Source organism: Magallana gigas, chromosome 8 (genome assembly GCF_963853765.1).
Source record: "Magallana gigas chromosome 8, xbMagGiga1.1, whole genome shotgun sequence".
NCBI classification, from domain to species: domain Eukaryota; kingdom Metazoa; phylum Mollusca; class Bivalvia; order Ostreida; family Ostreidae; genus Magallana; species Magallana gigas.
Window position 1 is genome coordinate 50,919,074 of NC_088860.1, and position 63,374 is coordinate 50,982,447.

Below are 63,374 nucleotides of genomic sequence, written 5' to 3' on the forward strand. Positions count from 1 at the left end.
GGGAGGGAGGAGGGGGGCGGGGTTGGGGCATGCCCCCTCCCCACTTTTTCTCGCAGCAACTACTAGAGTATTTTTTTTTAAAATCTACATTAAAAAAAATGAATTATCATGGAGTTGCCCACCCACCCCCCCCCCCCCATTATTTTGGGAGTATTGAAACAAAATGGTATGAAAATCATGAAATTAGGATTGACATTAAAGTTTTAGATATACTGAGAACTACTGAGTCAAATTCAACGTTATTTAGCATAAATCGTCCTTAGGGGAAGGAAAATATAAATTGGAAAATTTAAGGGCTTATTCTGTTTCAAACTTGAGTAATTTACGAAAATAATAATAAGACCAAGAGAATCGGGGTCAATCAGTTTAACTTCGGGCTCGATATTTCATATATCAAAAACCAGTCTATGTTAGAAGCAGCTATCTTGAACTGAAATGAATTTGCTTGTTGTGCCACAGTTTACATGGTTTACGTGCGAAGGGAATATTTGAAACATCCAAAATATATTTGTGCCGTTTATTTGAAGTAAATTGAGGTTAAATTTTTCAATGCGTTGACATTTTCATTTGTGACAGTGGTTTTAGCTTGTTTTGATTTTCGTTTAGCATGTTTAGTTTCTTTTTGTTTTGACTTGAGAGGAACCATCGTCTTTATTTTAGAATTTAAAATTATAACGTGTAGACCGTTAAATTAGACAGCTGATTTTTTTACATGTACCTGCGCGAAATTCGATGCACTAACAACACATAAAATAATATTCCTAATGTTGGTACATGTTATTGGGTGCTTCTATTTACCCAAATGAATCAATAAATATGAATACTAATACGACAATGTTCTTGTGTTGTTAATGAATTTTTATTGATATAAGAATTGACATATGACTGTTAATATAACTGTTTATATATAATCATTTCGAGATACCTTTTTAATTATAATAATATAATTTAAATATTTATTTTCGATATTGGAAAATGAAGTACCATAGTTGTCTTCTAAATATAGATGTATATAAGTTAGTTAGATGGCAAATTCTTGTAATGCATGTTAAATAATTTAAGTGCTGTAAATACAGTGCTGTTCGGTTGTTTCTTCTAATAGTGCATTTGATAAAATAGTAGCTCAAACCAATCCTGTAGTACATGTTTTGATATGATGTTTTTTGTTTGCTTATACATGTACAGTATGTGGTTCATTTTCCCATCTTCCCAAGTCAAGGGCTTCTGATCCGGTCTGCTCTATATAAACCCTGTTTATGTAGAGAAAAGCAGATCAGAAACCCTTGACTTGGGAAAATGTCATTTTCCATGCTTCAAATTTTGAAATACTTTTATTTATAAATCGATTTTTGGGCTGAAATTTTTTTTCGGTCATATGAAATTCTCAGTAACCATTATTTATTTGAAAATACAAATTTTATTTTAAACATAAACATCTTTTTTTGCTTGTTCTGCTCGAAAATTATAATTTTTACGTTTAATTTTTCAATTTGTTCTTTGTTATTATTAATTATTTAAAAAAACTTCAATTATGCCATTAAATTTTCATTTGTTTCCATTTGGGTCCATTTGTGTTTTCATTTGGCTCAATTTGGGTTCATTTTGGTCCATTTGGGTCATTTTACATTCCATTTGGGTCCATTTGGGTAAATCGACGCACCGCGTGTTATTCGGTACGATATCTACGTATTGGTTGATTAATTCAACATGTTTTATTAAGATGCTCAGCAATTGCGATCTAAACGGAGATTATTCTCGCCGCTAGAAATACATAAATATATATATTATGAGAAATAAATCCGATTTTATTTCTTTGTTTTAGGGCACTTTTCTCTTGTTTTAATTGTTTACAAATTTCTATTTACTAATCTGAGAGTCAAGATTGGAGTTATAAGCAAGATACAGAGCTTTGTGCACAATGATACGGTATGTTTGTACACAAAGCTGAGTTTATGCTTTAGTTCAACCAGGCCTCTCGATTCTCTTTAATTGGGGCCGATATTTGGCCCAATTCCCAACGTGAAAAAGGGATGTTTTTTCCAAAATAGAGTGTTTTTTCCCAATTTTAGATTGACTAAAATAAAAAATGTAACTAAAAGAAAGCCATGCTTATTCTAAATATATATGTACATTCAGCAGTCATAAAACACTGTGACGATGTGCAACACTTCCGCATAGGAAACTGTTTCTTGTGATCGGTAACTTAACCAGAATTTCCTCAGACAGAGACAGTGTAATTGAAAAACGATCTTAAATACTTTTAATTCTGATATTACAGTTAGTTGATAAGCTGTTAATAGTCTATAATTCTGCAATAAATGTTAAAATTATCATATAAATGTTTGTCTCAATAGATCCTCTACAAACCGGTAGTAAGTAGGTCAGAGGGTTGGACTAATACCCTAAATAAACAGAAGTACAGAGACTGATTTTATAAATACTGTCATTCAGCTTACACAATCAAATAATTATTATTTGTAAAAGGTATAAATGCAAAAATGAATCAAATTTAACACTTATACAAATAATATAACTTTTTTGAAATTCTGATAAACTGTTTCACTTTTTGCTTTGCCATTTGACATATATAGTAATTACACAAAGACCTTTTGGGCAATTTTACATCTTCATTAAGAAACTTGTATCACACACTCTGAATAAACCTTTTTCCTTTTCATTGATATACTCACATGTTCCTAGTTTTAAAAAGAATTATAAAAAAAATATGAATTTTCAAAAAATCCTATCAGCAATTGCTGTAAACCGGTACCCTAATTTTTTGTTATGGGGACTGTATGTATAAAGTAAGAGAAAAAAATTCCCAATTTTTATCAAAACGTCGTATTTTTCCCAATCCATTGGCCCCGGCCCCAGTAACAAAAATGGGTCAGAGAGGCCTGCTGAGTTCGTTTATATTTTAAATTCGATTAGGAAATACCAAGTTTAAAAATCTTAAGTTGAATGTAATAAACTCATGTGAACAAAAACATGACTCAAATCAAGCAATGTATCTTGCTTATAATTTAATGATTGACGCTGAAATTTTGTTTGATCAATAGAAATGTCTTGCTAAAAGGATGATATGCTGTAACTACTTTCTGGTGTCCCTTCTTAAACAATGAATTGCATAAAATCTACACAAATTTTTGATAGTTTTTAGAGCACAAATAAAAACGACGTCTTTTAAACAGTTTCCATAGTCCTGACACATTATAATAATTAGGATAAAAGCATAAGCGTTGTTCTTAAAAGATTATTGCAACGGAAACTCATCTTTGTAGACATTTGTTGTTTTTCAATAAAGATGAAAATAATGGGTGGGCCTTGGTACAATAGAGCGACATGCCTGCAAATACATTGATTTGAGTTATAGAATTATAGCTCTTTAACATATGAATCAACATTTTTCAGTTAAGTTTATTCATCAGTCAAGTGAGTAAAGATATGAAATGTCATACGAAATGAATTAATGCCTGGTAAACGACTATCGTTTATAATGGAGAATGTCAATGAAATTTTTCAATGTTTTTAATTTGAGGAATTGAGCAAATGTATTCTGGTGCATTGAGGCACACTTTTCTTCTTTCACATATAAGATTTTGAAAAAAATACTATAACTAGAAAATGTAACTTTATGCTCTCATGTATTTTAATCGTTTTTTAAAGTGAGGGGGGGGGGGGGGGCTAAAATAAAGAGAACTGGAAGTTAACTGTGAATACCAACTGAAAATTTAGTTATTTATATTGCATATAATCTTATTTTTGGTAAAAATGGTATTCCATAAAGGTCAAAGATTAAGTATATGCAAAAATGAGTGTAAAATTCGGATATTCATTTTTGGTTATTCTACCGAGGGGCTATATGGCACAATATCCTTTGAACGCCCATATAAGGCCTGTGTAGCTCAGGTGAGCGATGTGGTCCATTGGGCCTCTTGTTTATTCAGTATTGAGGATTCTGACGAGCAGTCATAAGAAACCGAACCTGTGTACATTATTTTTGTCAGTTATTGATTTGAATACAAGCATCATAAGATAGCCTTGTTTATACCTTCACCAACGTGTAACATTTGCTACAGGATTCTTAAAAGATACACCATTCTGCTTTAGAGATAGTAAGGTGCATCTTATAAAAAAAAAACCGACTTTGAAAAAACTACTCATTAATGTATAAACTTTCAGATTATTACAAATTTCTCCATGAAATAAATCTATTTTTTTTTAAGAATTAATGATTACGTATAACTCATACGTATTTACAACGCAACGTGTTTTAGGTTTCAGGCTTGTATACTACTACGCATGCGTATTTACTTTAAACAAAACACATGCGGGGCTTGCGAAGATTCTCCTGGACCAATGAAATGTTTGTTGATATAAATATGTCTTTTCTACTTCTCCCAGGTAACAATTGTTTGTAGGCTTTAAAATAACCATAATTATTTTTTGTAAGCATGTATTTTGAGTGTTTATGATAGGAGTTGTTATAACCCAAATCAATTTTTTTCAGTGCCGCCCCCCCCCCCCCCCGAAGTTATTCGATATATTTATGTCTGTTCATTTTGAAATGAACCGAAATTTATAAACCATTGATAAATTATCGAAAAAATGTTGATGTGTTCCATTTAGATATTCCCTTTAACCTCATTTACTCTTTAGGAATGTTACCTGTACAATTCACCTGTAACGAGCCTCAACTCACTAGACCTTTAAAATTATAATCAGTCCCGATCCGTGCCCAGATTGGACACGGCAGTCCGAGGGGAAGGACACAACCAAGACTTCTTTTTCATGTACTAGTCCTGGCACATTTTTACTTTGCTTTAAGCATTCTTTATTTATAATGCCTATGGTCCAGCTTCTCTGAGGTAAGCCTTATTTTTGTCATAATTATTGTGCATTTAATGTTATTATTTCATAAATGCAGTAAATGTCTTAAAACATCCAGTTACGAAGTTTCTCGGTAATTTCAACTAAAAGCTATTCACGTTTATCATTAAATATCCTTGCCAGATGTTTACTTCTATTTAGCATTCTTATTATGGTGGTCCGTTTATATCTTTATGTATATGAATGAGATATGTTCCAAGGTCTCATTTTAGTAAGTGTAAAGTGTGAGTAAGTGTAAGTGTATCCATGTGTAAAGTAATGCATGCATGTCATGTATGTAATGCATAACAAAAGTTACGAGAAAGTAAAATGTCTAGCATTGAGGCATGAAGTATTTATATTAATGTCACGTGTTGGTATGATGTCCACCTTGTGACACAAGTATATATGTATTTATATCTGAACAATGAACAGGTCTAAGTCTTTCTGGTAGTTTCCTGGTGTTTTTCCACGTATCTACATTGTAAACATCTTCGTCATTCAATGGAGCGTCAGCCTCCTACAAGACCAGCACTTGTAGAACCATTTCTGAAATACAGTCTCGCCACAACTGCTATAAACGGAAGAAGTGTTCTCCTCCAATTCCGGATTCATGGACCAATCAGTGTTTCAATCATGTATTTTATAACTCAATGTAGAAAGAAAATATAAATCACTTACGTAAAAACAGTATTTTTCATCATTTGAGGGTCGGGATCTTTTATTATCCCTAGGTCACGTGGTTATTATGTGACATACTAGTATGTAGTTTAAAAAATTTAAGTAGTGCACATACAACTAACAAATAAATTAAAATTGTATTTTTGTATCAAAAATATCTGGACCCAGATTCAAAAAAAATCATAGTATGTTATAAAATCATAAATACATCAGCTTATTTGGGTTGTATAAATGCAATTAACACAGAAGGATTGTTCTTTAATATTTTTTTATTCAATTATTTGGATCAAAAAATAATTCATTGATACTATTTTTTGAAAGAAACAATCATGTACACATATTTTTACAATCTTTATTTCTTTTTTTGTTCATACTCTGTGATTAAAATGTTGCACTTTTCCAAATACAATTTTAAATACGTAGTTTTATTTTACGTCAGTGGATCCTTTAAAGTTTTTTTTTTGGTGTTTAAATAATAGAAGCTGTAATATATGAATAAGTGACAGGCATTCTAACACACGGTAGATATGTATCTACCAAAAATTGTAAACTTAGATGCTGATCATTGTAGAATATAAACTGTTATAATTCCTTGAACTTCCCTGTACACAGTTAGAGCGAGCGCAGCTCGCCGACGCGCAGCGCCGGAGCAAAGCGAGCTCTACCGGCAAGGCATGTGTGAATAGTAAATTCGGACTAGTTGCACATTCATTCAACGGATTGTTTTGGCGTCAGTAAATCGGACCAGTAATGCATTGTTTTAATCGTCCCATTAGTTCCCTGTAATCATGGCAATTTTATAACTTCATACTCTCACGAGAATCAGCAAGACAATATAAAAACAATAACGATGTAAACGACATACAGTCAGTGCTAGCTCTTAAGTTGTCGTCAGTACACTCTCAATCAGAAATAATCGAGTGACGTCACAAAGGTTAACACATTGATCCGATATACTTTTTAGGCGTCAGTAAATTTTGACCCACAATTCATAGTACCAATGGTTTCCAACCTCACGTTCTCACGAGAATCAAAGTACAACTTTTGAGAAGCATATAAGATGTGTATTTTTAAGAACATTATGTTTTTTTAAAGTAAATAAAACAGTATACTTCGCTTACTTTTATTTCTCAGGGGAGTTTTAAAGAGTCAGGCGACACTTACCCAACGTCAGCTTTGACGTCACAATAAGCACTGATAATGGGAAATTACTCTAATTGAAGTTATTGTAAATCTCCTGAAATGACCATCTTGCAAAGACTAAGCTAAAGAACAGCTGAAGAATAAGGACATTTCTTCAGATACAGGAAACAGTTGTAAATTGCACTCATTTTGGATGAATGCTCACATTTTTTTTATTCACTTTAATTACGGTAAATTCCTGGAACGTACACGTAGCATCACTTTTTTTAAAAGGGGGTGGGTGGGTGGATGGATGGATGGCAGCCTCATCAAAAAAATCTTTGCAAGCAAAAAGAACAAACAAATCATGAAAATTCTAACCTTTCAGCTCTTAAGCAGTTCAATGGTTTCTTTATGTTCACTTCCATTTATTACATGCGGGGGGGGGGGGGGGGGGTGGGGGAGGCACCCTGTTCTTATAATATGATAAGCAAATATTTTTAAGAGTAAATTAAAGAACAAATTAAACATTAATTTGTTTATAAGTGGAGGGGGCAACTCCATGATAAGTCCATTTTCAATGTGTAAATTGAAAAAAAACAACATTTTTTTTAACATGGAGGGGGGGGGGTGTTCTATGATAAGTCAATTTTTGAATGTAAGTGTAAGGAAAAATGTGTACTGCAAAAAAGGGGATGAACTGACGTACGTTACAATCACTTTAAAAGAGGAGATGGAGTGCAATGAACATTTATATTAAAATCTTAATTATTACACAACATTGTATTTGAGATTGAACTATTGTTCTACTTATAAATAAATAAATAAATAACAAATCTTATAAAACATGAATAATGTAAATTTACTGAAAAAATAGGTATATTTTATTTTATTTTGCTATCAAATTTATTTACGTTGTTAATTTTATTTTCATTGAATTATCATAATTCATTGTTTGATCACATGCTGCGCTCGCCCCAACGGTTGTACCGTAAAACATATTACAGTTACTATGGTATTCATGTACATGTGGTTGATACATTCCGCACACGGGCCACGATTTTTGTTTGGTCTAGCATACAGGGAAATGTTACACAATGATCTCACACTCATTAAACACCTAATAGGCTGTCGGTACAAAATTTCCCATTGCTTTTTTTTAAATCTTTGAACATGTACTTTATCAAATAAAAAAAATATTTTTCTTTTTCTTTTGTTTTATTCAATGGTTGGTTGTTGGTTTTTCCTAGTACATTTGGTGATGATTTGGGGAAGTTTGATACTTTTCTTTTTAAGTATTTTCTTCCTTCCTGAAATACAAGATATAACCCGTTTGCCAAAAGACGTGTGATAGAAAGGTGAATGAAAACTTTCAATGAAGATATGTTACTGAAAGTCAGAGGGAGTGTCTTGAAGAATTTTAAACCGTATTTTCTTCAGATCCATAAATGCGTCATGTTTAATGAAATACAATTGGTGTCGTTCCTACAATTTTTCAATTGAAATTAGAAATTATTAATTGCAATTATAATAAGGGGATATTTGACTTGTGTAAAATCATAATTTTAGTTTGAAAGCTATGATTCATAAAAACAAATGTTTATCAAACAATTATTGCACAATTTATAATTGCAAAACCATTTACATAAATATCTTAATATGTTCAAGTTTTGCAAGTTCTATTTACGATTCTAATGACAAAGATCAATGGAAAATGTTCATAGTGTACATAAATATTAATTTCACTGAACAGATGATAACTCATACAGTTCGAACTGGATCCAACCTTACAGAAAGCACACCACAACCAAAACCCCAGGTCTGCGTTATGTGCCTTCTCAAGGTCTGCTTCAGGTCTGCTATGACGGACCAAAAACTGACCCAAAACCAACCTCTTGCTTCCCAGAGCAGCCCCAGAGCAGACCCAGAAATCACTACTTTAGAAAGCCAAAATGTCTCTACCTGACTGTGTATTTATAATATACAAGTGCTGCTGGGCTTTTTAGCGGGAATAAAAAAAAAGATGGGTCAGTGCCTAAAGATGACCACAAAGGCTGCCTTTGAGAAAACTCAAACCCAAACATACCCAAATGTTAAAATGCAGACCTCGACCAGACCTTAAGCAGACACATAGCGGACCCAGGGTTAGCTTTTTTTTTGCCGGCTTTAGTTTTATGTTGTGTGAGGTTGGTACTATACTCTAAGTAAATTTTGAACAGAGAGCACCTAAACTGTATGAATAAAGTTATGGACATGTCTATACCTGTTTATTATTAATACAGACGACTAGTAAGTCATGTTGAATATTTATTATTATAGCATTTCAACTTTAGTTCTTACAGAGATGTAATATGTATTTATGGTAATTTATCTTTGAATGATCTTTGAATAAATTTATTGACTCGTTCTAGCGATTGGAATATTAAGAACCAAATGAAATACATGTATAGTAATGTACTGACAAAGAAATAAAAATAATCACCCCCAAAATAACAAACCCAGTTTAATCTTAATCAAAATCACAATATCAATTAGCTTTTATTAATAAACTATTTATTTTAAAACATTGCATGACAATAAAGATAGATAACATTTATAGTTACACTTGGACAATTGGTTCTGTCACCCGTTTAGTATCTGACAGATCAGTGGTTTGAGACCCTTCTGCAGCAGCATATCATGATATGCATATATATGCATTTCTTATTTACATAATTGGATTAATGAATATCATTACACAAGCATCATATATTTCATACAACACATACAAAACAACTATCATTAAAACTCGTACAAAATTACGTAATCCCAATGGATTGTAATCAGAATATATTTTTAGCCAGGATCTATTTTTTTTTATACTTCCGCGTATTACCAACTAGTATATTATCATTTGCAAGCTTTGAAAACAGCAAACTTGCTAATAAAAGCACACATCATAGGATTAAGGGAGAATGAAATTAGTGAATATTGACATAATCAAGAAATTGACTTTCTCAGAAAAACCTAAAGCTGTTTTTAAAAAAAATAATGTGATGTATGCTCTAAATGAAATCGTCAGGCAATTGTATAATATATTTTCCTTTTACAAATTTATAGCATTCACAATTCAAAGAATGTATACCTTTGATTTTACATTTCTTTGTATAACTTTAACACACAGCAAATAATCTTGAAATCAACTTGTAAAATATTGTGAATTTTCAGTATTTTACCATTCTTTTAAAGAACAATTTGATTGTTTTAAGTACATGCATCATTTTCAAGTAAAATTTTAAACAATGACTATAAACATTTTGCTTTGTTGCTATGCTGCACTTTCTTTTAGACATTTGTATGACACAGAAACAATTGACAATGAATAGATACGGGTAAGCTTTGACATGAGCTTAATCAACACAAATTTAACAAGCGGGAAGGAACGTATATCATGTATATAAGGATATATATCAATATAAAGCTAAATTACCAGTATTTATATAATAAACGTACAATATTTATGCGCAAAACTAATATGTTGTTCATGTAAATTTCAATAATGTACTTAAATAGAATAATTTAAATCACAACAGAGTTTGAGGTAGATATGATAAATAAACAAGAAGGCGTTTAATTGCGTGGTAGTTTGCTTATAAAAATATTATGAACTAAACTACAAAATAATGCCTTAAATATAACATTGAGGTACATATCTTTTGCTATCCCACTTCTGTTCATAACAACTAAGAGCACGGCAGACACATTAGACTGGAGTGGGTGTGTTTGACTGACTTCGGATATGATCTGCGTATTTTATGGATTCGTTGAGAATAACGAAATCTCGATAAAATCGGTACTGGTTGTTAGGTGTACGAAATCTGTCTATGTTTTCTATTTCGATGCATTTTGCCTCGCTTAGGCAATGGCCGTTGCGTAGTATAGTGTGCAGATCAAAGCACAAGTGATATAACGCCTGACTTGCCTCTCCTATAAAGCTGGAGAGCTCACCGTGGCTGTATTTGTCTTCGTCTTTTTCCATCAAGTCCAAGAAAGACGCGATCAATGTCAGATTCCTGTAGATATCCAGAAGGCTACAATTTGTTAACTGAAATTATATAAAAGGTCATGTAGAATACATGCTGTCAATGTTAGACAGAACATTTTTGTCTAGAGATTTAAAGAGAAAGAGAACAAAAATGAAAGAATAAATATCTACCTTTAATTGTTCCAAAGAAAAAGGAGATGTTACATCCAGCTGTATAATATTTGTTGAATTTAAAGAAACAATTTTTCGGTTACTGGTTATTCTTCTTCCTTGAGGAGGTATCTGTAAAACAATGGAAAGTTGAAATTCAAGTTACATCATTTTCATAGTCATCATATTAAAATTACAAAATCAGCAATCAATACATCTGTACAAGTACTGATGTGAGCTTCTCCCAATTATTGTTCATAACAAAACTAAAATAAAAAAACGTATAACTTTGCAAGCTAAAATAAAGAAATTAACAAAAATTACTTACATATTTTTCCCTCAGTTTTTCTGTAGCGTTGCGAAACATATTAAGTCTGGACCGCAAATGTTGGATGAAATATTCATTTTTAATTGATGCTGCTTTGATAGTCGAATCAAACCTTGAACTCTTTGTGGGACATGGTTTTAAAATATGTCGTGAGGTCACATAATGACTGAGGAAGAAAATGAATCCTAAAAAGAAACATTAAACGGTCTGAATGATAAAATACTTTTGAATGTTAAAAAGTAATTGTGATCTAGAATCAAACAACTCTTCAATGTCCACAGTAAAAGAAGTTTATTTTTAAAACATACAGCCCCCTCCAACAGTAAAACTTCCCAGTATTCTTGTTTCATAATAAAGCAGCAGGTAAATATACTTTTCCCATCAAACGCTTGTTGTTCGTTTTTCACGATGCAACACAGAATATATTTATGCACCATGAAAATTTTTTTCTATTTTTTCTCAATATTTTTCGGAAGGAAATAGTGATCATTGAGATGAACGCAACTAAATCTTAAGGTTCAGAGGGACAAAATTCACTCAATCATAATCTTTATAATTTCATGTCTCAATGTTTTAAACACATTCTAATGGAATAGTAAGTATGAAGTTAAATGCATCAACGCCCTCAAAGTTTAGAGTAAAAACTAATATCGATATCAGTGTTATTAGATGCTTAGGGATTGCTTAAAAACAATACACCATGTTTTTTTTTAAATCAGTATTTTTTTAGATACTAAAAATGGTCACGAAAAAGTATTAAATGTGTATGAATTTTATGTACACATGATCTAAGCATATTTCTGTTCATGTACGAAACTGTTATTTATAAAAGTATCTAACGATATTTGCTTTCCTTTGAGCTTACCCAATGACAGTATATACATGGTCACTTGCTTTGAACTAATGATGGTCACTCGCTTTAAACTAATGAATGTGTATGTCTGGGTATCAATTTTATAATATGTAAAGGTAATTTTTCTGATAAAATTAGATCTATAACCGAAACAAATTTTCCTAAAGACTGCCTCCATAGTGTAATTTTTTCATTTTCTCGTCATGCACTCTGCAAGTTTGATTTCTATTTGTAGACTGGAAGCTGTTTTCATTCATATGTACACACTTTTAAAAATTTATCTCATGTTAATAATCTACTGCGTTTTCTTCAAATGAATTTCTTTAAATCAATTCTTTTACATATTTTGTTTTTAACTTGTCATTATACATATTATTAGAAAGCGAACATTATAACTTTTGATTTTTCAAACCTGAGAGTAGATGTTCAAATATAGATTCTATACTTGATAAATCCCGAAAACCTTTTTTGTTTAACGTTATCTCATTCTTTGATAATTCTCAAAAATTGATTAATGTTATCGCACTCCGAAGTATTTCAAGATAGGCATATTGTTCTGATAAATACTGTAAGTTTGGTTTATATGGTATATAATGAAATATTTTATGTACATCTATATGCTAACGTTGGATGTTATTGGCCTGTTGAAATAGAAGTTGGTTTTATCCCTTCTCTTTCGTTTTACATGTCCTTCCTTAGGTTTAGGAGTTTAGTATGATTAAGTGGTTACTGCCGGTCACAATAATAGCCAACAGAATCATCTACTTGAAACAGTTGTAAGTTGATATCAATTGACATTGAACAAAAGCATTTTAAATATCAATCCACTATAAGTTGTATGTATAACGAAAATGTATTTAATAAGCCTTCTCAATTATTTTAATGGTAACAATCGGAATTCTTGTATCGCTCTGAAACTGTGTTTTCCGGTACAAAAAGACGGATAATATGCGTTCATTGTCGAGTCTATTATAATTGGGGGTACGCGAACATACATGTTAAATTAACCCACTTTATACTAATCATTAAATGGTCGATAAAACTTTATCAATGATTTCCGATGTATTAAAAACACAAGATCAAAACAAAACCAAAACAAAATAGTTGCAACTGACAAAACGTAATTCATTTACAAATAACACATTCAATTGATTTTAACATCCAATTTGGTTGTATATCATCATAGCTCAATGTTAAAGTATCGGGCTTGGGAAATGCGGATCATGAGTTGAGTCCTCTTGGGGCTTTTGTTCATATTTATTGACTAAAGTTTTTGAAAATTATAATTCTCTCCTTTAAAATTGCATATATTTGTTTTTTTGTTGTTATTTACTTTTAATGCATAAATAAGTGATTTGCTGCTGATTTGAGGAACTAGGTTTAGTAAATCATTTTTGTTGTGACTTATTTCCCTGCATTTCAATTTATTTTAAAACTTGTGAAACCAATTGGGGTGTAAATGTTTCCTTACTACTATGGAATCATTTAAATTTGTTGGGGCCAATTTTCGTGGATTGTGAGTTTTTGTTCATTCAAGGGAACGTAATTTCGTAGATGCGTCGGTTAGTGTTTCAGTTACAAATTACAAAGATAACTCTTTCTAAAATTGTTTTCGTTGAGGATTTAAATTCGTGGGGGACGGCTACCGACGGATACCACGAAATTGAGCCACCACGAATTATAATGATTCCACAGTATATTAAATGTATTTGCTAATACAAATGAAAAGTCAACCTATCATATACCACAAAAGAAGTTATTCAGCTTTGAAATATTATTCTGTTTTCTTGTTCCGACTCCTAATAAACATTTCAAATCCTGTCCTCTATTTAACAAAAAAGTATGTTCCCTTCCCTACAATGTGTCAAATTTGTTTGAAATTTTCCGAACGGTTCTTGAGACAATAAGGACAACTACCACAAAATAAAGGAGAATTTTTTTCATAACAAACAAACAAACTACTCTTTCTCCTATGTACTAAGAAAGCTGATATACAATTAACTCGTATAATGTTCCAGTATACATATTATGTTTCATCAAACTGATACTGTAGCTGTGTTTTAACACATTTGCAAATAATAAACACACCCACACCATCCAATCATCACAATGCGTTTATATATTATGAAAATGTCGACCTGCTTAATCAAAAGTGCGATTATTTTTTTAACAGACTGATTCATTTGTTTTAAGAATTGTCATTTGATAGTCTGGATAATAGCATTTAATAAAATATGAATTGATAAATGAAAAAAAAATTCATAATATATGTTTTTCTCAAATGCAAAGTTCTTGTGTAAAATAAGGAAATGTTTGTCTTACCTGCAATGGAACAGGTATCGTCTTTTGTAGAACGAATATATCTTGGTTCAGACAAAACGAAGAATGTCGGTTAATTCAAAGAACGGGTATGTCTTATGTCGGATAATACGTGGAATTGATATATCTTATGTCGGTTAATTCAAAGAATGGGTATGTCTTTTGTTGGGTAATACGTGTAATTGATATATCTTATGTCGGGTAATTCAAAGAATGGGTATGTCTTATGTCGGGTAATACGTGGAATTGATATATCTTATGTCGGGTAATTCAAAGAACGGGTATGTCTTATATCGGATAATATTTGGAATTGATATATCTTTTGTCGGGTAATTCAAAGAACGGGTATGTCTTATGTCGAATATTACGTGGAATTGATATATCTTATGTCGGGCAATACGGAAAACGAGTATGTCTTATGTCGGATAATATTTAGACTCTATACATGTAAAGCTTATGTCGGGTAATAGGGAAAACGTGTAAGTCTTGTCTGATATAACTTAGAACGGGTTTGTCTCACAAAATGGATAATTATGTATTATGTCCGATAGAAAACGCTTTTAGAAAAGCGTGGGAAAATATTTTATTACGCCCGTCCCTAGCCAAATGAGAGTTTTTTAAAGAGTTAACTTCCTTACCTAGTACTTTAACAACGAGATTTCTATATTTGAACATAACTTTAAATCACTTCGTAAAGAAACGTAAGTTTATACTTATATAACATCTATAATCATGGATGTGAATACAATTATTTGATCCAACAATTTAATCCTTAATCCCCCTTACTTCATTCGTACTTGTAGGCAGACCAGAAAAGAAAACAGAAAAAATCAGGTTTATATTGATACCAAATTTTGCATTCACAATTAATTGGTGATTAGATTTCTATTATAATTGCCTTAGCGATTTATTCTATTTTGAATCCACTTAAACACTAGAACTTCTTCCTTATTTACTGTGAAACTATTCTTCCGGGAATAACAGACAATATAATGTATAGCTAAATCTTAATGAAAGTATTGTTTACATCCAAACAAATTGAATTGTACAAAATTAATCAACGTAATTAAAAATCAGTTTAGTTTACCATTGGTTGTGAGATGCCTGTTAATTGCTAAATGAAACCAAAATCATTAAAAATTAGTTTAATTTACAATCGGTTGTAAGATGCCTGTTAGTTGATAAACGAAATCGAAACAACACAAAAGCAAACATATGACATTTGCCAACTTTATCAAAATAGCATTTCGTAACCTTTATGATTTTGACAACATAATTTTACAGGGGATTTGGAATCATTTTTGCATATTTTTTATTTTAATATTATTTATTATTCAGTTTGACATTGTGATAGTGGCCACTTCACTATAGTGACTTTGATTTATATTCATAAAATGGTATCATTGTAAAACTATTAAATAGGACATTTATCTATCAGATTATTAAATAATGACTTAAACTTTATTTGATTTTTGGCTACTTGTGAAAGACATTGCACGAAAGTCATTGATAGGACAATATACGCAGTGAAAACTTGCAGGAAGTCAAATTGACGGTTTAAAAAAAAAACATACAATGACAACTTTGTTAAGTTGAAAAGATTGAAGATTTAGGTTTTATTAATTTATGTTTTTGGAATTAACCAGAAAGAAACATTTCAAACATAATTTTTTAGAACTCTGAAAATATATTTAGCAGAATTTTTATTATGTCTAAAAAAAATTTCTGAGATGTAAAGTGTTTTAAAAGTCATTAGAATTTAACATGTAATTGTTGGTTTTAGATTTTAATATAAAAATAATGCAAACTAAATAGTACGTCTATATATTTCTTGTGAAAACTTTATGGGTGCATACATGTTTCGTGGTATGAATATGGGAGGAAATGTATCAAGAACATATAAGTATATTACGATGTTGATGTTCCGTCTTCACTTCATCGAAATCATTACCGGATATTATTTCGTTATGGTTAGGTGACCTAGTTTTACATTTGCTGTGTAGCTTTATGATGAGAACTACAGATGGGATTTGAGTTTTAGTAAGATTAGAATTATATTTTAACGACTCGTTTATCATTACTAAACGGGTTTATCATTCAAACCTAAAATAAGACTTGTCCACAAAATTTCGAAATCAATTAGCACAAAAAGGCAACTGGAGTTGATGGTTGTATTTATTGGTATTTAAAACCGTGCTGTTTCAGTAAATAAATGTTTCTACCGGTTTTGAAAATGATTTAAAAACAAAAGAAGACTTTGTACGTTTAAGCTCATCCCCTACTTTAGATTTCAGTGAACAAACTCTACGAAGTATGAAACACTCCGGTGAGTTTAAGGTGAATCATTTTTCACGTGATAATTATATTCAAGAATATTCACAATTCAGTCATATCCATTATGATTTGTTCATGCAAGGTAATCATTTGAATATTTTTTTTATTCTAACAAAATCATTTCCGAATTGTTCTTTTGTAATGACGATTACCATGAAAGAGATAAATCTTTTCCTAAGTGGCTCTCTTGAAAATTTTCATTCAACTTTCGGCGACATCATTTCAAAGTTTTTTTTATTGTGAAGTGAAAATTATTATACCCGGAACAAAGATAAATGGTAATTTTAAAAACAGCAAGTCATTGTCTTATGTATATGTTCTTTTTTTCCATAATCTAACACATCTCATAAAGCACGTTCATCAGTGGTAAAGACATCACTGTAAAGTCGGATTATGAGACTATCAAAATGTAACTAATGATCAAAATAAATGCCTCGTTATCTTTTAAATCCCTTGAGAATGACAAAATATAAAAGTCAATAATTCAAATCTTTATTTTAAAGCTGATTAAGTAATTGTTTTTGGTGGTAATTATATTCTGGACAATTAATTTGGTCTTAATTTCCTATTTTATAAAGTAGAACTTCCTTTCGAGTGCTATTATGGATATGGTCGGCCATTATATTCCAAAAAGCTTAAATTGTTGTACTGACTCCGAATCATAAGGAAGTATATGAATATGCATTTACGTTAGTAGAGCCTGTTTTGTAATTCATTTATTACATTTTACTTACTGTGATAGTTTGACTTAGTTTTATTTTTAGCATTATTTAGTTATTCATTCACTTCTTCCAACTTTCAAATTTTGCGCTTTAATAATACTAACAAGTGTGCGTGTAACCTTAATACCCCTATAGTAAATAATGGTACAGTCCGTTTAGTGTATTTATTTCGTTGTTCAAATTGAAGATTGGATTTTTTATATTTACGGTATTTATATCTTGATTGGAAAAAAAAGGATTTGTCACTACTGACAGAGTCTGGCCGGTGATAATCTGTTGTATCCTTGTCAGTATTTTTCGAACTGCAACCTAGACTTCTAACCAGGCAGGCGTGTCATTGCAATTTAGACTGACAAAGCATGCTGACTCAGACTTCTACAAATTTCTTGTAAACATACTTCTTGGAATAAATTCTTAAAGATAAAGTAATTAGATATGTAAGAAAATGTGCAGTAAATGTTTTGAAATACAATACAACCTAAATGTTGTTGATAATAATGTGTCTTAATTAACTTTTAAACAAGATCTAAAATATTGTTAGTCGGGCTCTGCTGAAAGCAGAGTCCTGGCTGTAGGCAGGCAGATCGCCAATGTTACTATAAATAGCACAACTTCAAAGGAAAACAAAAAACCAAACAACGTCAAAGTAATAGTTCCGCTATAACAAATAGTACGTTACACAAAGAGCCACGTTTTGTCAAAAGTGTTGGCATTTTGTTTCTTTTTATTTAAAATCTTTTTTAGTTTTCTTGGTAATAACGTATTTTAAAAACAAGACTAGTATGCATTTTGGACACATACAATGCGCATGAATTTCCATGAACTACTTTACTGCGCGTTGACGAAATGGGGATTGAATATATAACGCTTGTTGCAAAATTCAAGGCAGCAACTGTTGAACTTTTTTCTACCAGATAGACACATTTTTGTTTATAGCCGCTTACAAAATTTGGTCGCTCTCTGGCGCTTTGCCGACTTTAAAAGCATGAGAGAGAGAGAGAGAGAGAGAGAGAGAGAGAGAGAGAGCGAGATTTTCAGTCTTTACTACACAATATACATGAAAATACACCAAAAAGAGCCCGGCTTTCAGTACTTCAGTACTTTGATTTAAATTGTAATTAGGTCAAGTTATCATAATGAGGCTGATCCGCTGATTTCTACCTACATACACTGTCGTGCACTCAGTTCCAAAAATTGATAATTATCTGTTGAAATTCATTACTGTCAATAGTTTTATTATGATCTTTGTATTAGAGTAATGTTTCTAACCGTTGGAAACGTTATAAATCATACAAATTCATATGTATCGTATGATGCTATTAAATGTAAAGACATATTATTTGAAGTCATTTTGTTTACATGCTTTTTATGTTAACAATGTTTGTTTTGTTATAGTGGTGTGCTTATATTCTTTATGTATTGTTTAAAGGTTAACCGATGTATACGATGAGAATATATTTATTTCAAAACCTACAATCATCTTGGTGTTTTTATTTATTCTTTCAAGATCGGTACATTTACGTTTTCTAGGGGAATGTGATTGTAGTTTCATAACCATAAACCTGCACATTTTAATTCTTAATTTGTAAACATGTATTTGTTTAAGAAAAGAGGACATTGTGTCAAATATGGTGTGTGTGTTTGCTGATGATAAAAACCGGTTGTTGATATGACTTTAATGCCCCGTCAGTATTGATATGTGTAGTTTAAAAAAAAGTAGTGCACATACGACTCACAAGATGATTAACATCGCACTTTTGTATGAAATATAACTGGATCCAGCTACAATCTGAATCATAACACATTATAAAATTATAAATACAACATCTTAATTTGGTAATATAAATATATCGCAGGGGTGTTAAGGAAGCATATGGGCAATTTAGCATCTTATTTTGACTGTTATATTCAAAATCGTGAAATTAAATAACTATTTTAAATACGATCAAAAACTTAGTATTATCCTTTGAAATAGATGTCAGTGCAATAAAATCGGGTAGTACATTACTGCCACATTGGTGCATTATCACGTGACAACTATAAATAGCGTACGTATATTCCTTAACATTAAATGAGATAGAACAACACTACCCCGCAGTTTCCAAAATAAAATAAACATACCAAGTGAAGGCAAAACATCTCAGTTTAATCAAAACTGCTGCTAGAATCCTATGTTTTTCTTAATTCAATAGTTATTCATCCGGTTCTCGTAAAACCTTCCCAACTTTAATAAAGTTTGTACGGAAAACGGCAAGTTGCATCAAAACAACACACAACATGGGATTCTAGCAGCACTTTTCAATTTAAGCATTGATCAAACTAACGATACATATAAAATTCCAAGTTCAATATATGTCGGGTAGTGTTGTTCTAGTCGGATTTTTATATCGTAAACAACGACAGAGGAAAGCCTGGCCGAGAAATAAAAGCAAATTTACATACCTTCTAGCGAATGATTGATAAAACTATTATCTCTCCCAGTATTCTTATGTTCCATTCTCAATAAATCACACCACAATATTTTATTAGAGTTCTTAGATTAGTTATATTTTGAATATGTTTACAATGCTTTCCGATCAAATTCACACGACATTCAACTTTTAGTCATGACGTCACCAATGTGTAAATCTACGTAATACAAAGTGGGTTGAAACTAATTTCTGAAAAAAAAATTGACTTCAGTTTTTTTTATCTGCTTTTGGTCTACGTTTCGTTGCTTAGATAATTGAATATGTACATAATAACTAAGATTTGTGATTTCACGAAATTACATGTAACTCAGAATCCATATGCTTCCTTAACACCCCCGCGATTCAACATTGTTCTTCAAACTTTTTAAATCTGTTCTTTTTTGAAATAGAAAATTGCTCCATTGATACTGGTTTAATTTTTACTCCAAAGGAATAACCGTGTCCATATATTTTCACAACCGGAACTCTATCTCATTTTTGCTCTTGCTCTGCAATGAAATTGTTGAAATTTTTTTCAAATGAATTTTTTATACGTAGTTTTATTCTACGTATGTAGATCTTTTACAGAGAAATAAAATGATTTGGAATTTGTTTTGGTTGTAAAAAAAAATAAAAGACATGATTTGTGAATAAATGGCAAGCACCCCTAACACGGTAGATACGTATCAACCAAACTTTGTCAACTTAGATGTTAACCCTTATATAATATGTTTTGTTTTAAATCATTGAACTCCACTGTCTACATCTATACAGCTACTACAAGATCCATGTATACATGTAAGTGGTTGATAACTCCCGCACATGGGCCACAATTGTTGACTGGTCAGGATATACAGGGAACTGTTACACGATGGTCACACAGTCATCACACTATTCAGACAAGTCGAGTACAAATCTGACCGATATTCTCAACTTCAGATTCCACTACGTCACCTCGCTAAAATTAGAAACAATTCCAAGCTAATAGTCTGTCGATACATACATGTTTAAACCTTTTAACGTGTATCTTTTCAAATTTATATATTTTGTGTCTTCTTTGTTTTGTTGAATAGTTAGTTTTTCTTAGTACATTGGGGTGAAATTTTGATGTTTTTCTTTTAATATATTTTCATCACTTTGTGGAATACAAGATATATCAGTGCCAGTCAGCCATTAGACGTGTGATAGAAAGGTGAATGAAAGTTCAATGAGGATGTACATGTATTACTGAAAGTCAAAGAGAGACAATTGTTCCAATTTTATACAGTAAAATTTCAATTGTAACTAGCTAATGCGACTTTTGATATCTTTTGTTTTTATAACATCAAAGACAAAGATTCTTTTTTACTCTTTAAATAATAAGTTTACAAAAGATATATTATTCCGAACGTTTTAATTTTATTTGATTTTATTGCTCCAATGCATTTCATTGAAATAAATATATTTATTTTAAAGTAGATACTACCTTAAGGAATTCTGGGGGGTTTCGGGTGAAACCGACACCTGGCGGGGAACCGGTCAAAACTACGTCACCTGGCTTTAATGTGATAAATCTGAAGGGAGTGTATAAACATAATGAACATATACTCATACGTATATACAATTGTATTTCAAATTATTCGAATCATGCAATGAGAATAAATATAAATATTTCACTACGAATATCAGCGCTTGACTATATAATTCTAAATTATATGTTTTATACCTTGAAATATGAGCAATAATTGCTTCAGATCTGTGTACAAGTTGATTCGTGTTGCTACTCTGTTTAATAATGCCATTAACTCTGCAGCGGATTCCAAGATTGTGAACATCTGTAGTACACATATTCAGACATTTAAGGGTGTTGTTTACTCAGGGTTTGAGTTCTGGAATCCGGATTGTTATAAAGTTCAGTGTCATGAGTAAAATTTGTTCTAAACACAAAAGGTATCTGTGAAATGAATTCTTATTGACATAACATTCGATATTTCTACTATATTATGGAATTATGCCAAAACAAAAATAGACTTTTAGCCAAACAGAGGAAATTCGGACTAAATTTTGCAGATTTTGTTTTCTGCTAAAACAATTTTGGAAGTACTCTAATATTAAAAGTTAAGTTTTTATATTTTAGTCTATATAATTTTGCATATTTTCAGGTAGTTTTACCTCATTTGTTTATTATTATAACCTTATGGCATGAATTTAAAAAATATTGAAATATGCTTAAAAACAAGAAAAGACACCATATCTCAAAATTTTGATCATTGACCTCATATAAATTATATGCGAACAGAATAAGATCAATATAAGTAGTTTAATACTATAAATGTTTTTGTATTATCATCATTCAATTTTTTGTAAAATTGGATCAAAAATGGGTAGGAATTTGAAAAGTGATAGAGGAAATTCGGACTGGAATATTTATAAAAATTGTGAATGAAAACTTAATGCTTTGTATGTATTTAGTGTCACTGCCATTCATAAATTGTATTTCATTTTCAAAAGTGTTGAGCAATTTGTATTATTTTCACAATTAAGAAAATCTCAATCATAGTGTAAAATTTTAAGTGATTTTCCTTTAATTTTCCAAAAATATACAATGGCCATTAACTCAAAAAGTAGGTCATTGACCTACTTTTTCGAAAATGAAAAATAACACTACAATAAAAGGTCCATAACACACAATAGTTGGCTTTTCATTATCATCAGTGGAATTTTTTTTCATTTTGAGTAAACGTCATCCTTAATAACTCACAACATTATATTTATAGCGAGCGCAGATCACCGTCGCGAAGCAAGCTCTACCGGCAAGGAGTGTGTGAATAGAAAATTCGGACTAGTTGCACATTCATTCAACAGATTTTTTGGCATCAGTAAATCGTACCAGTTATGCATTGTTTTAATGGCAATTTTTATCACTTCACACTCTTACTAGAATCAGCAAGACAATATAAAAGCAATACCGATGTATACGACATACAGTCAATGTTACCTCTAAAGTTAACCTCAGTACACTCTCAATCAAAAATAATCGAGTGACGTCACAAAGGTTTACACATTGATCCGATAGATTTTTTTGGCTTCAGTAAATTTTGACCCACAATTCAAAGTACCAATGGTTTCCAACTTCACCTTCTCGCAAGAATTAAAGTAAATCTTTTGAGAAGCATTTAAGATGTGTAATTTTAAGAACATCATGCATTTTAAGTAAATAAAACAGTATACTTCGCGTACTTTTATTTCTCAGGGGAATTTTAAAAAGTCAGACGTCACTTAACCAACCAATCGCAACTTCTGGGGCCTTTCCGGCAAGCTCGAAAAACCACGTGTTTTTCCGAGCTTGCCGGAAAGGCCCGAGAAGTTGCGATTGATAACCAACGTGAACTTTGACGTCACAATAGGGGGAAATTACTTTTACTGAAGTTATTGAAAATCTGCTGAAATTACCAAAATCCTCTCAAAATCTTGCAAAGCTAAAGAATGAGGACATTTCTATAGATATAGGAAACAGTTGAAACATGCACTCATCTGGATGAATGCTCACATGTATTCTATTCACTTTAATTAGGTACTTTCCAGGAACGTACACGTAGCATCATTTTTTTAAAATGGGGTGGGTGGGTGGGTGGATTGCAGCCTCATCCAAAAACTCTTTCTCAAAATCATTAAAAAATTCTAATCCCTGAGCTCTTTAGTAGTTCAGTGGTTTCTTTATTTTCACTTCCATGCTGCTCCCAGAGTGGGGGGGGGGGGGGGGCAACTCCATGTTCCTTTTGTATGATGAGCAAATATTTTTAAGCGTAAATTAAAATAAAAATTAGAAATGATTTTTTTTTTTAAAGTCGATGGGACAACTCCATGATAAGTCGATTTTTTATGTGCAAATTGAAAAAAATTAAGAATTTTTTTTAACATGGGGGGGGGGGGGCTCAATAAATAACAAATCTTATAAACTATGAATAATGAAAAATTACTGAAAAAATAGGTATGTTTTAATTTATTTTGCAGTCAAATTAATTTACGTTGTTAATTTGATTTTATTGCTTCGTCATAATTCATTGTTTGATCATATGTTGCGCTCGCCCCAATGTCGCACCGTAAAACATATTATTTCCTGTGACGTATCAGAGATTCAGGGATGATGTAACTGTACCATTTACTTCATCTTTAGTGACAACCACAGGGCCAAGAGGACAGAACTCATCCATCGCTTTCCCGAGCAGCACTTGACCGCCATTCTTCAGCTTATTCTGCCAGTCCCTAGCACTGACATCTAGCGCTACACTGAAGCCAAAGATATAGTCCATAGCTTGGTCCTTCTGTGTCAACAAATACAATGTAAAACATGCATAGATAGGCATATTCATAAAGAAATAAACAGCATATTTAACAGTTCACCAGGATATGACCTTTGTTTGTCACGTGATCAAATCCAATGAAGACTGAAGGGCTTCTCAGAACATTTGATTACATGCCAACCAAGATCATATTCCGGTAAACTTTTTTAACATTGCTGTTAACAACTTATATATTTAAATTTTCCAGTGTATTTGCCTGTGATAACACTATGTATCGATTTTGAACTATATAACCCATAATACAAATGACGCCAAACTGAGGCGCCAGCGGGGTTTGCTTATTTATATTTAAATGCTTAATCGTACGATGGCTAAAAATTTGTAAATAAAAGTAATGAGGAATCATTCTTTGAATATTATGAGGTGATAATTTCGGTTGAAGCGTGATCAAATCTATCATAAAGCCCTTCGGGCTTTATTGGATTTGATCACGCCCCCGACCAAAAGTATCACCTCATAATACTAGTACTCAAAGAATGATTCTTTATTCCTTATATACGTGAGAAGGGCATATCGTTCAGAATTATCAACATAACGATGTTATTATGTTAATTAACAATACTTCAACCGTCAAACGATAAGCGCGTGAGGCTACTATGTGACGCGATAAAACATTTACACAGAAATGTTCTCTGTGTCTATATAAGGAGACATATTTTCAAAGGTAAATACAAAGTAGTAATATGTAATATTATTGTTTGATAACAAAGCAAAACAATTTATATACCTGAACATGCTTGGCCTCCTTTCCAATGACCAATGCTAGTTCCACTTCCCAATCAAGCTTCTGCAAAGATTAATTTGTTCATTAGAAAAAGAGAGAATATGAATATTTGGGTTGCGGATTTCGTTTATCATTATAACGTCGACTTTATTATAAAAATTTTGTAAACTCAACAATCTCTTTACTAAAAATTCAATTAAAGTTAAACGCCAACTGGGCGTCTGCAAAAAATAAAATCATGACGGTGCTAAAGCCTTACACATTGTGTTGTTTTTTATGACTTTAAAAAAATTGACTTTTTTTAAATAAGACTCGTATTTTCTCTTTTTGACAACATTAATTAACTTCGATCAGTATTTTCGGTACTTTAATTTCACAACTCGCTGCACATTTTAAAAAAGTACACACTATAATTGTAAGTAAGATGAATAATAGTTATCCTCCCATACTTGTGGTGTATACTACCCGTGTAATAAACCGTTGCTATATCAAACGGGCGATGTCTTATCAAATACTTTCAGTCCGAACTTTTTTTGACACAGACCCTTGTTTAACGCTTCACTGACTTAGATTTTGAAGATTTTCATGGATATCCTACATTACCAGTTTCACTATAAAAATTGATTTAAAACAGATTTTAATTACAAAAAAATGAAGGAAAACACATAAGCTTTTGTTGAAAAAAATGCAAACTACTTTCAGAGTTTATCCTGATGACGCCATGAAAATAGGTTGCTTGATCAGTTATGTTAATATACAAAAGAACTTATAAAATTATACCTCCCAAGACTATTATTTTACCACCAGTAAACATACTTAATCAAAATTTAAATTTAAATGATGCTACGTGCCTGGTACATATGTGTACTTACCGCGCTCTGAAGGTCTGTTCATCAGCACCATGCTGTGTGGGATGAACTTTGAACTATCAACTACATGTATATTAGCGGTTCCTACCTGTGTTTCCGCCGGGTAGTGTAGGTCGTCCTGGGGTCCAATGATACAGGACGGGAACTTTCCAAACACCACGGGTTCCTCCGGGACGGTGGCGCCCTGCTCTCTACAATGGTCCCTGTAGTTCATCCCCACACACAGAACCTTCTCGGGTCGCAATATAGGCGCCTCTAGTCTCACGGAATCTGTATTGAGGGCATAATCATCTATGTCCAGCATTCTAGTATTATAAATTAAAAGGAAATAGATTGCACGATTGAAATGTAAACAATGCTTGTGTTACATTGTTTATATCTAGAGACTTTAAAGATTCTAAAACATAAATATTTGAATAAAAGTGTGCATGCCAAATGAAAATGAAATTAATGTTGGTGAATTAAATGCGATTGATGTTATACCTCTCTCTCTCTCTCTCTCTCTCTCTCTCTCTCTGTAATTTAGTATGCGATTGATGTTATACCTCTCTCTCTCTCTCTCTCTCTCTCTCTCTCTCTCTCTCTCTCTCTCTCTCTCTGTAATTTAGTACGCCCGGCCATATATAAGGGATCATGACTAACCGACTTGAACACATTCATGTCACATTGGCATTACGGATAATTAAATCAACCAGAAAATGAAGTTGATCAAGATAGTTGAAAACATAATGAACTAGGTATGTGTAGGTATTTGACATGTTTCATACAAAAAAACCGAAAGAACGTGTGCGATTACAACAAGCACGGATGGGGGAGGGGGGGGGGGTTGAGTTGGCCATGGGGTTTGGTTGAGGTCCGTACATATTTACGGTTAATTATGTAAATTTTAGGACTTCACCGTCCCATCCCTCACTAGATACGCACAGACATTACAATGGTCACTTAAATGAAGACAATTTGTACTAACGGGTCACATACTACGATGTTTACATGAATATGAAATGTACACGAAACGTCCGTTTGAACAGTCGACTGGAAGTTGTGTTACAATTAATGAACTTAAACAACTGTACACATGTATGCTGCCATACTTTCTCGTTTGTAATAGTTTTATACTTAACCTATCATACTATAATATATTTCAGAAATTATTGAAAATGAAAAATTTAAACAAAACATTTAAGTGCAAGTGTTTTTTTTTTATTTACTGTCCCCACGTTACGGACTCAGTAAGCTCCTAGCTTTCCCGGGCCTACCTTTGGACTTTCTTTAGGTTTACATCTCCTCCTTTAATGAAATCTCGTAAATTTGACGGAAGTTCTGGATTTGCAGCATTCAGGTCTACTATGGCTTTGCCATCTTTTATCTCTAACCCTAGTTTTCTGTCCCCGTCCTTGGTGAATTGAACGAAGCGCATGGTGATGCCATACATCTACTTCCAGCGGTCTACATGTTGACCTCACCACGAGTATGGGGCGTCGGAGGGACAATATATTAATGATATATGTATGTGGAATACGCTTATATTTCATTGTTTCTTTTTCTGAATAAAACATATTCACAATCTAAAACCTGTACCTCATCATTAACGGATCAATTCATTCAAACATACGGCTGTCTTTAATCCTAGAAGTTAACATGTTTAGCTCTTTTTTAAGTCATTTATTTTAAGTTTGCAAAGAAAAAATATGTCGCACTTCTTCATTAAATTTATGAATTTATTAATTGTTTTGTAAGGATGTAAATTTGGATAACTTCTATGAAATTTAAGGTAACAAAATGAAATGAAAATTTATCAGTGATGAAAATTTGTGGAAGGTAGCCATATATTGATATTAATTGAGACATGCAATCCTTGTGATGTTTCATATTACCTTATTATCCCGTGAGAATCTTTTACAATACGTATCTTCAACAGCTATTTATCATGATACACTTATATTAGTTTTTACCCGAGTACCCTCTTGCGTCATTATTTCAGAAGATGCGTCCCAACTCACAAGTTGTATGCAATAATGTACGACCCTTTTTATTGCTATCTCATTATCTGATAATGATAGGAAAAAGGAGGGGGTTTCGATGTCTTGTCATGTAACATTCCCTCTTGCTGACTTTACCTACTCATTTCCTTTATTTAGGACTAAATTGTTTGTGTTTTTTTATAAAGCCTGGTTTAAATACTCTAAGTAAGCATTTGTATATCACTACATGGATTTTTGAGATGGTTAATAGTTTGTTACTGTCGTTTTTCACATACATAAAGGATTAACAATTGAACATATGGCCGTTCGTGAAAATCTTCGAGAACCCTAATGCCAAGCGCAAAATATTATCAGTAAGATATGACTGGGGGTGTTCCAAGGAATACCAAAATAAACCAAACCCCATTCTGGTCACGCACAGTTTTAAATGAGGAGAGCATGAGGCCACATATTCATATGGGTGTTCTAAATCAATGTTGATTCAGGTAACCCATTAAGATAGGGATTTTAGCAAGTTTAGAAGTCAGTGGGGTAATTTTATACCGGATTTTTTATGATCCCACATAGGAGTAAGACAGACGTTACTAAGGATGAACTGTCTTAATCTGCGCCCTCACCAACGTATCAACTTTTTAAAATCAAAACGATTTTCTATCGATGTAACCAGATATAGTTTAAAAAATATAAAATATTTGATTTATAACTAAAATGTTACTTTAGCCTGTCCAATGTTTTTTGTCAATTTTATTATGACTTACAAATTTCACCTTTCACGTGTTCCCTTTCTATGCCCGCAATTATATTCGCAGGAAAGAGGGTACATTTCATACATTGATTTATTTGGTACACTCTGACATCTTTTGTCGAATCGAAACTCTTTGCACATTTTTTTTACATAATCATCCAGTTACTTTCGAATTTATTTGCGTAGCAAAACCACGAGATACGTTTTCTTGTTGACTTTATAATGAAATCTAGGATGGTAAAAAGGGCGTTTGAAAGCATAAAAACTGGCATTTATTGAAATGTTGCAAAAAAAGTTGTGAAATAGAAACTTGGGACAGTGCATTCGCTCAAAATCTGTATTTAATGCTACCTCATAATGAACACCGGGCATCTATAAAAAGAAACGAGACTGTAAAATGTGTAAATACATAAGTGTATACGCTGCCTTTCCATTGTATGAATGTATGAAACAGAACGACAGGTATAGCTTCAGACAGAATTACCCAGAAGTCAATCTACTACTATAGTTAATGCCGATATCAAAGAAATGCCGCGGCCATTATACTCCAGTATACTACGAATGTCATAAGTAAATTATCAAATCAGAAAAGCGACTCGCACTGATCATAAAAGCATAATTTCACACAAGTTGTTTTAAGTTGTAAAACCATGTCAATTTTATGTCTTACATTTGTATAGTTACAGGCAAAGCAACGCCAACTGTCTCAGACGTGTATTTCAGTGAGCTATATGCGGCTAATCCAAGGACCTTTCCAGCACGATTCCACCGCGTGTCATCACATAAAATATGTAAAGGGTAGTAGCAATATACAGTTTAAGTTACCCTCAAAATATAATGCATAATAACCAAAGATATTGAGGTATTAGAACAGAAAAAACTGGGCTTTTATATTCAAAGAAAATATGTTGATTCTTTAATTCTTAATTTATTAACATTTTCAGTAAGATGTCAGCTCAGAACGATCTTTTAAATTTAAATACACTGTAGCCATAGAAATGTAAGCAAATTAGACCTACGCATATATAACCAATTCTCAAAACTGTTAAAACTCTAATGACTCTAAGGCTCGACCGTCTGTTTCCTTCATAGTTCTATAATGATCTTATTATTTAATTATTTATTTAATTGCCTTCCAAAATTGATTATATTATTTATCCTACTACAATGTAAATATTCTTTCATGAAATATGAAAAAAAACCAAAAACATTTACTTACTGAGACATGCATTTCGCCAAAACTTTGTTTGCTTCACGAAACACAAGAATCACCAGATCACTGCCAGCAGCAATCATGATATTGAAAGGTGGTTCTAATGGAACCTGGTATTCCATATTGTTTCAAAATGTAAAAATAATCGTAATGAAGCAGTTTTACAAACCAAATCAAGAAATGATATCCTGTAACATGATATCCTATAACATGATATCCTGTGGCGCGATATCCTACAACGTGATATTCTGTAACGTAATATCCTATAATATGATATCCAGTAACGTGGTGTCCTATTAAAACATCTTATAACATGATGTAACGTGATATCCTGTAACGTGATATCCTATAACATGATATCATGTAACATGAAATCCTGTAACAGAATATCATGTGCAGTCATTTCAAGCATATCTTCTTCAATTTTATGCTATGCTATGGTATACAATTTTAATGATATGCTTTGAAATTTCAATGCAATGCTATAAACGTTCTATGCTTTGGTATGAGAAATTGAAATGAAGGGCTTAATGGTATGGTACGCTATGCTATGGTATGCTGTGAGATTTCAATATTCCTCCATACACAGAATAGTTCCAAGCCTTTCGAAATGATAAGAAGCCAAATCTGCAATGTGAATATTAATTCTTTAAAATACAAGCATTTTAAACCGAGTTAAAATCATGCTGTATGTTATGCTATTCTCTGCTATAGTATGATACGACAAAGTAGAATCTATGAGATTGCCTGCTATGGAAAGAGATTTTTTTTATTGGTTTATTAGAGAAAATATAAGAGAGAGAGAGAGAGAGAGAGAGAGAGAGAGAGAGAGAGAGAGAGAGAGAGAGAGAGAGAGAGAGAGAGAGAGAGAGAGAGAGAGAGAGAGAGAGAGAGAGAGAGAGAGAGAGAGAGAGAGAGAGAGATATGCAGGTGGATTACAATACATGTATAGACTATGCTATATTGAGAACAATTGAAATGATATGAGGGTTCACAGAGATCAAAAAACAAAAACCGGAAAAATTTAACTTATCTATATAACTACAATTTATCACAGATATTCTGCCAGTGTCTTTCGTATTCCTTATATTTACATCTTTTCAACAACAAATATTTCTCAGTTAAGATTCTTTCTGTAATGACCTTTTTCAAGGCATGTATATTTGTATCGGATTACTTTTATATTTACATGAAAATAATATATTGCTTCACAATAAGAGCTATCAGGTTAAAAAAATTATAACTTTCTTTATTCTTATATTTTCCAAAAAGAACTGATTGAATATCAGATATAATCGAGATTTCAAACTGTGTAAAAATCCACTCTTCAACATCACACCACAATTGTTTTACTATAATACATTCATAAAATAGCAGACTCTGCTTTTTTTATATCAAAAAGATATTTATTTGTAGGGACAATCCTATGAAGTATTTAATATTGCAGCCAATGTAGTTTTGTGTTCTGTAAGTTTGGTAAGTGTATATCTTGTGTATGCAGTCTGGTTGTAACTGCAGTTCTTAAACTTGCATACTCTATGAAATTTGTCTTTGGATTAATGTGTTTCATTTCATCAAAGTCATGAATGTTCCATCTATATTAAGTAGATCTCTAACCAAAAAAAATCCTTGATTAACATAACTTTTGATAGATATTGATTTATTGTCTATGGTGATTTTCGGATAGTGCCATGTATTATTATTTATAATTTGGAGTTTACTAAGTTGAGTTTGTTCAATTTTTTTAACCAGCTAAGGAGCACTTCTTTTCAAAAAAGAATTTTCTAAATTTTTACATAGAAGGTACGAATTATCTGGACCGTTTCTCCATATTTCAGAGATACTAATTTTCAAAATTGATTCTAAAAGCTTTACCCATTTTGTGTCAGTTTTAATTAGTCTTCTCATCCAAGTAGCTTTAAGTGCTGTGATAAAATCTCCATAATCAACCATTTTGAGACCCCAATGATTATAATCTTGTATAATTGTACTTTTCTGTACTTTATGAATTTTACAGCCCCATAGGAAATGAAAAATATCATGTTCAAAAGTGTTTAGGTGTTTAGTTTTTAGATTGTGTAATGCTAGTATTAAATGATTTAGCTTTGGTATTATTAGTGTCTTGATTATCTGATTATCGTAATTCGACCAATTGGGGTTAATTTTTTAAACTTCCATTGATTTATGATTTCCTAATTTCAGACAATTTTGGTAAATAATTTAATTCTTTCATTTCATCTAATGTAACTGAAAATGTGATACCTAGAAGCTCAAAATTTAAATTGTTCCAACTAAGTTTCCATCATGAATGATGAAATACATCCTTTGGAAAATTTTTGCTACCAATCCAAACCATTTTTATTTTTGTAAAATTTACCTGATATTTGTGTGAAAAAGTCTAAAACCCTAAGAATGCCATCATATGATTGTGGTGTACCATCCATTATAATTGATGTGTCGTCTGCATATTGAGATATTTTGTATTCTTCTCCATCAATATTTATACCTTTGATGTCTTTTTCATTTCTTATTAATGTTCCTTAAATCTCAGCATGAAAAGAAAGAGATATGGAGATATTGGGTCACCTTGTCTACAGCCCTTTTCTGGATAAAGGTATTCTGAAATTATACCATTTTGAATTACACAAGCCTTTATACCGTTATAGAATGTTTTTATCCATTTTTGGAAGGAGGGTCCAAAATTTAAAAAGTCTAGTTTTTTTTTTTTATAAAACTCAATGAGATGTTGTCAAAAGCCTTTTTAAAATCAATTAACATTACAAGGCCGGGTATATTGTATTGCTCTGTATTCTACATAAGGTCATATATAAGTCTCATATTTTCCACAATAAATCTTCCCTTCAAAAATCTAGTCTGATCATTATTAATCAATTTATCTAGAACAGTTTTCATGCGCTCAGCTAAGTTTCCTGAAGCTAGCTTGTAAATAACATTTAGTAAACTAATGGAGCGCCACTTTTTCAGAAATTGTTCAGGGTTTCTAGATTTGGGAATGCATGTAATTACGCCTAGTTTATTCATTTCTGAAAAGTTTCCTATTTGAAAAAAGTGGTTTATTGCTCTTGTGATAAATGTTCCAAAGTCTCTCAAGAAGAATCTAAGAACTCACTTGTAAAACCATCAGGGCCAGGGGTGATATTTTAATGTTATATTATGGGATTCCAAAGCTATGCTATGACCTTTAAATGCTATGCGATGCTATAATGTATATTGTAAATGATACATGTATGCTTGAACTGACTGTACCATGATATCCTTTAACATGATATCCTATTACATGATACCCTATTACGTGAGATCCTCTAACATGAGATCCTGTAACATGATATCCTGTAACATGATATCCTGCAACATGATATCCTATAACATGATGTTCTGTCACATGATATCCTGTCACATGATATCCTATAACAAGATAGCTCGTCTCATAATATACTTCAACATGATATCCAATAATATCCTGTCACAAGATATATCATGATATCCTATAACAAGATATCCTGCAACATGATATCTTGTCACTTGATATCATGTTCCATGGTAACACACATGCTCTGTATATTTACTAATTTAACAATGACACCATGGTGTGAATTATGTAAAAAAGATGATGAAAGTTTTCATATTTACGTCGAAGAAATACAGTAGGAAATCGGCCGATTGAACGATTTTTTTTATAATCATTGTGCTTCCTTTTATTTGGACAAAGCAAGCATTGCTTCATTATTCTCACAATACGATCGTCTCATCTAGTTGTAATGAGCATTAATAAGTGTACCAAACAGAAATAATTTGGTAATGCTCCATGATTTATACAAACTTATGCTTGCTAAAGTTAAAAATAGTTATACACTACATTCATCAAAATCTTCAAAGATATAAAGTTATCCAAATAGTGCTTGAACTAGTATGACCAGGCATGATTTATCATTTTCATTTAAATTTGCATTTTTTTTTTCAAAGTCACAACAGACTGTAGTTTTAGACATTACAAAGTAATCTCAGTCAGAAGTCTGAAGGTTTACAAGCAGCAATGTCTGGTTTTGTGGTTTACGACTACATTGTGTTTTGTCTAACTATCGTTGTGTCTTTAGCTATTGGAGTTTACCATGCATACGCTGGTCAGAAAACAACGTCTGACTTTCTGGTCGGCGGCCGTCAGATGAAGGTACTTCCGGTGGCTGTTTCTTTGATGGTTTCCTTTGAATCTTCCATCATGATGCTAGGATATCCAGCGGAAACCTATGTTTACGGGATGATGTTTTGGTTATCAACCATTGGTTTTCTTGTTTCATGCCTTCTCGCTACACGCATGGTTGTCCCCCTTGTTCATCCGCTGAAGATTACGAGCGTAAATGAGGTAGTGCTAAATAATAAAAGAGACTTAGTTTGCGACTTATTTTAAAGTAATAAACTAAGTAGAAAGGAAGGGTATTTTGTCTGTAATTTGTTAGTATTATAACCAACAGCAATCTACGGTACTGAAACCTAGTTTGTAACCTAAACCTCAACTGCAATGTAACCACATAAACTTGATATTAAAGCAAACATTTTATTTTAAGTTTTAGATTACAATGTTTTTTTATTGAAGGATTTTGTTTTCCATTTTGTAATATAATCATGTATTAATGTTAAGGATTGTTACACCTGCTTTGAAGTTATTAATTAGCTGATGAGGTAGTAAATTTTAAGTATTTAATCCACAAAATAAGTAAACAAACTAATTTTCTGGCGTGAAATCTCTTTACCATTTTCAAATTTTCGTTTGCAAACATTGCATATGCTATGTGATATGATCATAATAAGTAAGACGTAAGATGGTTTAAAAAACCAGTTTGTGGCTAAACTATGATATAATAGATGGTATATATCATTGCTGTTGTATCGTAAAAATCTTTATGGAAGATGATTTCAAATTTCAGCCCATATGCAGAGTAATCATGAGAAATATTTAGATAGGTCATACCCAGATTATAAATGATTTTTTTTCAGTACTACGAATTACGATATAACAGCCGTTACGTCAGACTGTTGAACTTAACAATCGGTTGTATAAACTACGTAAGTTATCAATTACTTGTTATCAGTTTGAAAAAAAATCGTTCATGCAACGCTAGTTATCAATTGTAGATATGTTGCCCAATATTAAGCAAAAAATAATAATTACAAAAATTAGATATTGTTATTTAGAGACTTTTATTATTTGTAATGGTTTCCGTGTGGTTTCCCATAGATTCTCTACATGGGGATTGTTTTGTTCGGTCCAGGAATCGCATTAGAGTCGGGTAAGACCAATCTGACTAATTACTCACAAATTTTGTTTAATTTATTTTTGTTTTAATTTCTTACATCATTTGACTTTAAAGCATAAACGTGTCTTTGGTCCTTTTTTAGTCACCAACTTTCCTATGTGGACGTCTGTATTAGTGGTAGCTGTCGCCACGGTAATTTACACGTCAATAGTAAGTGCTAGCTAGATATTAATTTTAGTATAACATTCTGTTGTGAGAATGAGGTGCTATAAATGAGATTATTTTATAATGAACCACATGTCGATCAAAATTATTTTGTGTCGTGATCTACACGCTTATCTCACTTGACATATGTCATTAGTGTGACAGAACTATCTGCAGTACAGTAGCTCCACCGGAAAATTATGCTTTATAAGTTCAATTCCTCGAATACAAAAAAAAAACAACCCTGAATCTACTGCTCATAAAAATGTGCACTTGTTTTAGATTGATTAACCTAATATTTAACACATGCACATCTAAAACATCTTCAAAAAATTCACAACTAATGACATTGCTTTACTTTTATACGTCGTTTACGTTTTTTTGAACAGGCTTCCTTACATGTACCTTGGAAAATTAAGCATGTTTATTTCACGCATAAATCCAAGTTGCCTTATTAACAAGTAAACAAACCACAGGGCTTCACCTTTCGGGACTGAAGATAATGTTGAATTGTTCAGAACATTCAAGAATTTTAGATTTTAGAGTTTTAGAATTGAATATTTGTACATAAAATGTAAAAGAATAGTAAATCAGTCAAAAAGCTAGTGTCGTGAGTTGCAAGAATTTGTTTTTTGCAGACTATGACTTTTGTATGTTTCTAGTCATATCAGCCTGAATGTTTCATCAGTGAAATACATGTAAATAGAAAGCGTTAGTATTTGTAGCTTTATATAAACTGTACAAAATAACATAAGAGTGCTACAGCAATATACACGTTTATAATAGGCTAGACTTTGTAGCATGTGCAGGAGTTAAAACAATAAATGCTGCAAAAATGACAGTGCTGAACTGTCCAAAAGTAATTGTTGCTGAATAAGTGACTTGTCCATATCCAATGTTGCTAAGTAGTCATTGTTGCTGAGTTAGTGAAATGTCTGTAGTCATTGTTGCTGAGATATGGACATGTCCATAGTAATTATTACTGAGTTAGTGACATGTACATAGCCATTGTTGCTGAGTTAGAGACGACAAGTCGATTGTCTTTGTTATTGAGATAGAGACATTTCCTTTGTCATTGTCGCTGAGTAAATGAAAACTGTCCATTGTCATTGGTGCTGAGTAAGTGACATGCCTTTAGTCATTGTTGCTGAGCTAGGAACTCGCCAACTAAGAAACATGTTCGTAGCCATTGTTATTGAGTTAAGACATGTACATTGTTGTTAAGTTAGTGACAAATCCATTGTCATAAGTGCCAAGTTAGGAACATGTCCATTGTCCATTGTCATTGTTGCTGTGTTAGTGTCATGTCAATAGTCATTTTTGCTGTGTTAGTGTCATGTCAATAGTCATTTTTGCTGAGTAAGTGACAAGTCCATAGTTATTTTCTGAATAAGTTACAGGTCCATAGTCATTGACATGTGTTGTCGCAGTACATATGCCTACCAAATCAGTAGCATCTGTTGCTATAGGGATGAACACGTTATTGGTCAATAACCTTTATTTTTTCAATTATTATAGCCAACTATGTTATGAAGATTAGGCTATAGAGATGTGATAACTCTACATGTTACCACATCACACATCAAAGTTGTTATCTCGGTTATATACACGTCTATAGACAGTTTTTGTTGTTGCACATCTGATTTACACGTCATCCGTTATTGATTGATTTAAATATTCTAGGGTTATCAAAACAGTATAAGGCTAATATTTATGTTGCTGTCGCAACGCTCAAGATAGCCTTTTAGGCATCATTTGTTTGCTTAAAACAGATTCGATTGTACAAAATGTATTAGATAAAAAAGAATGTTTATCATTTTAGGGAGGAATCAAAGCCGTGATATGGACTGATGTATTCCAGAGTGTTGTAATGTTTATGGGTATTTTTGCAATTTTAATCAAGGTAAATTATTTTAAAGAATAAAAGGAAAATACGTCAGTTTGGAACTTAAATGGTCACTTCAACTTTCAGTACTATTTAATAGTAAAATGCTATTTTTTTAAAGGGTACCATGGTTGCCGGGGGCATATCAAAAGTTGTAGAAATCAATAAAGATTCAGGAAGACTCGACATGTTTGAGTACGTATAATTATAGAGGTATATGTGTTCGAGACACACATGCATTCACGAATGTGTCTGATAACAATCTATTCGCCAACATCTGTGAACATTTCTTTAGCTTTGACCCGGACCCTACTATACGCCACACGTTCTGGAGTTTGGTGGTCGGTGGCTGTATTCGAATGGTTGGTCTGAATATCGGTCAAACTACGATACAGAGAATTGTATCTACCCCTACTCAGCGAGACGCCATCAGGTCAGTCGTCCTTGTAAAGATATGTTTCATATAAAGCTTTGCATTTAAGCCTCGCTGGATTATTAAAATCGTTTAGTTTACATCGGCATGAAACACGTGGACGTTTTGATATTAGAATTCTAAAAATATGATAATCAAACACTAGTATAACAAAATAGCCCTTATTTAGATTTATATGCGTAAGATATTTAATGATTAAATAATAAAAATAACTCTATTTAGTTTTAATTTTTTCTCTGCAAAAATATCTATGACAGCCTGGATACTGCTTAACTTATGTACAGACGGGAATTTTTCAATCCAAAATTCAACGACAAATTAATATACATTTATATTTTGATATGACATTTTTAAATACATATTTAAAATAGTTATATTGCCTTTCAAAAACTGTTACATTACTCTTGCGTGCAATTTTTCTGTTGATTAATTATTTGTTTGTTTGCAATTGTTAATTTGTTAGGTTTAGTTCAAAATTAAAGAGTCAAACTTTAACAACTTCACAAAAAAACAGAAAGCGATAGAACAATGTTTCTGATTCCTTTATTTCAACTCAAAGTAACGTTAATTGTTTAATCAATCAGAAAATATTCAGTAAAAAAAGAGAGGGATTATTTAAAGAATGAGCGTGTTGCAACAGCAAATGTCAGTCTTTACCAGTGTTAAAACCAATTCTGAGTTATAGAAAAATAAATAACATGTACTATTGTCTGTATTGTATTGTATGACTAACATTGTCTTCTTGAGCAAAACACCAGGACATTTGCAACTCCGTGACCCGAAAAGCCTGGCGTGTTATGTCGTTCTCTGCCTTTGGACAACATAACATTTTATTGCTTTCTTGTCACTTCGAGACAAATATTGTGGTATGTTGCTCTCGAAGCCATGTAAAAATATGTATTTTATAACATAATGTTAAATACTGGAAGTTGTTAACAAAACATATAAAGGGGCGGGAAGACTAAACACTTATAAGTTTAAATTGACAGGGTGCTGTATTTAGCCGGGCCTGCTTTCTTTATTACCCTGACGTTGGCTACTCTGGAGGGAGCGGTGGCCTATGGCTATTTTACTACTCTAGGATGTGACCCGCTTAAGTCTAAACAAATAATTAACCCAAACCAGGTAATGCTATACGCACTATCTTTGCATCGTAGTTTTGATTGTTTTACTAAATAATTTCATATATAATTTGAACAACAATAATGTAATCTTACACCACTTCTTCCTAGATCGTTCCGTTCATGGTTCTACAGATTTTTAAGGACCTTCCTGGAATGTCCGGCCTTTTTATTGCATCTCTGTTTTGTGCATCACTAAGGTCTTATAATTTAACGTTTTCTATTTCATGTATCACAACTAGTGTTTAAATATGATTGTTTAAACACGTTTTATTTTATATAGCACTCTTTCGTCAGGACTCAGCAGTTTGTCTGCACTAGCCATCGAAGATGTGGTGAAACCAAACTTCAAGTCATTGTCGGAAAGAACGATCACATTGATAGCGAAGATCTCCGGTAGTTTTTATAACTTCCTTTCTTGCTATAACAAATTACAAGAAAGTCAACAGTTATATTGATCATTTAAACATTTTGATTTTAGTCGTGTTTATCGGAGCTTTATGTGTTGCTGTGTCCTTTCTGATAGCGAAGATCAAAGGTCCTATGTCACAGGTATCCGATTCCTTGTTAGTTTAGATATAGTAATCATTGCAATGTTTCACATGCTACAAAATTCAGTTTCTGTTTCCTATCACCCGCTCTTTTAATTAGGTATTACGTATTGTTTTCATTTGAAAAGGTGCAATTTTATACGCTTTCTGATGTCAATCTGTCTTAGTGAAAGGATTTGTTTAATGATTTTTTCATTAAGAAGTAGTGTTTAAAAAATCACCATACTAAACAATAAACCGTGTCCCTGATGGACAGGAGGAGTTAAAGTTAGCATAATTGTCATGTTACTCTGTTGTGCTAGCGTTATTACTTATATTTATGTAGCTATCTAAAAACTATCAAGATGCAGGGAACCCTTAATGATTACTCAATCACATCAGCCCTCAAATACGTACATTAGTTTCTATTCTCTCAGCATTTAAAACGAATAAACATTAGAAGACCCTCATACTTTTTTCTTAAATTTTGCATTCAATCTTCATTAAATGGTATTATATATCAAGACGAGCTCGAAAAAATCCCATTATTATCACAACGAAATATTTCAAACGCAGCACCTATTTGATATAATACAATACTGCTTCTATTTCAAAAATCTAAATATTTGACTTTTATTCTCTTATATATTTTTTGACTTAGAATGTCTTTAACAAATTGGAATCCAGTACATTTTTTTTAAATTTTAATATAATTAAATCAAATATCAATAGATTAATTCTATATACGATTTGACATGTGTATCAAATAATAACATTTATTACTTCTAGATGCTTCTTTTTATCATTCTCGTTCTTTCCTTAAAATATGATGAGCAGATTTCGCTTGTTACTGGAAGTCAGTAAAATGAGGCTTTCGATTTCAAAGTTAGAAAAAATATGTTGTAAGTAGGGGCTTCTAATTAAAAATATACGACAACAAGTTTTTCCAACTGTTCATCACTTTGACAGAAGCAAGGTATCAATGAAGAAATGTATCAAAATCTTGCATTTACGAGAGTACTACTGTATATGCTTATGTGCATGCTTTGTTAATACTGTAGAAGCACATTTTTTCGTTGGGTCATCATTTCGTTGTTTTTAAACCAAAAAAATATCGTTGGCATTTAATTTCGTCATTTTGTAATCTATCCGTTATCATAAATACTTGGGTTGAAAACTCGTCATGGATTTAATTTTGTTGATTTGTAGTAACAACGAAATTAATGAAATGAAATTCCCGACGAATATTTCTGCTTCTACAGTACAGTTTAACAGCGACGCTCTCATGAATATCAGGCTTTAAAGGGTAGTTTGATGAAAAGATACTACAGACAGCATACGTCAACCATCTTCTTTTACATGTGCACACGACTTTTATCTTTTTCAAAGTAGTGACTTTCTGTGTTTTCAGATTTCATCTAGTGTTTTAGCTGCTTTTGGTGGACCCGCTTCTGGTCTATTTCTGTTCTCGGTATTCTGTCCATGGGGAAACGCAAAGGTCTGTAGATAATCATCTAGCAATTTAAAATTATAACTCAGGTAATTTTATAAATTTTGTCATTAATTTCTTATTCTTTGAAGATTTAGAGAAAAGTAAGAAAACAGTGAGCCCAATTTATAAGACAGAGGGCAATATATAATAGAGAAAAAAAAATATAAACAAAACAAATTAAATACAATTTAAGGGGGCCATTATCGGGACATTGTTGACAGCTGTGGTGGGTATGTGGATATCAACAGGGCAAAACTTTTCAACAACCCTTAAACGAGCACCGGGACTTCCTCCAGGACCCATAGATAGATGTATTGATGTGTTCCCAAACAAACTATCCAATATGACAGAGCAGACAACGACCTGGACATACTACTACCACAGTACTGTAGAATCATCCACGGAGTACGAAACAAAATCTTTGCATAAACCGTAAGTTCCCTTAATATTATTATATTACCATAAAATGTGTATAGAAATTTACTCCTATTCTGTATAATATAAATCACTTTCATTTGAGAAGGATAAAGGTCTATAATTCATACTAGGCCTTTTCATTACAGACTTCCTTACAATTTAACATTCATTATCAATGTTTTCCCAATCTAGCAGTTTATTCTAAATTATAATAGATAATCTAAAATAGACAAAGAATCGGTAAATGGAAGTCGTATTTTTAAACATATAAAAATAAATGGATCAATATTTTCCCAATTTTTCACATTTTTTTAAATATTTAAAACGATTATGAATAATAATAAAAATACACTCCGATCTCTTATTCTGCTGATAATTTAACTGAACAAAGCCATGTATTAGTTCTCAAAAATATGATATCTTGTTTTGGATTTTATTCTTCTCCTCTAATTATCCCGGGTATAAAATAGTATTTTACAATAAATATAATCAGAATAATATTGAATTAGCTGTATCATGTTTGTATCATCATCTGCACCCTAAATGTTGATTTTCTTCGTTCACTATCGGTCAACCTTCGGTCGCCATTGGATATTTTCTCACATATTCATGGTAGAATTTTAAAACAGATATGTATCACCAAAATAAAATGGTATTTCTGCGTTCACAAAATATACTGAAACTGCCAACATTGTTTTACCTTCTCAAACTCTTACAATACATTTTTAATGAGATATCAAATACAAGTATTGTTTGCATATGTTTCTGTTTTCTTAACTGAGAAAATGTTCAATATTATGTTTGTGTCATTATCTAGAAAAGGCTTGGATCGATTTTATTCTCTCTCCTACCAGTGGCTGACTGGCTTTCTCATTATTGTTTCACTGATCCTATGTTCTGCAGCAAGCATCATTTCTGGTAGGTTGTTTTGACCGCGATTCAGATGTCAAATGATAACGCACTGATGCTGAGTTATGTTCACCGGTTTTTTGGGTTTTTTGCTATCATTAGGTCGTCCTGATCCGGCTTCGGTGGACGTGCGATACATGCTGCCCTTCTTTGATCAATTTTTCCCTTTTTTTACCTAAAAATATACGAAAGAGGCTTTATGGCGGGGTTTCGTTCGAAAAGGTTAGTTATTCAGTTACCGTATTCTAATCACGATTTTAACTACAACATTTTTGAATTATAACATTGCCGATTTTGTTGATTTACTTTTAGAGAGAGGAAATGTTAGAGAAAATGAATGTATGGAATTATGAAAAAACTTATAACGACAATCACATAGATAAACATCAAACTGACGAAATTAATGAAGAAGTGGATGACAAAACAACCGAGTTATATCCATTGACTGGTTCAGCAGAAGAGTCTTCAAAGAGTCCGAGTGTGAATGTTGAAATGTCAAGTTCTGTTTTAGAGAATGGGACGAAATAAGAATTTTTATTCTGCCTACTATATCTTGTATGATAGGCTTATATGAATAGGGGTATTTACGCATTTTAATAAAACCATTTTATGTAAAATAAATACATACATAAATTAATCGATTATATTTTTGAGTAATCATGCCCATGTCTGCTTAATATGTTTATTTGTAAACATGCTGTACATTAAGATGAAATGCCAATATTGCAGGTACTTGAGACTGGAGCAATCCATCTTCAATTGCCGACATTTTCCTTGTCATTGTTTTGTTTATTGCTTTTGATAAACATAGTATTCTATGTTGCCTATTTGATTTGTTGTTTTTCTTTTATTAAAAACATCATAATTTCGCCAAAAAAATGAATGTTAAAAAAATAAACAAAATTAAAAGAAATATCCCAAAAAAAAGGAGAAAAACAGGAACTACCCCCCCCCCCAAAAAAAAAGAAAAAGAAATAAAGAACATGAAAAACCCCAGACAAACAAACACCAAACACCCCTTTAATCAAATTACTGAAGTACTGACGGTAGTTGATTTAATCAATTATCATTTATTTTAAAATCAACTTATCTTGCATGGCACTTAGTTTCTAGTCTGTATTTGAATAACGCACTTTTATAATATAGATTTTTAAATTTTTCCGACAGGAATTTCGAGAAAACCGATATGAATCATGTTGTGTAATATTTAAAGATAGATTTCAAACTATATATTAGTAATCGAAACAATTCTAAAAATTGTATGGATCCAAACACTCTTGATATCAAATTGTAGTCTCGATCAACCAAACGCTCATCTGTCTCCGTTAATCTGCCACAAGCAAGAGAGCCTCTTTGCGTGTCGGAGATTTACGGAGACAGCCGAGCGTTGGGTTGAACGAGACTATATTAAACTCGGGCGCAGGAACATATGAGACTACAAATATATATAATTGTTCGTATAATATATAATCTAACTATTTTCAAAGTGTTTATAGATATGTTTCTTTGAAAAACAATGCTTCAGTATACATTACACTGATTTTTTCAAGAACTAAGTCTTGTCAGCGGTGATGATTTGTGCTTAGGTCCAAACACTGTTTCACTTTCGGTTTGCCAGAGTAACTGCATAAGGGAGTTGATTAAAATCAACTCCCAAAAACGAAAACATAAAACGAGAGAGGGACGAAAGTCGTATGCATCACCCGACCCTTTAAAACAAAACACAGTTCCGAAACTTATAAGACAATTTTGGCCATTTATATTTAATACAGGGAAATTTTACGTATCAAATATGACACAAGAGAAAGAGACTTAATGTATTACATCAACAGAGTTTGAAGTTAACGAATGTTTTAACAATTATAGAAATTCGGGATCAAAGCTAGAGCATTGACAAATGTTTTCGTGATTTACTTCCTTGCCAGCTGAAGCACACAAACATGAGTAGTTATTTTTCGATACACATGTAATTAGGAATTAGCGTAACGTCAACATAGATGTAACAATAACAACAAATCAAAGTACTGAAAGTACTGAAAAGCGCTAACCTCGCTTGGTTCTAAGAAAATTTAATGTGTGCAAGCGTAGACGGAAATTAGCCTTATTGAAATTTTGGTTTATGTTTAATGAATATCAATTTAAAGTATCGAAGGCCAGATTTCTTTAAATATATGTTACTTTCTGAAGATGATGTGAATTAAAGCTGAACACGACTTGTATATGGATACTTGCCTGAAAAAAGATATGTTAAAATCACAAATTATACCTTTTGAACAGTAATTTATCACAGTTTTTGACATTTTCTTGCAAAGAATCGATTTTATTTTTCTATATTTTAGCTTCTGAATAGGCACTATATTTTATCATCACTGCGTAGCATCCCGTGCTGATGTAAGCCCCGCAAACCAATCGTATCTACTCGGCCATTTCCGTCACCTAGATAACTGGTTCCCTATACCTCTTACCAGTGTAAATGATGTATATTTTTGCTCATAGAGGGCAGTTATTCCTTGCACCGGAAATAGAAGTCTAACGACAATAAAGCGCTGAGCTATGCTTAGCGCTTTAAAAAGAATAGCCAAGAAGTGTATTGTAGTGCAGATTCCATGTAAAATCTACAAGGTAGACAATCCTTTAGAAGCATTGCATATTATTACCTTTTTACCAATGTATATCAGTCGAAGAATGCAGTTTTAAAAAGTTAAAAATCAAGATTAGTTAGTTTCTATAGATATACATACAGGTGACTCTCGATGGTTCGAAGTTCAAGGGACCGAAAAAAAAAACCTGCCGGTGACCAAGATTTCAAGTTTTCAAGAATTCGATATCTTCCGAGTTGACCAACGGATTTTACATTTAGTCTTATTGGTTTGTATGATTCAGCCATATATTTTAATGCTAACATAACGCATGTGCACTAACTTCTTTTTTCCTGTTAAAACAGATCTGAACGTTTTAAGAACTAACTAAAAAAAATATGAAATAAAGGCATGATATTTATTAATTTAACGAGGCCGAGTACAGATCGAGTACGCACGCTTTCGGGCAGCGTTTCATTTGTATTGTGACGTCATCTTTTTGCTTGGTTGACGTTTGATGCGTAAAATTTAAATTATATTGTGTAAACATCACTGTCTCGAAACATAAGCTATATTTGAGCTCGGGTCGAAAACGTGAAGGGGGTTCAGCAAGCCTAGCCCTCTTTCACGGTTTCTTAACACGCATCTTTAGCTTTATTCATATATTTCAAGACAGTAACCATGTATTTTATATTAATGACCCTTAATATGTGATGTTATATATTTTTTTATTACTTATATATGTCTGAATGTTTTAATGATACTATAAAAATCACCATCTCCGCCTTTGTCAAAAAAAATATAGCCATTATCTGACAAATCTGTGAAATTGGGTATACAAAACACAACTTTGATAATGCAAGGTAAAGGGTTTTTTTATTTGACCATTTGATGTCTTTTAGCAGTAACTTTAATATGTAGAACATAAAAAAGAAATCCCTAGGGCAGAATTTTAAAAAAAATGTAAAAAAAAAAAGGAGAGGCAAAATCCAAGAGGGTCCTATGTTAAAAATTAACAAACTTTGAGATGATCCCTTAAACAAACGGTGTGGTAAATGTCTTTTTTTTTTTATCTTAAAATAATAATTATATCAGTAGAAATTCATCTGAATAATTTCATTCAAAAATGTAGGGCAGAACAAATTATAACCGGTCTAGTTAATTCATCCTATTATGATCAGATCCCTTAGTGACATTAGCGCTACGTTCTGGACTGCGAGAGCACTTGTCGTAAACTAAAAAACTGAGAACCAACCACTGTATGAGTCCACCACCAGCTGTAAGAACTTCTGATTTCAGCAATTATTGTAATAATGGCATTGATGCAAATTTATCATAGTTTAACATTTAAGGTATTTGTCTTAAATTTTCAAAAAATCTTCAATGGCCATTGACTCAAATCGTAGATCATTGACCTACTTTTTGGAAAATAACACTACCATGAAAGGTCTATAACACACAATATATGGTTTTTCATTATCATAAATGATATTAGTTTTTCATTCTGAGTTAACGTATAACTTAAAACGCAACAGAATATAAAGATAAACCATCTAAGATGGCTCACTACATCTTGAAATAGTTTTTCAAATCAGAAGAAAATTGTTCAATCATGAAACGATAACATGATGCATAAGAATTATAAAAGTAATATTGTCAAATATGCAAAGTCTTTTTTTTTAAACCCATACTGATCTATGATGAGATTCAACCAAATCAATTGATATAAACAATTCAAGACAACATTGAAATCGCTATTTTGTGACTTTGTGTCATAAAGTTTGTGTTGGTGTAGTGAGTTATCTTAACCAATGAAGTTGTACTGCACCGTCATTAAGAGTTTGCTAGACTGGCTCTGGATTTTAAAGACGAACCCATGTTATTCGGTCAACCGAAAGGTCTGAACAGTTTACTGATGGGAGAACTATACATGTCATCTGTCACCTCGTAGTCATTTTTTTTACCCTGTGTTTCATAAAACATGCAGTTTTAAGGACACAAGAAACTGTGCACAAAGAATAATGACAATACCAATACAAATTGTTACATTGTTGAAAATTTAATTTCTTTGATCCATTCAACACGAATGCGAGTAAAACCGATCATCATTGAATGTTGATGAAACTACATGTATATGGTATCTGTATCGTTGTCTGCCTTATAATGATTTTAATGCAATGTCATGCTCATGAGCAGGATCTGCTATATTAGTCGCTATTTGCCTTTATAATGGTAGAGCTAAATGTGTTACTTGGGGTGTTTATTTTTGGGCTCAAGCTATCCCTTAACAGACAGTTATATAAAAAAACATCGTTAGCACCAAGAAAGGTGATCTATCAGAGGTTGCGGTGCGGAGATTAAAATGGCAATCCAGCCCCCTTGATGTTACTTGACCTCCCATAAACTCACCTATTTCAGCAGTCGAACAATACTATTTTTTCGTGTTTAAAAAAACCATTCAATGCAATATTTGTCTCGAAAAAATATTATATTTGCTCACTTCATCTTCAATTTCATAGATTATAACAGGTCGTGCAACCCACGTTGACTCAAATCGCATTTATCTGTCTTGGTGGCGTAGAGGACACACATCTCTTTTTAACAGAGGGTTTTATGCAGTAAGGTAAATATATCCTACTCTAATACACTATAGGCACTGGGTTATTTTGAAAAGTTTTTAAAGTACAATAACATATTTAGTGTTGAGTTGCTTTTGAGTTTTCATCATCAAAGATATTAATAATATGTACGTTACTATAAGATATCTAAATTCCAAATCCTACCGGTATTTTGTTTTTCATTGATGATAAGACATTAGCAGTAAAACAGGTTTGTTATAAAATTGCTCATTAAAAAATATGAATACTAAATAATGACTTTGATGTACAATTATTCAGATAATATAGTTGTCACAAAAGTCAGCCCACACCCTATATATATATATATAGTTTCAATATATATATATAACTTGCGTTTTACCAAACCAGACTCTTAGCTGTATCCATTAATCTCCGAGCGACAAACAAGAGACACTCTATGTTTGCCGGAGATTTACAGAGACAGCCGAGCGTCTATATTGAACTCTGGCGTAGGGATACATATAATGTACGACTTCAAAGAATATTTAATTTGTTCGTACCAATAAAATCTGACTGTTTACAAGGTATTTATAAATGAGTTTCCTTCAAAAACAATGCTTAAGAACTCATTACATCGAATTTATTGATTTAAACTAAATGTTGTCAGCGGTGTTGATTTGTGCTTAAGTCCAAACACTGTTTCACTTTCGGTTTACCTGAGTAGATGCATAAGAGAGGTGATTAAAATCAACTCCCAAAAATCAGAATTCAACAGTCAAGTTATAAATATTGTTCGGTGTAATTGTAATGTACAAGGTAATCAGGAAAAATACAACCATATTGATATCTAACGCTTTGTGTAGCACTTACTGTTACATGACAATAATGCTACCTGCAAAAAAATGCTATCAGGTAGGAAGTGTACTTGTTTAATCTGCAAGCAGTTTCTTTAATTTAAAACAAATTAATTTCGAAATGAAAAAAAAAGTCAAATATTTAGCAAAAATAGTTTTATGCAAGGGAAATAAAGACTGATTCTGTACAATTTAAAAAATAAAAACAAACTTTTTAAAGTTTTAGAATCATTACGGCATCGTTGGTAACATTCTATTAGTTCACTGTAATGAAAGTAAGAAGTAATCACATATTTAAATGTTGCAAGTAATGTATAATCCTTCTAACCCTGACAAAAACCCCTGAGTTTGCATATGATGTAAATAAAGAATGACAATAACAAACGGTCAACCATCTCAAAAATCCAAAAAACGAAATACAAATTCAAAGCAGAGCAACACGGACCTTAAAAAAGAAAGAGGTAGGATCAGGTGCCACGGAGGAGTGAGCATCCTCTGCTGACCGCACACACCCGCGGTGTGCTCTTTGTCGTAATCATGGAAAAACGGAAAAACGGAAAACTTCGTAAATTAAATTCATTAACACCTTGGCCATACAAAAAATCTATCTACATGTGAACTGCTCTTGTCAATTGGGTATGATCAGACACGATCAGTCAAACTAATTTAAATGAACATCCCCGTTTTTATGCAAAGTTGAAGGATGCTGTAGTTTTCACAAGTACTAAGTAATCTCAGTCACAAGTCTGAAGGTTTACAAGCAGCAATGTCTGGTTTTGTGGTTTACGACTACATTGTGTTTTGTCTAACAATCTGTGTGTCTCTAGCTATTGGAGTTTACTATGCATGCGCTGGTCAGAAAACGACCTCTGACTTTCTGGTCGGCGGCCGTCAGATGAAGGTACTTCCAGTTGCAGTATCGTTGATGGTTTCCTTCGAATCTTCCATCATGATGCTAGGATTTCCAGCGGAAACCTATGTTTACGGGATGATGTTTTGGTTATCAAACATTGGGTTTCTTGTTTCATGCCTTCTTGCTACACGCATGGTTGTACCCCTCGTTCATCCATTGAAGATCACGAGCATTAATGAGGTAGTATTAAGTAATATAAATAACAATTTTAAAATTGATATTCAAAACAGTTATTTTGATTTTATTGATCGAATGTGGACTTTATCACTCAGCGGTATTTTTATTTTTTATATCATGTATATCAAAATACTGATGACAGAACATTATATAAAAGGGTATATATGTAGATAATGTTTTTGTATTGAAAGGAAGCTGGAAAATCAACAAATTACCATTAAATCTACTTTTTATTTTTAGATAATACTTTGTTAGCAATAAACATTTCTTAATAAACAATATTATCAGATAAACAACCTAGAAAATAAGAACATTTTTTTAAATATCTTATTCAGAGCTCTTCTTGTCAAGGAGATTAGTGGCCATAACCATTAAGCCTTCTGGATAGCAATATCTTAAAAAGAAATAATACTAATAAAATAATCAGTCCGTAGTTTTACTGCAATTCAACTTGATAAATTCTATATACCGAACATTTTCAAATTAACATTTTTTGTGATTGACAATAATGTTGATAAATGCCATACTGAGCTTGTTAATATTCTTTTACTGTGACATATTAGCATTCTGTTTTGATATGACTGTTTTTAATACTAAATGAAATTGCAGTACTCATATATGAATGTCAAGTTCAAATGAACTATTCAATTTCAGTATTATGAGTTGCGATACAAAAGCCGCTACGTAAGATTGCTGAACTTAACCATCGGTTGTATAAATTACGTAAGTTTTCAACTACTTATTACATTTCCAGTAATGAATAACATTTAAATGAATATGAGCTGCAGTTATCAAAGCAGAATATGTTGTCGTGAAATTGTAGTTTATTATTGGAATAGCAGATTTTGTGGCTTGTAAACTTTTGCTAGTTTTATGTTTATATGTAAAACAAAAAAAATTTTGTTGAGGCTCTGAATAAAACAAATTTCAACAATGTCGTCTTTGTTCAGATATTAGTTTATCACATGAAATAGCTCTGCCATTCAACTCAAAGGTGACTGAGATGTAAATAGAATTTGACTGAAGACATAATTATCCTTTCAGTCTCCATTTGATTCAGCTAACTACAGTTGAGTGAATAGCATAAGTTCATCCTCTACATATTAGTAGTTACATTTTTTTTTAGAGATATATATGAATCTTATACATCAATGAATATAAGTTTCATGCAGAAATAACATGTAAGCAGGTTCTTAAAGCAAAGTGCAATACTTAAAGATAAGCCTCTTCTTTATTGAGGTTTCAAACGACTTTAATTGGCATTTAAAGTACATATTACTACGTTTTGAATTTCCCTTCAGGGTTAAGGTTATCTATTAATATCAAAGCATTCTTTTTAACCTCCTCTTCAAGCATCGGGATTTTTAAAATAAAGTAAAACATTTTCTATGTTGTACAATAAAACTAATTATCGTTTGACATGTCAACAACTTTACTCCTCATATATTTACATGTCATTATTATTACGTAACCCAATGACAAATAGCAGACGGCCAAATAGAAATAAATTTCTACAGAAATTGTTACGTTTCCTGTGTCTTTTCAATAGATTTTCTACATGGGAATTGTTCTGTTCGGCCCAGGCATTGCATTGGAATCAGGTTAAGTGGATCTGATTTATTTTCATCATCATGTTAAACCTTTAATTGCACACATTAATTTTTTTTGAATTTTTTTTTTTTTGAATTTTAGTCACCAACTTTCCAATGTGGACATCAACACTTGTAGTAGCTGTGGCTGCAGTGATTTACACGTCTATAGTAAGTGCTAGCTGATTTATATGGTTTATTCATGCCTATAATAACAGATGTTTTTATCAATCAAGACTCCAGTTGTCTCTGCATGGATGTATAAGTCAGTTATGAGTCCATCTGTTGCTGCAGTGATATACATGTCAATCAGTAAGGTCTTAGTCTTAGTTGTTTCTTTAATGACATAAGTAGGAATCATCGCCAAACTTTACATTGAGTAAGTGTAAACTGTTGTTACAGTGATGCAACACACAACAATGAGTGGCAATTCGTGCCGCATCAGTGATTTAAAATTAATCATCTGCAATAAGTACAATGCAGTAAGTGTATATAATACTACCTTCATAACCACGGCAAGGTACATTGTATGTATAACAATTATATTTCGTAATGTACACGTACATAGTCAATTGTAACTATAAAATTTTGATATTTATTTGCTTTTAATTGAACTTGAAAAAGATAAAAGTAAATGCTCCTCTGATTTATGCTTAGCGAGTCCTTTGATTTGTCATTGAGGAGATATGTATTGATGATTTTTGGATAAAAAATAATTTCAGTATCATATTGGCTCTACCGTTTTCAAATCTAATTTCAAATTTAGATTAAATACTACTCACATTATATATTTTGTATATACAGTTGCTGAATATAAAACTCGTCGTTCCTTATAACTTGCACCAATTTACTGTACTCACCAAGTGTTGTTAAATATTTCTATAACCAAACATCTTACAGTGCCCAAACTTCATTCATTACCTAAAATAAAAAAAAAAAGATCCAGTGTTTTAGTTTTTTACTTGCCTCGTTTATTGCGTCCGGATAGTATGCACGGCCCAAAAATAATCTATTTAAGTCTACATTACAAACGGCATCAAAATACCTAACTAATGATGTTACAAAATTGTGCGAGAAGCCTTGATTTCTTTATTGATGACATTTCATGAATTTATCATTTTAGATTCATATGAAAATATTTATTTTTGCCTCTGTGAAATTTTTTGGGAAAAAATATGAAAGTTGTTAACAGAATATCGAAACCTTTACCATATATTGATGGCAGTCTTTTTTTACGGATAGGTATGTGTATTAATAAAAAAAATATCTAAAAATGTGATTAAATGGGTAAGCTGAGACAAACTTTAAAATATATTAAAAAATAGCTCAAGTTGACTTATATGTGATATTTATTTATTTGTGTTATATCCGTGTGTTTTATTGAAACAACAACACTATTAAAAAACTTAAACATTCATTTAATATAGACTATGATAATTGGGTTAACGTTTTGCTATCGTGAAAAGTAGATCTAGACAGGTTTATCGATGTCAAACATCCACATTAAAACCTTGTTAAACACCTAGAAATCAGTATATGTTTTTATAATAACTAGTAAAAATTGGTTGTAATTATATATACAATATTGATCAATTTTATCTCGATTGGTTGCGATTTATAATTTCCGTTGTAGAAATGAATACATGATTTGCTTTTCTCCACATATAAGATAGCTCTACATTTAGCATTTAAAGTCGCATGTACTGGAGCGTTGCAATTGTTTATTTTTTCTTTATTTTTGATTTGCTATTATCATTTGAAAATCAATAGTATTAGTTACCTTATTTATAAAGCTATCCCTTGTTCGTAAGCGGGCTGTACAGATCGACCCTTCGGAAATAAAAGAGGTGTTCTTGCAATGTTATGTAACATCTCTTTGGCAACTGTAAATTCCAGACGTTGCTTCATTGTAACTTATCTCAGAAATACTGATGTGCAATTACAATTTCAGTGACATTTTGTAACAGGAAAGTAGACGCTATATCTCGTGAAGATTACTTTACAACTACACGCATTTACAAATAAAACGAAACATCTACTAAATTAATGATTTGTCCGATAGTCGTTATCATCATATGGTTATAAATTTCATGAACATGTACTTGTAAGTAGCTGTTGAATGAGCAGTGCGCATATCAATGGTTTGAGAGATATTTATTATATTGTAATATTTCTAAATTGATTAAGGAATTGTTGGTACCTTTGTGCAAAGTTGGAAGTCCTTATAATTTTCCTTGTAAACATTTTATTATTTACTTGTTTCTTTCATGCTTTTTTTAATTAAACGTAAAAGTTACATATATAGTTTAAAGTGTTATCGTTATTCTTAAAATCATTAGTTTGGCACTTCTTGTAATGAAAACGTCTAAGTAATCATCTCTTAACTAGTTACTGTTCTTACAAAAATCACATTATGTATAATCCGTCTTTAAAAACACGTTACAAGCCAATCTCCATTTTTTTCTTTTTTAGATGAATTACTCATTAAAATCAAATATTATGTGAGAAACACATTAAAGTAGTCATTTTATTGATAAACTTATCAAAATGACATATTTTATTTTCATATATTTGTACTTGAAAGCCTAAAAATATAAATCATATGTTCATTTATTTTTCCAAATTTTTGAAGATGAAAACAAGATTTCACACAATCAACTTGACCTGAGAATAATGTTATTAATTGATATTTCTTCTAAAATTTTCTAAATAGATACGTTCTGTATGTTTAGAAAAAAAGTAGAAGTTTATTTTAAGAGGTAGCGCTGTGATAAGATTATCATTTTTAAAATATCGTGAAACGTATATGTATATTTATTTTATGAATGTACAAAGATTTATTTTGAAGCAAATAGTTCTTTTATAATAAGACATACTTAATATACAGATAATTATATATTAGCCACCTACTAATGCAATATAACTGAATCAATGTCAATGCAGTAATTATGTGCTCAATCAGTATTGTTAATTACATATCTTCAATGCAGAGTATACAGAATATTTAGTGATGACGTCACTCGAGTAGAAACCTATGTTGACTCTCTTCATTTAAAGTAATTATTTTTGAATAATTAAAAAAACTGATATTAAGATATGCTTCTGTTAATATAAAATGATTTGATGATAATATATATATCAGACTTGTGTGCTCAAAACTTTAGTATTTTTGCAACTTAGTACCGTTTTTATATAATCGCTATGTATCAATATATGTGCAAGAAACATATTAATCGTTTTAGGGAGGAATAAAAGCAGTCATATGGACAGATGTGTTTCAAAGTGTTGTTATGTTTATGGGTATTTTTGCAATTCTAATAAAGGTAAGAAGTTTAAATAAAGTAAAAAGGTATTTATACATATATAAATCTCTGTTACAAAGATTCAATTATCACCTTGTAAGTGTATGTTGCTTTGATTTTAATAAGGGTACAATGGTTGCCGGGGGCGTGTCAAAAGTTGTTGAAATTAATCAAAATACTGGAAGATTGGACATGTTTGAGTAAGTATTACAATACGCTGTTTATGTACAAAACACTTGTCTTTACGACTGTTTATGTACAAAACACTTGTCTCTACGACTGTTTATGTACAAAACACTTGTCTCTACGACTGTTTATGTACAAAACACTTGTCTCTACGACTGTTTATACTAATAGTCTCCAATATTTTAAAGCTTTAATCCGGACCCCACTGTACGACACACGTTTTGGAGTTTGGTGGTAGGTGGCTGTCTTCGGATGGTTGGACTTAATATTGGGCAAACTACGATACAGAGAATAGTCTCTACTCCGACCCAAAAAGACGCTAACAGGTTTGATTTTCTTATCAACGTGTTTTATTAGAAGCACTAGTTAAGTCTAGCTTCGAAATGCATATAAACAAATAAACGTTAATGTTATAATATAAAAAAAATCGAAATAGAATATCCAAACATATAATAGCATAGTTAAGGCTGTCAATGAATTCCTTCAGACAAAACGTACGGGAAATGTACATAATAACATTACATCATATTACAAACCTCGTAAGAAGTTATTATCAAAATTAACATAATCTTATCTTTTAAGTAAAAACAACAAATGCTATTACTTACTTTCCGATGTCTGTCATAGCGTACACACTGAAAAACAAGCGAGAGGTCGATCGTTCTCGCTGTACTACAAAATATGACGTCATATGCTTCAAAATGACGCATAAGGTTAAGTCATTGAATGCTATAATGCCTTTTTTTTAGCGAAAAAAAAATGTCGAAGATTAACGAAATATTATAAATGATATATTATTATTAGTAGAATGCTACCTATATAGTCTTTCTTTCATTATGTTAGAAGTATGTGTCATACAATGAGGCAGCCTCAGTTTTGTATAAAATATTGCATATCTTAAAGTGGGTACCTAAATAAATCATTCACTTGCAAGGGCATACACTTATCTGATCATGACAAACTTTTACATGTGAATTTCAAATATGCTATGTAAAACTTCTGGGATCCTTGGAAAATCTTACAAATTAAGTATGCGTTTATATCATACGTTCGATTAAACTTTCTTTCTAATTATTTAGTATTTGTTACTTTTATATAGATATATAATTGTATTTCTAGTATATGACTTTTAAAGTTATATGTGAAAATACAATATACATTCAAAGGGTGCTGTATTTAGCCGGGCCTGCTTTCTTTATTACCCTGACGTTGGCTACACTTGAGGGAGCGGTTGCATATGGCTATTTTACCTCTCTTGGATGTGACCCACTGAAAGCTAAACAAATATCCAACCCAAACCAGGTATGGGTTTACAAATTGTAGAGAATCGTACTTTATAGTAACATAGTAAAAGGGCACGGGTTGTCTAAGGGAAATGGAACCTCTTACAAAACCTATACACTGACAATAGGAAATGCTTTAGTTATCCTCCCTGCAGATATATGTTTTCTCACAATATTGAACTCGATATAATTTTGAGAATATATTTATATCAACAATGCTAATAAGGATATCCATAATAATAAAGAAATTAGAATTTTAATGCAAGTTATGCTTGATTTATATAAATGTTTTGATAAAGCTATGTTCTTTTTAAGTGCTTATTACGATGTTTTTTCTCTGTATTTTACATATAAAAGCGGGCACTAAATTGGATGCAAAGTCAATATCATATTAGAAATCCATAATATCGCTTTAATGGTTTTTATATTTTAGATTTTTTGTAGGTGTTGCGATTTTCATTTATCTTGATAAGTAACAATTTGAATGCATATAATTTCATCAATTAAATCAAAAATAGGTTTTTAAAACCGTATATTTTTTTTTTACTTTCCCTGGATCCAAACTCGTCAAAATATTTAAACCTTACTACCAGTCATTTGTCAAGCTAATATGTTTCTTATGTCAACACTTTAATTCATTAAACGAACTACTGTATTTAAAAAAAAAATGATTTATAACACATTTATTTATAAAATTGGCGTTGTAATATATAGAATACTTTTTAGCCAAACTTTACTATACGCAAAATATTTATTTGTCATGATTTTCTGATAACTTGATAAAAATTCAACACTATTAATGAGTTTAATGTTGCTTACAAAATCACAACTGTAACCTGAAATGCTTATTTAGGTAGAAAAATTGGTATTAAATGCCACCTAGCTAAATTGTCCAGACAAAGCTTGATCGTGTGTCAATATATTGAAAATTATGATAAAATAGTATAAATGTGTCAAATTTTACGCTAATAAAAATACTTTGCTACAGATGAATTAACAGTATGGAAGCTATAAATAAAGTTTACTTACTATCTAAACATCAAAGCTTTTATTTAGATTTGGTTACATATCATATATAAGACAGTAATGTTAGTATTAATCTTTTCAGATTGTTCCGTTCATGGTTCTACAGATCTTTGAGGATCTCCCGGGAATGTCCGGACTCTTTATTGCGTCCCTTTTCAGTGCATCGCTCAGGTCTTATGATAAAACATTTTTTTCATGTATCTAACCATGTTTGAATAAACGTTTGTATAAATAATTTGAATATGTTTTTCTTGTAGTACCCTTTCATCTGGACTAAGCAGTTTGTCCGCATTAGCAATCGAAGATGTGGTCAAGCCAAATTTCAAGTCATTGTCAGAAAGAACTATAACATTGATAGCAAAAATATCTGGTAGTTAAATCCATTTCCTTATTCACATCAATGAAAATCGTGATCTTCAGCAATTATATTGATGACATTGCTAAACATTTTTGTTTTCTAGTTGTGTTTATTGGAGCCTTGTGTGTCGCCGTGTCCTTTTTGATAGCAAAAATCAAAGGACCTATGTCCCAGGTAAATAAACAATGAGTCATTCACAAAAATACAATATGCGGTAATTTTAGGATTGTCTTAAGCTAAAAAAAAATCTAATATGTCTATGTACTCTTCTTCTCTCATTCTCTCTGTTTTTCTCTCTCTCTCCCTTTCACAAGCAGGTTCTTAACCAAAGATGCATGTGCTCCCCAGAAGTTAAATGTGCAAGTGATTGTACTATACACTGGTCCATCTTTGCAACCCATTTGCCTGATTTGTTCATTTTCATCACTCAGTAAACCTTTTACCCTACCAAATTAATTCTATGCAAATAATTGATACCAAACTATATTCATATATTAATGTATAGATGTCATCGCTTAACTTGGCTCTGAAATTCTTTTAAAAACTATGATTTGTTTTCAACTCTTTATTGACTTTTTGAGTTCGGGTAACCTACATATAGGGTGTTTATTAGGGTGTGTCGTTAATTACTGGTTTCTGGTATACATGGTATACACTGTCTGTAGCTGTGCAGTTTAGCCCATATTGTCCTCTTAGAGCTAGAGATATGCAGCTATGCATATGTATGTTTTGTTGCCTGTTCTTTTTCATACACTTACTACAAAAACCTGATTCCAACGGTCTTTTATCATAATCTCCGAATAATAAGTGGTAAGCAAGTTCCACCAAAAAGAACGTTTGCGGTTTCGGCGCAGTTTCTTAGCCACGCATGTGCATATGACTTGTATGTATAGTGCTTAGTATATAGGATTTATAGACTTTCCATTTGATTGTACACAAGTCCCTCGCAGGTTAACTCCAAACGTAAGCTGGCACTCGATTGCATCGTGGTTTCCTGAGATCATGTAGAAAAGGTTATTTTTATCTAATGACAACACAAAATATCAAGTTACAAGACTTAACAAGCAACTTTGGGTAACTGGCCTAACACTTATGACTACTGAGACATATGCTTCATTTTTTATGTGTATAATTAATATTCATTTCGATATACATTTCTTTTATTATAATTGTTATGGTAATTGTTACTCTTTTTTTCTCAAAACTCTCAATGCTAACGGACTTAACAATTACAGTGTCCATAGTACCTTTTTTGAATTCCGCTCTAACACTAAGTGTTTGCCACTTAGGATTTCATTGGATTTTTAAAATAGCATCGATATCATCGTCGATTGCATCTAATATAAACTAAGAATATAGTTTTTGATATCAGATTGGGTATTGCTTTTAACGCTTACCTGGCCTTTTAAAACGTTTTAAAAACAAGTGTTTTATAAGCATTGACAGAAGATTTGAGATTAAGAATTCAAAATATAATCTTTAAAAGTCAATTTACTAAATGTTCCGAGCATTGGATTTGTAAAACCCAAACAATCCATAGTTAATAGAATTTTAAAAATCCTTTCACCCAGTCTGTTTCAAAATTAGGTTTCTATTTTTAATTGTCATAGATTTGTTTGTATGAAATAACGAGGAAACTGCAATACTAAGAATTAAATATGTCATTAATTTCTTTTGCCGTGTAGCATTATGATTCCATACAATTGTAAAACAATGATTTTAAGCAGATACTAGTTAACAACAATAAGAATACCTTTTCACTAGTAAACATTGAATGCTTTCAGATCACATTTAGTGTCCTTGCTGCCTTCGGAGGACCCGCGTCTGGCCTTTTCCTTTTCTCAGTATTTTGTCCTTGGGGTAACGCAAAGGTTTGTCGCACAAACTAGTAATTTAGATACAAAATGCAATATGGCATATTTTGTAAATGATAACTAATACAAAAAAGAAATAAAAAACTATTAATTTGCATGGAACAGAATAAATGAAAATGAAAATCAAACTAAATAACTATTGTGCATAGGGCGCCATAATAGGGACATTGTTAACAGCAGTAGTTGGACTGTGGATAACGACCGGGCAAAACTTCTCGACCACTCTTAAACGAGCACCGGGACTTCCCCCAGGTCCCATAGATAAATGCGTTGATGTATCCCAATACGAAATGACAAATACAACAATGCAGACAACGCCCTGGACAGACTATTACTACAGTACTGCAGAATCCACCACAGAATACGAAACAAAACGTGAGAAGAAACCGTAAGTTTCATATTCACATCGTCCATTGATATTATAGATGAAGCGATGTATTCGTTATCTGATTGAATTGCATAAATATCTCGTTAACCTATTTTATTATTGTTGATGAATTTTTCGTAAATCTTAAGCTTTACAGACAGACACTCTCATAAAAAAAACAATAACATGCAGATAGCGTGCTTTACTAGTTTCAAGGCGGTACAATTACAATATTTAAATCTACACATTTTAACATGCATTAGAAATATTAAAAGTTAACATATCAGTGTATGGACCAGTTAATAAGTAAATTAAATCCTGGAGAAGACTAAATGGCATATATTTTCTTTTATGTCACATTTCCAGATATTGTTCTCAATACGCAGTCCACTTAATGTCACGTTTTTATCTCTCGCGTAATTAGAAAAAGGTTAATAAGGGCTAATTTTATATTCAGACAAGCTAAATATTTACTTACAAATACCTTTGCCTTTCTTAACCCCCCCCCCCCCCCATATATTTTTGTTTCAATAGATTTTGTTTATCAAAGATGATGCTTTGCAATTGTTTTATCTATCTATTATATCTCTGACAAAGAATAGATAATGTTTAAACACATGACAATGCTTAGCATCTTTAGAATCCTGATTTCAATTTAAAACTATGAACTTTCAGGGGATTTTTGAATGATTTTATCAATTTATCTATTTTTGTTTTCATTGTAAACATAATGTTTTTTAGAACCTGTTTATGTCCAACGTAATTATATAATGGCCATTTTAACATACTAAGTTTATTTTTATTTAGGGAGGGTTTGGATCGGTTTTATTCTCTATCTTATCAATGGCTGACTGGTTTTCTCATCGTTGTGTCACTGACACTATGTTCTGCAGCGAGCATCATTTCTGGTAAGTTGTTTGGGCTGTGATTCAGATCGCGAATGAGAACGCACTGGTTTTGAGTCATATTTAATATTTCATATTATGATTAGGTCGTCCTGATCCAGCTTCAGTTGACGTGCGATACATGCTGCCCTTCTTTGATCAGTTTTTCCCTTTTTTACCGAAAAAGTTACGAAAAAGGCTCTATTGTGGAGTACCCTTCGAAAAGGTAAGTTGGGTGTTTTGCGGGTTTTTTTTGTTTGTGTTTTTAGGCATCTCGCTTTTAAAACATTCTTTATGCTTTTTCCGTTTTTCAGAGAGAAGAAATGTTAGATAATATGAATGTGTGGAGTTTTGAAACATCGTATAAAGACAAAACATATGATACAAAAAATGTTGATGGAAGAAAACAACAAGAAGATAAAGCAACAGAGTTGTCTCTCTTGACTGGTTCAACAGACGAGATCTCAAACAATCAGAATGTGTATGTTGAAATCTCAAGCTCTGCTCTAGAAAATGGGGGGAAATAAGATTTGTAATTGCCATCCAACATCTTTTAAATAAACATGTCTGAGAATTAGTACTTTAGTTTGTTAGTCCATACACATTATGTAACATAAAGTGATGAAGGATTGTTTTGTGTTCAAAGGTAATAAGTAATGTACAATAAGCGTTCTTCCAAAAGTGAAAGCATTGTCCATATGTTAAAGGGTTTAGTGTTGGCGACGCTGGAACTCATGATAAAGGTAACTTCTCAAATAAACATAAAAACAAAACATCCAGAATTGTTGTTTGTTGTTTTGTATTGTTAAAAATAGTTTGAATGAATTAGGAGTTTAAAAATACATGTTAGACTGTTGGATATTTTACTTGTTGTTTGGCAGCGATCATAATTGAAGTATCCTACCTTTTTGCTGACAGTCAATATTACACTCTTTTATCCCATGGTTATTTTAACAAGAAGCACATGGGGCCACATCGCTCAACTGAGCAACAATGACTTTAAATGGGCGAGCAAAAGATACTGTGACATATGGCCCCTCAGTAGAATAACAAAAATTAATATTGTAAGGTATTCGAACTTTACATTTCTTTAGCATACACGTAATCTTTGACATTGTACCTTTACGGAATACTATTTTTATTGAAAATAAGAAAACTCTAAGATATAAAACTAAAGACTTTGTAGGGGTACATTGATAAGTCAAATTCCAATTCCCTATATATTCGTTCTACTCCCCTCTCCCCCACTTTATAAAGGGATCAACATTTATGAGAGCATATACGTACACACGGGCATGTTAAGGCTTCCCGATGGATTTTGCAGCGATGTGTAGAAAGTCACTTGTCGGTACTTCATACGATATGACGTCATAATTAACTTTGACATCACGATTTGCATTACTGTCGATAGATCTCAGTGAATGTATCTTAACGATAAAAGTGAATTATATCAAATCCAATATAAAACCGCATGTTTCCTTAACATAGATGCTGCCGTTAATGCTAGACGTACAGAATTTATTCATATTAAAACCAGTATCAAATAATCGGCAGTTGAAGAGCTTCTTTTTAAGTAAAAGACTATTTATAAACAAGTGGTTTGGAGACTCTCCCTGCTACGTGTATACAGCTGAATAAAGAAACGTTAATGCATGTAAAACCAGCTTGGTGCAGGTGAAAGATCAACACAATTTTAGAATATTTTGCGTCAAATTGGTAGAGAATTTAAGTACCCAATGGCATGTGAATCGTGCTTGGGAACCCAATTTTTTGTAAATCGAGTAAAAATATGCATTATTTTGATGATTTTGTGGAAAGTTTCAACAATATCTTCCATAAACGAAATATTTATTTCTTTCCCAAGCAAGAACTCCAAAGTATATGACTTAACAGAGGATTTTTACTTAAAAATATGTATGATTTAATGTCATCAATCACCTGCGCCGATGTGATTTAAATAGATCATTTGCAATAGCAGGATTCGCCCGTCACGTGATTACAAAGAATATATGAGGTCACAAAAATGCATCAAATATAATGTTTAACATCGGTGTCAATAAATATAACGTAGATTTTAAAAATACTCCTGGTCAAAGAATTTTTGCGATGATTCAAATAATATCGTTTTCTAGCCGTATTTTAGCACCTGGACGCCTTAACATTGCTGCGCATTTTCTTCCTCAACTACTAACTAGTTATTATATTTCAAAATGTATATGTGTATATTATAATAGTTATTGTATTTTATCTTTAAAAAATTAATTAAAAAAGAAAATTGAACTTCAAATATACATCAAATTAAAAAAAATCAAATATTCAGTTTGTCTTCCCCATTATAATTAAACGTTTGTTGTTTACCTGGCGTAAACTCGTGTAACAACTCACACTTGATTGATGAATACACTTGAATGAAAAATGCTGTCACGTGACATGTTAAAGAGTTATAAAAATCAATGTATTCACAGGCATATCACTTTGTTTTACTGCGGCCAACCCATTATTTTCATCTTTATTAAAAAATAACAACTGGCTACAAACCAGGATAATTTTCTGCTATTAAATTTTCTCAGGAATAGGAATGCCTTTATCCCCGAAACAAAAATGTTTCAGAACTATGAAAACTGTTTTAACGGTGTCGTTTTTATTTACTCGTGTATGAAAAACTATCAAAATTGATGTAGATTTCATATTATTCATTGTATAAAGAGGGACCCCAGAGAGTAGTTACAGCATATCATCCTTTAATTTTTTGTACAAGTATTTAACGTTTAGCAAGACATTTCTAATTATCAACCAACATTTCAGCGTCAATCGTAGAACTATAAGCAAGAAACAGAGCCCTCAATTCCCTACGTTCTCCTAGCTTTGAGTCATATTTTGTTCACATGAGTTTATTTACTTTCAGTTTCAGATTTTAACTTGATATTTCCTATTCAGCATTTAAAATGGAAACCAAAAACAATGGCCTCAGATCTGTGTACAAACATAGAATTGTGAGCAAAATTCTGTGTCTTGTTATAATTCGAAGTTTAATTCGTGTTGAAGTTGTTGTGTCGTTAGATGATGTTCCGTCAGTATTAAATGCCAAAGAAATTATTAATCTAGGACGTTTAGATTCACTAATAGACAAGTATCCAATGGTAGTTCCTTTTAAAGAAACTGTTGAATATTGCAGTCAAACATTAAGTATTTTTTCTTACATAAAAATATAGCAGAGTTGATTTGTCGGGCGTTCGAAAGATTGAAAGATGAAAACAGTGGATTAGGGAAAATGATTTCCAGTTGGAAAGCTTATCAGTACGAACTGTGCAATGAAATTTTTTGGTTGGGAAAACTAAACTCTTACACAGATGCCATACTATCCCGAGACCTTGGGCCAGGAAATGGAAGAAATGATCGCTCTGTTACCTT

The 63,374-nt window shown here is 31.9% G+C and overlaps 2 protein-coding genes across 4 annotated transcripts; one reads left to right on the forward strand and one right to left on the reverse strand.

The window, feature by feature from the left end:
• Window positions 1-20,234: 20,234 nt before the first annotated feature.
• LOC105348655 (fumarylacetoacetate hydrolase domain-containing protein 2) lies at window positions 20,235-27,272 on the reverse strand. The gene is made up of 7 exons (XM_011458196.4): window positions 27,045-27,272; window positions 25,877-26,093; window positions 24,923-24,982; window positions 23,991-24,156; window positions 21,558-21,666; window positions 21,318-21,405; window positions 20,235-20,810 (listed from the first exon to the last, which is right to left on the reverse strand). Exons 1-7 carry the CDS (start codon window positions 27,218-27,220, stop codon window positions 20,748-20,750), a joined length of 879 nt encoding a protein of 292 aa, XP_011456498.3. The 5' UTR covers window positions 27,221-27,272; the 3' UTR covers window positions 20,235-20,747.
• A 6,457-nt stretch (window positions 27,273-33,729) lies between these two features.
• LOC105348643 (sodium-coupled monocarboxylate transporter 1) lies at window positions 33,730-60,745 on the forward strand. 3 transcript variants are annotated; one of them, XM_066068508.1, is made up of 16 exons: window positions 33,730-34,109; window positions 34,742-34,810; window positions 34,983-35,034; window positions 35,144-35,211; window positions 37,028-37,108; window positions 37,212-37,285; window positions 37,386-37,523; window positions 38,513-38,648; window positions 38,756-38,844; window positions 38,928-39,040; window positions 39,126-39,196; window positions 40,586-40,672; window positions 40,860-41,098; window positions 41,901-42,001; window positions 60,071-60,189; window positions 60,278-60,745. In XM_066068508.1, exons 1-16 carry the CDS (start codon window positions 33,783-33,785, stop codon window positions 60,488-60,490), a joined length of 1,977 nt encoding a protein of 658 aa, XP_065924580.1. In that variant the 5' UTR covers window positions 33,730-33,782; the 3' UTR covers window positions 60,491-60,745. The 3 variants fall into 3 exon arrangements, with proteins under 3 accessions (XP_065924580.1, XP_019918013.3, XP_034327827.2); XM_020062454.3 differs by lacking the exons at window positions 60,071-60,189; window positions 60,278-60,745 and adding exons at window positions 42,095-42,214; window positions 42,305-42,772; XM_034471936.2 differs by lacking the exons at window positions 33,730-34,109; window positions 34,742-34,810; window positions 34,983-35,034; ... (9 more) ...; window positions 40,860-41,098; window positions 41,901-42,001 and adding exons at window positions 48,722-49,097; window positions 49,749-49,817; window positions 50,644-50,695; ... (9 more) ...; window positions 58,862-59,100; window positions 59,887-59,987.
• Window positions 60,746-63,374: the final 2,629 nt, after the last annotated feature.

Bases quoted from the DNA above. Each gene is read 5' to 3' on its own strand.
- LOC105348655 (XM_011458196.4), bottom strand. From the start codon at position 27,220: ATGTATGGCATCACCATGCGCTTCGTTCAATTCACCAAGGACGGGGAC. The intron at 26,094-27,044 runs GTAGGCCCGGGA...TTATAATACTAG, and splicing joins AACCTAAAGAAAGTCCAAAG to AATGCTGGACATAGATGATT. The intron at 21,406-21,557 runs GTATAAAACATA...CACTCCCTTCAG, and splicing joins ATTATTGCTCATATTTCAAG to ATTTATCACATTAAAGCCAG.
- LOC105348643 (XM_066068508.1), top strand. From the start codon at position 33,783: ATGTCTGGTTTTGTGGTTTACGACTACATTGTGTTTTGTCTAACTATC. The intron at 37,109-37,211 runs GTAAATTATTTT...ATTTTTTTAAAG, and splicing joins TTTTTGCAATTTTAATCAAG to GGTACCATGGTTGCCGGGGG. The intron at 37,524-38,512 runs GTCAGTCGTCCT...TTAAATTGACAG, and splicing joins ACTCAGCGAGACGCCATCAG to GGTGCTGTATTTAGCCGGGC.